General features: G+C 40.1%; 3 protein-coding genes across 5 annotated transcripts; 1 reads left to right on the top strand and 2 right to left on the bottom strand.

The window, feature by feature from the left end:
• Positions 1-11,688: 11,688 nt before the first annotated feature.
• Positions 11,689-35,477, bottom strand: dars2 (aspartyl-tRNA synthetase 2, mitochondrial). 2 transcript variants are annotated; one of them, XM_017718428.2, is made up of 17 exons: positions 34,784-35,477; positions 34,605-34,704; positions 33,161-33,227; positions 32,935-33,036; positions 31,959-32,054; positions 31,510-31,633; positions 31,361-31,407; positions 28,032-28,138; positions 27,665-27,734; positions 27,232-27,411; positions 24,918-25,025; positions 22,516-22,578; positions 17,722-17,874; positions 14,405-14,623; positions 13,936-14,046; positions 12,816-12,891; positions 11,689-12,443 (listed from the first exon to the last, which is right to left on the bottom strand). In XM_017718428.2, exons 1-17 carry the CDS (start codon positions 34,965-34,967, stop codon positions 12,253-12,255), a joined length of 1,998 nt encoding a protein of 665 aa, XP_017573917.1. In that variant the 5' UTR covers positions 34,968-35,477; the 3' UTR covers positions 11,689-12,252. The 2 variants fall into 2 exon arrangements, with proteins under 2 accessions (XP_017573917.1, XP_037390736.1); XM_037534839.1 differs by lacking the exon at positions 34,784-35,477 and having other exon boundaries at positions 32,935-33,004; positions 34,605-34,662.
• A 934-nt stretch (positions 35,478-36,411) lies between these two features.
• cenpl (centromere protein L) lies at positions 36,412-43,228 on the top strand. 2 transcript variants are annotated; one of them, XM_017718426.2, is made up of 5 exons: positions 36,412-36,482; positions 36,946-37,111; positions 37,737-37,988; positions 38,303-38,848; positions 41,938-43,228. In XM_017718426.2, exons 1-5 carry the CDS (start codon positions 36,466-36,468, stop codon positions 42,010-42,012), a joined length of 1,056 nt encoding a protein of 351 aa, XP_017573915.1. In that variant the 5' UTR covers positions 36,412-36,465; the 3' UTR covers positions 42,013-43,228. The 2 variants fall into 2 exon arrangements, with proteins under 2 accessions (XP_017573915.1, XP_017573916.1); XM_017718427.2 differs by having other exon boundaries at positions 36,474-36,542.
• A 673-nt stretch (positions 43,229-43,901) lies between these two features.
• On the bottom strand, positions 43,902-62,690 carry klhl20 (kelch-like family member 20). Its single transcript, XM_017718424.1, has 12 exons — positions 62,576-62,690; positions 59,585-59,951; positions 58,363-58,569; positions 49,612-49,770; positions 48,851-48,945; positions 48,332-48,447; positions 47,985-48,168; positions 46,773-46,916; positions 46,490-46,623; positions 45,657-45,865; positions 45,456-45,562; positions 43,902-45,376 (listed from the first exon to the last, which is right to left on the bottom strand). The coding sequence occupies exons 2-12, from the start codon at positions 59,918-59,920 to the stop codon at positions 45,292-45,294; spliced, it is 1,776 nt and encodes a 591-aa protein (XP_017573913.1). The 5' UTR covers positions 59,921-59,951; positions 62,576-62,690; the 3' UTR covers positions 43,902-45,291.
• Positions 62,691-72,089: the final 9,399 nt, after the last annotated feature.

The raw sequence follows: 72,089 nt of genomic DNA, 5'->3' as shown, positions 1-72,089 counted from the left end.
CATCTTCTAAATGCTGTAAATGTAAATATTTGACAATGTTAGCTATTTACTTTAATGTAAACATAAATTTTAAGAAATGTCACAGATAGGTTGTTACATATATGTTACATATTTTTTTTCTCTGATATCATATTTGAAACAGTCACATCAGTGGCAGCCACGGACTGTTGTTTTACAGTAAGACAATGGCAATGACATGTTCACACAGTACTAATCATAACAGTTTCATATTCCTCAATTCCTCAAGCCATAGATGGATCTCTAATTAAGCCTTGACATCTTATAAATCTGGTTTTAATAAAAAAAAATGTGATACTAAACAAGCAAGGAGAGGGAGAGAAGAAAGCCGAAGGACGCTGACTGTGCAGTGAGCCTATTATTCTCTAGTGATGCCCTTGGTTAACACTGGTGTGTCATGAGAAATCATGTGACCTCCACACAACCTCCAGTGAATTCGGCCTACTTTCATGGTTCTGTTGCACAATGGAAATGGACACGAATACAAGAGCAAGGTTCAGAAAGCTCTGGATTCGGATTACTAAGCATACTGCACTGCTCCATGGATAAAGGCTGTAAGAGAAATTTTTTGTCAGTTGGTTTGATTTGAAACATATTCTGCGGATGAACCTTCCCGTGTCCTGTTTATACACCATAGAAAATGTCTCAGTCCCCAGTCAGTTTGCTACATATGGAAAAAGCAGTTGATCTGAGACACATTCTTTCTTCTCACACATACTGATCTCCTATCTGCCTCTCTTGCACCTCTCTGCTCCTACCATTAAAAAAGCTCCCTTTTTCATACCAGTGCTGCTTCTCATCCAGCCGCCCTCCAAGGCACTATCTCTGGAGAACCAAATATGGAAATTTCCTTGACTTAAGATCAAAGTTACAAGTTGTTAGGATCTTTTGACATGACAATAAATGTTTCACATGTACGTGATGTGATCTCTGTTGCCCCCTCTCAACATACATACTCTCCCCTGTTTCAATGTTGCCTGTGATCCAGCACCCCTATGGAAATAAAGCCAGCCTAAGATCACAGAGAAGCTTTAAGTTCCCATTAAAATCAAAAGCCAGAACAAAAGACATGTTTGAAATGCTAAAAGCAAATGAGACACGTGTGCTTAAGAATGCCTTTGGTCATATAAAATGTATGGCGCTACATGTATGGTCATACATGAAAATGGATTCTACATGCAATGCTCGAGGGTTTATTGGATAATTTAACTGTGTTGTCAAAAAGCAAAGTGCATTTGTGAACACAGCATACATGGGATCCAATTCTCATAAAGCATCACTGCACCATGCATGTTCAAGAAAATCACATCTCCAACGTGAAATATGTGGCTATTCTAGAAATAGCAAGCGCGCCTTGTTTTGTGTTGTGACACGCTATCAAGCCTTAGAATGTGTTGACATGGGAAAAAAATGACTGACAGGCTGGATTTCTACTGGGATAACCTAGTTAGGAAACTGGTGGCGCTATGTGTTGGACTTGTAATGAGGTACAGACAGCAATTATGGTGACACGCAAGTTGACGATCAGTCAATAACTGTGACAGAAATCAATTTGGTTAAAAGAAAATCCATCACAATTACTGAGCTCCCATACACTTCACATTATTTTGAAAAGGTCATTCATGTAAGGAGATGGGGTTGTAAGAAAATTGATATATGCTATGGCCTTTTGCTAGCCTATATTTTAATATGTAAAGCTAATAACAACTGGCTTCTTGCCTCGTTGGGTTTGTTTGACCACAGTGGGTCGAGGGAAACGACATGGGGCTTTTCAGTGGCTGAAATATGGAACTTATTTATTGAACCAGCCTTAATGGTGTGGAGAGCGAAGCGGCACTGAGAGAGACATTCCTCTCTTGTAATAATGTCCACAGCATCTGACTCAAAGACAATAAAAAAAATCTTGCAGAGGAAGAATTGGATGCCAAAGCTTGCCTTGATTTGAAAAGAATGCCTCTGAATGTCTATCCAAGAAATAAAACAAGGCACTCTGTCCAAAGGCTGCTTTCTAAAAATACTTTAGTTGTCTGCGGGCTAACATCTTGGTCCTTCACACACACACTGTCCATCCTGAGAATCTTAAGACACTCAACCCAGTAATCAGTCTGAAAGTGTCTGTAAACAAGTGTGCAAACAAGTCTGTAAACAACCGGCTCCCTCGTGACTCAAGCAAGAGAGTTAGATCTCTGGAGCTGTCCTTCAGATAGCAAACAGCAGGTACTGCAAAGCCCCTCAATCAAATGACAATCACTAGACGACTATTAGTGTTCAGCATCGTAATTATAGTGTTTTGATCCATGTGTACACAAAAGCAGACACACATTGTCCTTACATAGCTCTGTTTTTTCATAAACCATCTAGTGGTGTGGTTTCCTATAGCGCTGTCAGAACCCAGAAGTTGGATGTTCATTGCTGTTATTTTAATCGTTTAATATTGACAGTGGTTAGGGAACTATGCAGTTTCATTCTTTGGAGTCTATACTCCAAAGTGTGCATGTCTACAAGGTTGCCTCATGATGTCTGATGATAGTTTGATGCGCAGGCTTGCTCCTGAACAAAAAAATATCAGTACAGACCAACTCATAAAAAAATTAATGTTTTTGTTTAAAAGAAAATAAAGCTTTAAACAGACAGACAGGTTCAGGACATTCTTAAGCTTTGTATTTAACGATGATTTGAACAGTGCATAACAGTTATTTCACTCGCTGATGTCTTCTGCCTTCGGCAGAGAACATCTAAGGCCTTGTGTTCTTTCCAGCAAGAAGGAAATGAATTACCTTTCATTTAAGATAAATGATGCGTCTACTGCTTATAAACACTTATTTATGACCCCACAAAACTGTATTTAAATTGCAGAGAAATATAGTGTTGTGTGTGAACCAAATCATTTACTATATTGATCGAGGATCTATTTTCGGAGCAACAGGCCTGCTGGTCAATATTACCTTTCCTTCTTCAATGCAGTGGGCAAGGCTCCAAATTAGCCGCACTATACATGTTTATTTTTTGCCCTCCAAATTATTCAGCAGGCGTGCGCTGTGCAGTGAGCCCTTTAGCATACTGTGCGAAACAAGCTGTTTCAATATTGACAACAAATGACATCAGGAGGCCTGACAGACTATCTATTATTCAAGCCCCAATACGTCTTGGCAGATTGAGGGTGGGGTCGGACACGCATCTCAATCTTTCCTGCCAAAACGAGCGATGACGAATGTTGGCGGCTATTTGGTGTATAAAGCAGCAGTCAAAGTGCTTCAGCAAGTGTCATGGAAGCTGTGGAAAAACACATTTAAAAATAAGCACCATTTGCCCACACTGCCACTCTTTCCCCTTGAAATCTTTGTGGAAAAGAAGAAAAAAAACTTCCCTTAATGTATCAAAAAGACTCTTCATGCGGGTGGCTGAAGAACTGCTTCACCACTTGAAGTCCTCTCAGCTCTATGAGGGAGGCTCTAATGGGCAACATGAATCTGTGAGTCTGCTCAAGCCCATGCTGGCCGGCTGTTCATTCGGCATCATTAATGCAATCTCCCTCAAGCCCCGGGGAATCAAGCAGCAAGCCTCTCTTAATGGGTTTTAATAAAGACTGTATGGCTTGACTTGTTACTATTCCTTTAAATAATTCTGCCCCATTGCCTTTTTGAACTCTCGTCCTTGTCCCATATGAGTGCAGACGCTTGACTCACATATCTGGACTTAACCTCATATTCTAAAGTCTGCCTCTGACAAAGAGGGTAGAGGTAGGTGGGTTAAAATGTACAATAGTACTTTGCATAGATAAAATAGTAGCAACAGCAATCGTGAAGCCTGAATTTTGACCACTTTTTATAGATAACAGTACACTATGTGGCCAAAAGTATGTGGACACCGTGCTAATGTATGATTAGGTGTATAAATCAAGCACAAAACACCAATTTCACTCATTATAACATGAGTGAAATGGGTGTTCAAAACTGTCATTGGAAGCACTATCAGCACAAGAACTGTACATCAAGAGCTTCATGACATGGGTTTCCATGGCCCACTCCGCTTATAGGAATGATAGTCAGGTGTCGAAGTAGTTTTGGCCATAGAGTGTGTTATAGTGTCGGAAATGACATGAGCAAGCCTGGTTAAATGACTTAACACCTTCATACTCTTTGAAGAGTGTGTGATGATTTTGCCATTTAATTTAAAGTCAAAATGGCCACTAAGTACAATTTATTAAATTTTGTGTCTGAAGAAATATGCAGAAAACATATTTAAAAGAAAATTACAAAGAAACCTTATCAAATATTTAGTTTTAGCATGTCCACGCTTTGTCTTTATTACAGATTGCATTCTTCCATTTTTTATTTGTTCCAAGGAAATCTAGGATGCAACAAAATTTTCCACACTTCCTTCAGTCTTAGAAATTGATTTCATTCCCAATTATTAATTCAGACTCATCAGTTCATAAAATCACTTCACATCTCAGATGTCCATTTCTAATGTTACAGTGCAACTTTTTTTCTATTTCATTTTCTTAGTATCCATTTCTTGGCAGCTACACATCTTTTCAGGCACATAGAGTTACTGTCTTCTCACAGTGGAAGGACTGAAAGAATTATGGATTTTTTTCAGAACTTAAGCAAGAGCGGGGCTTGATGTGGAGCTTTTAATCTTTCTAACATCAAAACCGAGGAGTTTGATGGGGCAGTTTTGGTGGTTTACCAGGACATGGTTGTTAGCTGTTCCAGGTTTGTAAAGGTTTTAAGATTGGAAGGGTGGAAGTGTTAAAGTAAAAGTAGGTGCATAAAAGCAAAGAGTGGACAAGTAAATTGCTGATAGGTTTGACTACTGCTTCACTGGAAATTAAATAAATGAGTTGACGGCGTTTGGCTTTTGCACAGTCTTGTAGGTCCAGTCCAGTCCAAAACTAAAGAAGCAAACTTCAGACACCAAACATGTCTTGACTGTTTGACTACATTTAGGGTAAGGGTGAAAATTGTGTAAATTGGATTTCAGTCCAGACCATTTGATGCAGTTAATTATTACGACCGTGGCTGGGTCATCAGGGCCATCTGTGCTTCGCTCTGCTCCAAATGATTCCCAACCCAAAAAAAAGAAAGACACATTCCTCAAGAAACCCCTTACTTGCTCTCAAAGGCTCCTCTGAGTCCTAACTTCACTGACCTCATGAAAAATACAACAGTGGTACCCCATTAAGAGCAATGTGTTTAATATTTGCAAAAATGTCATGCAATAAGGAGAAAAAAAACCTGAGAAAAGTCTTTCAGAATTAGCCAAATGCTACTCAGTGTGCCTTTGATTTTCATTATTAGTAGCTGAGGGGGAAACTCATTGTCAGTAGCTTTTCCCAATTGTGCTGCTTCATATGAAAGATTCCCTTTTTGAATGATTTACCACACGTTTCTAGTGTGCACTCCATTTCTTTATGCAGTAGTGGTGCATATATGCTCTACATCTTAATGCTATATGCACACATAACAATGAAATTGCTCTGCAGACATCAAGCATATTCAGTTTCATTTGGAATGAGCTTGTATAAATGCAGGAAATTATCTCCTGGCTTTTACCTTCTGAAGCTGCTAAATGTGTGTTCTTTAAAGAGTCTCTCTGTGTAAAATATGTTCATAATTCGCCTAATCTGCAGCCAGCCTAGTTCACTTAGTTTTTTTTTTCTTGTTCTTTCATCACGTCCACTGCCTAGTCTAGGCCTATCGAATAAATGTGACTTTCACTTTCAGTGCATTTGACTTTAAAAATTGCAGAAAGGTTAAGAAAATTATGATTTCCTCATGAAATATGAGCACTTTGTAGCAGAATATGAATATTGTTGCCTAACCTTCAGAATAAGGCATTGTTAAGTAAAGTGGAAGAATGAAAAAGGCTGAAAAGTTACTTTGTTGGATAACAATGACATTCAAAATGTGTCTGCTGAAACTCTTCAGTGATTTTTTAGAGTTTAGTTAAATGAGTTACATAACTTTATCTATTCCCACCCAAATCACAGACCCATATGAAACTGCACTTATTCAGCTCACATCTACAACGTCTAGATAGGGTGGGAGATATGGCAGAAATACCTGAAGACGTCTTCATGACACACAAAACTTGCCACAATGATTTGTTTTTCTGAGCATTGCTAACAAGTTGAAACAGACACAACGCACTAGTAAAAACAATAGTGCCAAAGAATGCTGAAATACTACAGACTAGCCCCTTCCACACATGGAGTTTCACAAGAGAGTTTAATGCTAATTAATCACAAAGGGTTAAGTGTGAATGGAAGTTGGAGTGGAAATCCCAGTAAGAATGAGGCAATTTACCTGCTTGAGACCCAGAACAATTATCAGGAAATTACTGGGAGGGCTCGTGTGAACAGAAGCTGATAAATTACAGAGAAACTCAATGATGTCTTGATTACAGCTGTCAAAATGTAACATTTCTGTTTCGCTTTTGTTTTCATAGTTAACTTTTCAGTTTTTGCAAGTGAAAATGTGACAGGGAGTGTATTTCGTACATGGTTCTACTAATGGTGCCCAAGAGAAACTGAAAAAAGCTTCCCTTTTCATGTGCATGCTTGACAAAGCATAGCGTTTGTTTTGGGTTTTCTTTTTACACATGCATGAGTTTTTTGGAAGTCAAAAAATGTCAAGGGAGTGTAAGACGCTGACAGACAGAAATCCTGAACAGTACTAGTAAGGTATGCTGGTAATGTACTGGGAATTGAGTGTAGAAATGCTACGTAAGTTTTATTTTTTACTTAAGAAACAGGATGAAGGAAATCTAACATATAAAATAGGTCTTAACTTTTGTACAGGCCACGTGTCATATGTTTAATTCAGCAAATGAACAGTGAGTGTGTATTAAAATGTGCAGAAGTGTGTTGTCTGTAAAGGATGCTTATTTTCACTTGGAATATCAACATGTAAGGACCAAGTGGGGCCAATCTTTTGCAAATGTCTGTAATCACGTAATTTTATCACAATAACAATAACATATTCTAACATTGTCCACCCCTACAGCCAGATACAGTTACTCACAAAATACTCTGGACTGCACAGAGTCTGAGCCTTCCCTCTGACATTTCTAGTTATTCAGCAACCTTCCCTGTATTGGCAAATCTCATGTTTCAATCCATTGTTGGACGAATAATTTATGGAGCATGAATTCCACCTTGCTCCTGTGCAGCCGTGGTGAAAGGAGGTAGGGAAGGATAGGTAATGTTCTTTTCTTCATGAGAAATGAGATTTTGCTTGTATTCTAACTGCTGCTCTAAAGCTTCTGGGGCACACAGTAGGCCTACATCGACCTTTCTCACTTTATCTGAGTGTTCAAATACAGCCTCTATACAACAAGAAATCTAGCAGCGGACTCACTGTATCACAGCAGCACTAACAGTCTCGACTTGGAATGACGGCCTACTACCAGCAGCGTCAGTGGCCTTTTGAAATCCTTCATGTAGTGCTACTTCCAACATTGCAGACTGACATGGACTGTCTCAGGCTTTATCCTGCAGTCTGCAAGGCTTAAAGAAAATGAACCACAGCAGAGATTATCTGACAACCAAACATTTTTACCCTTGAATCATGTTAGAATTTAAAATTTAGAATTATGTGTACATCTTTTGGGCCGAAAAGAAGAAAACAGGCTATATTTTTACTGATTGGTAACAAATTGGTAATGTCCTACAAATATCCTTTCAGATTAGCTGTGAGTGCTTGGTGTGTATCAGCCCGGGCTCATTATCCCTTCCGCATGTCTGTAAGCGACCTAAAGGAATCCTCCCTACTGACCACGTCCACTTGGCTCACGGTGTCCCAAGAGATTACAAAACGGGGGAGATTTACACAGAGACAAATGAAGCCACAAAAAAAGGACTCTCAGCTGGAATCCATTATAATTACTCTTCCTCCTCAGCCCCGGAGAGCCACGGCGCTGGGGGAACTTGCCAATTCAAAGTGGTTTGCTCTGTGGGGGGAAATTTCGTAGTCCTTTACCTGACCTTTCGTGTTTGTTGCGTTTGTTGCAAGCACCAACGGCAGCTTATTTTAAGCTGTTTGAGTACATGAATAAATCGACTGTGGCAGAGATACATGAGAGAGAGAGAGAGAGAGAGAGAGAGGGAGAGAGAGGACGATGGGGGAGTTTCTGAATTCCTGAACACGAATTAAACAACAATTTCAGCAGCCATTTGCTCTCTCTCCAAACAGTGGTGGGGCTGGAAGAGCGCCACGAGTGAGTTTACGCTTGACTCCTGTGCCTCGCTGTCATTCACGATTTTTCCATCAGGGAGCTTCCGCATCTTCGAGAACGCGTGATTGGGCTGATTGTTCTCCATCTGCTGAGATGAAGAAGGCTGCCTTTTGAAACAGCAGCGCCAAGCAGTGACGACTGACGCTTCGCCTTCGTTTTTCTGTGTCTGTTGATTCGCCCACAGACACACAGTTTAATATGTCACCTGTCATAACAAAATCTCACATCTCCGAAATGAAACAGTCGTACCTTGAATGAACGTACGCGAGATTTTATTCTAAATACGTGTGTCATTTCATATCGGTCCATTCATCACAGTGCAAAAGGCTGCTGGCATTTTAGAACAGATTAAAAGCAAATGGAAAGATACGCTTTTCTTTCGACTGATCTATCGAATCCAGCTTTGCACTGCAGTTCGTCATAAAACACTACAGTATGGCTGTAACAACTGGTTGCTTAATAGTCGATAAGCCGTTGATGTTGATTATGGGATAAGGTGGCACCGTTTACTTCACTCTGTAATATTCAGAGGGTGGACATAATCATTCTGACAGATTGCAGTTCACCCAGGCCCAGCATCAGGCAATGCCCTACTGACCAATCTTCATGCCCCACTAAACTCCCTACATTTATTCATGCTTTTATAGCGACATGCCGCAAAAAAAAACAAAGTCAATCTAAAATTCGTGCTCGCTGTTTGGGATAAAAGGTTATCGATTACATGCATCCATTTTAGATGCAGACATTTACTAAATGGGTAAACCCTTGGTGTTTTGCTTTGTAAAAGGGGGTGGTCTTTGCACTAGGCAAAGGTATAGGCAGGTGCCTAGGGCCCCCTTGAACCAAGGACCCCATGACAATGCAAATTAGATATTGTGTATGAGTTGGTGTTCAGTAACTTATTCTGAAATATATGCATTTTAGAAATAGCTGTTATTTGAGATCTTAGTTATTATTTACAATATTATTTATTTATTTCAGAGATTTGTGGTTGTTCATGTCCATATCATGGTAAATTAATATTTTTGGAAAGAAAAGACACTTTGTAGTTTGTAAACATTGTGAAGGTCTGGTAAAACATACTGTTCACGCCCCATCTCCAGATAGACTCATACACCCCCAGCAAAGCCCAGCATTCGGACGGGAGCCAAAAAAAAGCTGTTGTCCCGTAAGTGCTGATCATTGCACAGCTAAAACAGCGTGGTTCTGAATCTGCCATTAACTTGCACTGAAGCCCAGTGTAGCAAAAACAGGTGTGGAAAGCTGATGGATTAAGCATACAGCTAAGGCCTAACATGTGCTTAGGCTGAAGAGGACAACAATATTCTAATGAAATGTAGCTAGCTGCCATGGAAAAAAGTCAACTCAATTGACTCCTTTAGGTACTGTTTACATTATGAATGAGTGAGAGAATCATTTTAGTCTAGTAATTGCTGTATCATTATTTTGTCAGTCATCTTTCCAACAGGGCTGTACAACAAATACACCAGCACAAAGGATGTAGACAGAGAAGTTAACCCATATTTATAAACATTTTGAGGCAAATTGCACCAGTCAGTGAAAACGTGAAGGGAAATCTTTTAGCCACTGGTTTAACTCAACCCACAAGAGAGTCATGTTTCATAGTAATGTTAGAAAAATACGAATGTTAGTATACAGACCTCCCATTGTCCATTTGAGTTACTAAACGCATCTACTGAAGACTAATTTAAATACCAGGTTGCTAGGTTAAACGATGGATATACTTAGATGCACATTTGTATGTATATCTGTGGACTGAACACTGAGACAGTATCATAGTATTGTGGAACAAATGTATGGTGTTAATTTTTTTCAGCAACCACTTTTAATATTTATTGCATCAGCTTTTGACATTTTTTTTTCGCTACACCGGCTTTAATAAGCCATGAACACTTTAATACAGGCTGGAGTCTATCAGACCAAGCTTCCATTAAATAAAGTGTCGGTGTGCAACACACACACACTAAGCCGCTTCTCCCTCAGGGTCGCGGGGAAGTGGTGTGCAATAATATAGAGTAAATATTTTAAACCATTGGTTTGCTAAAAATACTGAATTGCAGGGAGCTAAGCTGGCAGGATACTTCAAACAACGCAATGATTAACCAAGCCGAACTAACAGCGAATACGCTGTCGTTACGTACCATTAAAATGAGCCTCACCACTAGAAGCCGCACTGAGCAGTGGACCATTTGCGGTGAGGCTTCGCAGTCGCTGTGATATGGAGTTTAGAAAGCAGTACAATCTCTAACCACAGCAACATTTTGACCAAAATGTTTTCCTTTTTAGTGTTCTGCCAGTGTAGGTGAGATGCTATGGAGCCCCTAAGTGGCCTTGGTTAAAAAGTGGTAATGACATTGCCTTCCCTCGCTAATGTTTTGCAATACGATGCATTCGCTTGTAAAAGCTGTACTTTGCTTAAGCTCAGACATGGAGCAGCTCACTGAATTTTACGTTAATTTTGGATTGAAATATAAAAGCATAATGTCGCTTTCTCGCAAACTGAAACTGAGGTCGAGTGTCTTCATACAGTAAAAGCTAACTATATTTACAGAGACTGCAGAGAACAATTGCTGAACAAATCAGCACAGCCTGGGAAAGCAGTTTTTGACGTTAGCTATGCTAAAAACAAAACTCTAATGTAGGCAATGTCGTTGGGCACCTCGATCTGGTCCTACATTTGCTTGCTGTCTGACAAGTTTGCGAGGTAACGCAATGTCATTACCTTTTTCTTTTTTTTTTTAAAACCAATTTTGTAAAAATCTGCATTTATTTTCCCCCACAGAGGAAACAATCTTGGACAGCTTAGGGCATGATGAACATCTACAGAACAAAAATGTAAAAAATCAGGGCAGATGCATATTTGCAGGGTATTTTGCTGTTTCACATTAAAAATGTTTGCCAGGTTGAGTGTGGGTTTGTATGCGTGTTGAGAGGGGTGTGTGTATGTGTTTGGAGAATTAATGAGAACATCTGCGTGCAAGCCTACCGGTGTCGGCAAACGGCAGTATAGCAAATGGCATTTCGTCAGCAGACGGTGAGCTTTCACTGAAAGGTGGGCTTGCAGCACAGCAGGGCGGAGGCTATGCATCATTAACAAAGAGTGATAAGCGAATTGGCAGTATTCAACAACACCAAAGCCTGGTCTCCGCTTTCCTTCAGCATGCAGGATATAGTCTGAAATAACACTTAATGTCATGGACATGTGGACCCAAGCCCAAGAAATCAGCATGCTGCAGTAGTAGACAAGGCATCAGCCCTCAGCAGAAAATTCAAGCTGTATTTGGAAGTCCAATGTTGGACATATTGTAAGATATGCACTGCATCAGTTCAGTAGGTATAAAGTGGAAAGACAGCGTGGTGGAACAAGGCTACCCCCTACTGGAACATTTTCAGTCATGGACAACATGCAACTGTTTCAATGTCCTGTCTTTATTTTTTTGTACCAAAAACAGTGAGTACAGAAAACACAACAGACAGAGAGCAATAGACAAACAGACTGTAAGTGACAGCATTTTCAGGGATGCTCAATTCAGTGTAGCTGGAGTCCAGCACAGTTTCTGATTTCCTTGCTCAGGCACAACCTGATAAAGAACAGCCAAGGTGTGCACTCAAATTTAAAATCACTAACATTGATACACCAAAGCCCTCCAGGACCAGAACTGGACATCACTTGCATTTTTAATCATGACAGTATACATGCCAGCTCATTAATGGCAAGCACTTTGATTCTTATTATTTAAGTGCTTTAATCTGATGGACAAAATGTTGCCTATGTAAGACTCTTTCATATAGCTACTGTGCAATTCTTTTATAAGATGGGGTCAACACTTCTACTGCTCAGAAGCAATCACCAACAGCAAACACTGAAAATGGACAGTGACTGCTAGAAACCCACCACAGTCTCTTTCCTCATTTCACAAACAGAGTTTAACAGGCATGAGTTACTCTGGAAGATGGAGCAGAATGGAGCGGTCAGGGTTGTTTGTCCTCTCTGCTGTCCACACTAGGCCAGACCACAGAGATGTGGTATGGCTTCAGCTCCTCCTCTGACAAAAAATCTGGAGCATGGCTCATGATGTCATAACCTTTGAAGGATTTGGGGAAGGCAATAACATCCCTGATACTTGGAGCCCCCACAATGATGGACACCAGGCGGTCTAACCCTGAAGGAGGAGAATAAATCTAATTTAGAAATACTGACAGAGAAACACCCTCATTTTCAAACTGGTGTTGAAATGTGCATGAAAAAACCTCGTAACATCGTTTTTGGTGAGATGCTTTACTAAGGGCATGTTCTTAAGCTCAAATGCACACGAGGACAATCTTGCTCAAGTCCTCGAACAGTCACAGTCCTGCCAAGTAATCTTCGTCGGACAATCAATTTTTGCCCGGAGCATGACCGGTGCCGGCTGATATGAGGAGATAACTTTAGAAAGTCTTTCAGTCACTGCAGCCTGGCTATGACCTTGTTTTTTTTTTTCAGACTGATGGATCTGCAGTGTCTGAGGGTAGCAGGTGTCATGGTCTGAGCTTACCTAATGCAATCCCACCATGAGGAGGGGCTCCAGAGTCCAATGCTTCCAACAGGTGTGAGAGGAGAGATGGATCTTCCTGTAAGCACATAGCACAGTGGTCAGTCTGCAGGTCATAAAACAGAAAATTAACTATTCTAGAGATAGGCATGGTTATTTGAATATATGGTATTTTAACTAATTTTGTGTCTTTTTTTCTGAGAAGGGTAACTTGTTCATTTGTTGCAAGTAGTTCATGTCCCTAGTCATTTTAAGCATAATTCACTCTATCATTTGAAAGACATTTTCCTTTTCCAGTACTGACTTTTCCTCGCCTCTAAAACGTCTTCTGATTATGTCACAGTGGACCAATGAGCATGCAAAATAATATCCTGTTTCACCTTCCCCCTACCAAACTACCTTCCATGAAGTGAAAATACTCTGCTGGCTCTGAGGCCCTCCTTGATACTGTATTTCACTTGAAAATACGTAATGGTCTGAAAGGAAAACGCAGTGTGATTTAATCTTCATGCTAGCTTTATAGGAACATCTAAGTCAAGCTACACACAAGGAAAAATTTCACACCAAATTATAAAAATTCAAGCATAAGCTGGGCAAGTTATTGTTCTATAGGCCAACTGCTAGCTTAATGTAAAACCTTATGTGTTTCTTTATTCATTAAACTCACTTTCCCAATGGAAGACTACCCCACAGCTTTGGTTCAAAAAGCATTGCAACGGAGCTGCCACTACACAGACTTGAAAGATCAAACTGCATAAACCTGCAGTCCCACTTTAAAGGAAACAAAACAGACTAAAGTCCCTAAAATAGCTTTGCCGTGTGGGAACAAATCTCAAGGTACTGTGTAGGCACGTATAAAAGCACTAAGCTGTAATGTTCCTTTTGCCCAGCTCTCAGCAACTAAAGCCATTGTTTAAGCATTAAATATAGCCTAGCGGGTTACCACAGCGACGGAGCTGTGAGCTGATTGAAGGGAGTGGGAGTGTTAAGTGAGAGAAGCGCTCAAATGAAGTGCTGAAAAACAGTGGTCTAGGAAACTGTGTGGCCAGTGAGCAGCCATAAGGGATACTCAAGAGCCAGAGTGCACTCAAGAACTTATTTTTTTCCATTGCAGGTACTTTACTTTGAGGATGTTCTCCAAGACGTAGAGCTGCTGGCTTGAATTGTGGATACGGATGGAGCCTCCTCCAATCTCGCAGCCGTTCAGCACCAGGTCATAGTGTTGGCCACGGACCTGAGGAAGGAGTTGAGGATAAAATAGAAGGATCAGCATAAATGTAATTCAAAAAGGAAGCGCAAAGGTTTCGCCTTGCCTTGGGCAAAAACGGGTACCGGTGCTGACCACTGCAAAGTGGTGTCAGATGGGCACTGAAAGCACTGGCAAAAGGTTGCTGTGTTGTTCTAAATCTCTCTCCCCCTCTGCCCTCAAGGAACATGATGATGATGATATGAGTCAGGTGATTCAGCTTTAGATTTATGAAAACAGTTCTCCCTGCAAACTCTCCTGGTTACAGGACCATAACACATAATGATGAGGGATGTGACTGGAGTATGTATCTAACGGATCAAAGCACTGAAGTGCACAGAGCGACCTTGCTGGGCTGGGTGTAGAGTAGATGGGTGTCCTCTGGAACAGGGGCAGTAAATGGGTGGTGGGCAGACTCCAACTGCCCTGGATCATCATCTTTTGGCAAGAAAAGGGGGAAGTCCACCACCCACAAGAAGCGAAAGATCGAAGGCTCACGAACAGTCATACCATAGCCCTCCAGCATCTCAGCAGACTGCAGTCTCAGCTTCCCTAGAAGGGGGCGCTGTCAAGGAACAAAACAGCATGTAGTCAATGCCACATATGGTCATAACCTACCTGCATAAAGAAAATTATGAAAAATAGGAATTTCCAAAACATTTCAGAAATATAAAAAATTGTCACCACTGGATTAAAAACATCAGATGAAGTATATACTGTCAGAAATAAAGGTAGTAAACTGTCTCTGGGGCAGTACTCCTCATGTCATTGGGATGCTACCTTCAAGGGTACATCTCTGTACCTTTAGTCAGGGAACACAACGGTACTACCTTAATCCATCAAAATTATAAATATATATATTTTTATCTTTATATGTATATATGAAAAGGTACAGATACAAACTTTTCACCTGGAAAAAACATACTCAAGTTTCACAATTAGTCCTTAAATTCACTGTTGTATCTTTATTTCGAACAGTGTACTTAAAGCTTTCAATCTTTAAGAAAAAAAAAAACAAGCTCCATTCTAGTCTGAAAGAAATCCACAGGTGTTTCTGTACATCTTTCCATTGTGAGTCTGAAGGCATTGTGAGTCTGAATGCATGTGTAGACATCAACAAGCCATTACTGGTTAAAAGAAATACACAAAAAGAGATCATTTGCACATTTCACAAAGAAGCTGCTGGTGTTCTCAGGACAATGGACTAACCACCTCAGTGCCCAGACCTCAGCATCAGAAGAAAGTTTCTCTGAGAAGCAGCAACTAGCTTCCAAGACTGAAACAAGTCTCCCAAAAATATTTTTTTCCCTTAAGCTGAAAAATGAATAACTTGCATTTAATGGCTGTTTTGACTAGAAATTAAAGACTATGCTCATTTTCAGTGTTCATAAGTTTATTTTTGGGGTCTACTACAATAGATTTAAATATTCCAGAAACACATTTTCTCATTACTATGCATCTCTAGTCACCCTCTGTCTGAAATGCTTTGTTAGAGTTCCTGTGTCTCCTGATGTGTGCACTCATTGGTCACATAACCTACTCTGTTCTGACTGGTCAGCCACCAGAGCAGTTGAAAGCAGGATAAGCACCCTGCTACAAGTCTCACTCCTGTCTTGAAGTCAGCAGACAGACCCTTCTCTCCTGAGCAGCTGTAAACACCACTGTGGCTGTTCTTACAACTGTGTCGATTACACCGAGCCAGATCCATCACTTTGAGCCAGAGTCTGATCCTGAAAGTCAGAACAAACTCTTTCTGGCCTCCAGTAGTTGCTGTGCATAGTGTGAGGGAATGCCAAGCTTGCCGGTAGGTAGCCAATAAGGATTGCGTAAAGAGATTTGATTGGCTTGTAACATAGGAAAAGGGCTGGAATTCCTACAGGTTGTATCAGGCAGCTGAGAAAATAGGTTTCAATGGGAGAGAGTTACACTCTCTTGTGTGCTTTGCGCTTTCTAACTTTGCAGACCATTTACATGCACAAAAAGCTACATGGCACTCTAAAAGAAAGGGAAAACAGGAAAAGCATAATAGGTCCTTGTAAAACAAATGACTCTCAGTGCTGTGTGGGGCAGGTATTTTTCATAAAAATGGACAACTGTATATCCATATACCTAATAAACCAGCAACGTGCATAGAGTAATTATGATGTAATACTCATTTTGTCGATCAGATGGGCCCAAATGTCAAATACCAAGCTGAAGGCATATATGAAATTATCTAATTATGTGTTCCAAAAAAGAAAAAGAAAAAAAAATGTTTTCAAATGAGTGAAATGCCATCATAACAGCATTTTCAACCTTGGAATACTTATGCCATGTGACCATATCACCATAATACTGTGCTACAGCCCTACGCACCAGGGTATCCTTATAATTGCTTCAAATAAAGAAAAGAGCTGGATGACAAAACAGTTTAGTTTCACTAATGCTGTTTTAACAGGGGGATGCCAGTAGAAATATTACACTGGTAGTACATGAGCAATGTTCTCAAAAGGAGGTCAACATAATTGGCTTCCTGGTGCTAAAGTATAAGAAAACAACAATATTATTTACTGGTAGTAGGTAATAGCAATGTTTCATGAGTCCATGTAAAACTGTTCAGGGTAACACTTTAGCTGCTATCGTCCCATCAGAATATCAGGCCATCTACCAAATATATTTTCAAATACGGTTACCTGGTACACTTTTAACATAAAAAGCATAAGATTTTGGGAAAACTCCTCTCCGGTTTCCCAGAAGTATGTGATTTGCACAGTGGCATTGTAATTCCTTCTACAGCCTCCAATCACAGAGGCTGCCACTGAACCTCAGACATCACCACAGATCTATGGTTTGTGACTAAACAGTCAGCTTGCCCAGCGCCAAGCACACCGTCTGCACCAGCTCTGAGCGAGAGAAAAACACTTTCAAAAGAAAGCGATTGGATCATGTCAGCATTTACCTTCCATCAGATTTCTGCCTCTCTTAGTCATCAGTCATTCAGGGGCAGACATGCCTTTGTGAACTAACTGAAATGACAGGCTGGCAGCTGCGGTCAAGATGATGTTTAGGTAGAAACTGGGATTTTTATTTTATTTTTTGAGAATGTTATTTTGCCTCATAGCTTCAGCTGGATCACACTGTATCAATAAGCAACTCTTGATGAGTCTAGTGTTTGTGCAGAATATTTCCTCCATCAGGATTGTCAGAAAGCAGATACAATCTTTCAGTTCTGAAGAACTGTTGATGTGTAGGAAGTTCTATAGAAGTGCTGACAGTATAAGTAGTTCTGCAGAACTGTTGATGGGATAGATTTATGCCATGGTCAATCATAGCCAACTGTAAAACATTTTATTAAGTGAAACAAAATCCTTTAACAAACTTTAGCAAAACCAACTCAACAGTAACTAAATTTTACATTACTCTGTCCTCAACCTGAATTAGAATTTCACAGACTACACCAGGAAGAGTAAATGGGATGTTCTGAAACTTTAACAATGTGTACATAATTAAAAAAGACAAAAACAAGGTAATTTTTCCATTAAATTAGCATTTGAAGTCCAGCAGCTGTGTGAAATGTTTTGTGGAGCACTAATGGGCAGATGACATGTTTCTCTGGGCTCTAATGAAACTAAATTGTCATGTCAGTGTGATGAGTGTGTGTGGTCTTATTCAGGTGCTACGCACCACCCGCTCCTGTGCTCCAGCAGCGATGAGCAGCAGGTCTCCAGTGTTGGCATGAGTTGTCTGCAGCAGGTGTTGCCTGGCCGTGTCCGACATCAGCCGGCCGAGAGGAGACTTCCACGAGCCGTCTGCCCTGACCAGCACGCTGCTCACCTCCTACACAGCACAGGACAGAGACAGAGCAGCTCTCAGCCACTGCAGCCAGCAGGCCATACTTAATCACAGTAAACCCAGGGCAATCACACACAAAGGCTCATACAACAGTGGTTTGCAACTCCAACCCGGTGACTGCCTGCCCTGCACAGTTTCAGCTATTCCCTGCCTCAACACACCTGATGCAGTCCATCAGCTAATTATCAAGCCCATCATGAACTGGATCAGGTGCAATGAAGCAGAGAACACCTAACACTGTGCAGGGCAGCAGGTCTCCTAGATAAACTCTATTGTAAAACATACAACACACTGCATGCTAGGGATGTGCAATCTGACAATATGCTGTCATTACTGTGATAAATGACTTCACATTAGGTTTTTTGAGTATATAGTGGGTATCATACAGGTACTTTTTTTTTAAAGTATATTTATTGATTGACTTTTTGCAGACAATTGCAAAACAGAGGTATACCCACTCAAACATAAATGATGACTGATGTGCTATTAATGTAGGATACCACATTTATTGTACATAACATGGATGAGAGTGTTGTAGAAAGAAACATAGCAGAAGAAATAGTTACATTATTTTACGACGGGAAAGAAAAAAGCATTTTGAAAGCACAACACCGACGGTAGCATTTTGCCAGCTAATCGGACAACCTTCCCATTAAATGCCATGTTGTAAGTTGGGTGGTGCCGGGCTTTCTGTTAGATTTGATAAGGCTTGTGTTGAGAGGTACTTGTTAACAAATAAAGAGCTTTTGCCTAAAAATAATCATGCTGTATTTGAATATCCTCCAATCACCAGCTTCACTGGCCTCACCCTTCACCTTGTCGGAACATCTGGTTGTTAGTGAGATTAGCTTTCACCAGTTTTGTACATTAGGTCAGTACCATGAACAGCAAAAATAGCTAATTATAGCTATGAGAAAGTCTTGTGTATAACATCTTACGGTAACATACTAGCAGAAATACTACAATATGTTTAGTTTCTCATAAGTCTCTTAAGTCCCCTTCAGAATTGTTTTCAAGCAGAATTCAGTTCTGTGACTTCATGTGTCCCACCAATGTCAAACTTACTCCTATGCCCTTTGTGCGGCTTATATAGGTTCTGTACCACAGACATGCACGCCATGTTTATGGTACTGTAACAGTTTTGAGAAAATAGAACTAATATATACTCTTCCACCAGCTAACCCTAAATTGCATCTCAGAAGACCACTGTGTATAGAACATAAGAAAACTAATGCCTATAATATAAAAATAAATAAATAAAAAGCTCCATTAACTCAAAAAATGTACATGTGGTAACACAAGCTGCTAAACCAGTTTTATTTGACTCAAATGATGCCTGTAAATGAACCAGTGCAAAGCACAATAAACAGGTTTATTTTGAAACCTCAAGGGCAAATAGGTATTTGTTCAATCCTCAAAAAGCAAACTGTAAAAATGTATTCTGATGGAAGTCATTTGACTGAGATATCAACACTTGCAAAAACAGACTTGCAAAGTTTTTTTCCCTATCTTTTTTATCTTGCAAAAACAGTTCTTAAACTGAAAATGAAACACAGAGCATCTTTTATACACTGCTCTTTCTTGGAGAAACAGAGAATGTGCCACTTTGTGAACAGTGCACTTGATAAGTCGACATAAAGCGCAGAAATTAAACGAGACAGCACATCATTCTGTGACTCACTTCAGACAGAAATGCCAGGGGCACTGAGTGAATAAGATGAAACAGACACTAGAGTCGTTCCATGTCAAATCACTGGGGCTCCACTCCGCCCGTCACAGATCCTGGAGCCGTGACATAAAGAAGTATCAAAGATGCACTTAAGATTTCCGTATTTAAGATGTTGAAGTTCGACTTAGTCACGCAAGTTTGATGAGTCATTTGAGAGATTTACTTATTTTGATTTAAGAAAAAGAAGAAAGTAAAAAAAAAATGCATTCAAAAACTGTACTGGTAATGTACAGATTACACTGGCACAAGCTTAATCTGTTCACTGCCAACTCGGCTTACTGTTCTATTCTACAAGGTTCACCGTCACCCCACTCACTGTAAAAACAGATGCTGTTAAACATACACTCGTGTCTGAATTGCTAATGAGCAAATAAGGTTTAATTCAGTGTTGAAGAGGCTTTGGGTGATTATGAAGCATTTTAAAACTGAACTAAAGTTCATCCAAATTTAGATCATGGATCACAGCTGCAAAATCACTGCATATATAATCCTCTCAAGTCCAAAAGACTAGTGTCTGTTCCAAACGCACAATTTGTTTTATACTTTATAAGCCTTTACACCAAATTTATCAACATTTTACCTCTGACTTTCTTCCTGTTTTTTTGTTCAAGATCTGTGGGAAATGTTGTCATAACATCCTCTCTCCACCTTATTTGACATTAATCAATAACTTCAGTTTTGCCCTTGAATAACCTACTACACCAAGGATATCCAAGTTTGCTCCTGGAAATCTACTGCCTAGCCTTGTTTAGTTTGAAGTCTAAACGGACACATTAAAAGGCCCCTGAAGATCCTGAGGAGAAACACCAATACAGAATTTTAGGCTTGATAACTATAACCAATAACATCTACTTACTTGTGGCTAATCCTGATCACAGAAGATATTGAATAGCCGGATGAGGCCTGATATAGAATTTCATGGCCGATAAAAATAAATTATATTTAATACTTTCTTGTGGCCAGTACTGATAACAATATTGCATGTATTTTGGATTTTAAAACATGTTCACACTATGAGACAAAACAATTATTGTTAGCATTTAGAATCTGTTAGCATTTACATATTTAGCAGACGCTTTCATCCAGAGTGACATAGTTCAAAGTATTTCAGTTAGAATGTTAACTCTATCAGACTAGAAAATTAGCTAGACATGATTATATCCTTCCCCCAGCTCTGCACTGTCTAGTGTGTAGGTACTCTTAGGCACTCTTGGGCACTCAATGAAGGCGAATACAGCGATATGAGTAGGGCTGTACTCATAACTGAACTTGATTAAAATGTACCTTTTACATGAATTGGCAGTGATTGGTTGGCAATTTGCATGATAATAATGTCTCTCTTACAATAAGAAACTCTGGTAGATTTATTTGCATCTTTTGTCACAGTCTATATACAACACTGTGCAGAAGTCCTAGGGACCTAAGCACATTTTTAAAACTATTTATTCGGACAATAAATGTGTTTTTGCTTGTAAAAACACCATACAACATTAGAATAAATTAAAACAAACATCAGTACTTTAAAAAGCAACAAGAATTTCTTGCTTACAAAAAAAGTAACCTTATGAGCCCATTAGAAGTACCGAAGTCTGTTGTCAGATTTCCCCTACAGCCATTGCATTTTTTTAAAAAATTCCAGCCACAGCATGATTTTATTTCATGAAGAACTAATTCGCCAAATGATTACAATGATTACAAATAATGCTGGGCTTCCTTGAGGATAGGTTTGGAAATAGTTAAGCAAACACAATGCCATACATAAAATTACTACTTTTAGTATTAATCTGGTTTGTACTTTACTAACATTAATGTTTTTCTCAGCAAAAAATGCTTACTGCTCAATTAAACCGCTTTTAAATATAATTTTCTCAGGTGCTAAAAGCCCTTGTGCTGGATCTATGTATATGCATTTCTATGTATATTTAAATTAAGCCTTTTTGAAGGCTTCCTATTTTATCTTTTTGGAATCACTAAAATGCTATGCAAGGTTTATTACTGTTCACCTAAGGAATCTTCCTGGGCCAAGAGAGTTTCTCTCATAATCTAGGGAGTCTTCCCCAGGCCAAATGTTATCCAGTATGTAATCTATTTCATTAGGTATTATTAGGTATTATTTCATTTCATTAGGAAAATAACAGAAATGCTCACCATTAGTGGCTACATGTGTACCAAGCACAAATGGGATATCAGTTTATTGAGTGTAGTTATCAACTGATTCTGATAGGGACTGATAATAAATCAGTTTTCCCATTTATCAGTGAATGATATATAAGCCATCCTGCATGTGTCATACACTTGATAGATTAGGTTTGAAACTAAACGATGCATTAGTCAATTTTCCATGAGCAGACTTTGCACTATATATTCCCTAAACATCTTCAATGTGAAGCCCATTGGCATTAGCTGCCCACCCCCCCTCAACCCTCTGTATAATTACCATCTCATTACCAACAGATAATTACAAAAGGAGGAATCATTATCACCTATTAATTAATTATTCAACAAGACAGGCCAAATCGCCACAGACTACAAATTACTGGCGCTAGTTTGTCATTTGTGTGTGTGTAATTTAGATGAAGAGATGAGGTGAATTTATCATTCTTTTTCAAACCACGTGTGAGGGGCCTCTACTACGGTTGAGACTCAGCCCTGTAGTGAGGTCTACCATTGCCTGGGGGTAAGTACACCGTATGCTGTGCCTGACGCTTTTACCGCACTATAATCCTGCCTTATGGATTACCTTTCAGATAAATATTTCATGAAAGCTGTCTGTATCTCTGCTGCTGTGTGCATTCTAAGTGCTGGTGATGCTTGTATAACGCAGAGAGAGAGATGGCAGATAGAAATAAGGAATGAGGGAGATGGAGCGAGAGAGAGGAGGAAAAAGGGGAACTTACCTGGTTGAATTGAGTCTTGGCTGTTTGCTGCAGTAACTCCACGTCCTTGCCCTTCAAGTGCTTCTAAAAATGCAAATAGCTCATGCAAATCAGTTTCAAGCAAAGCGGCTGTGTTTACTCTCATGTGTCACTTACAAAATGTGGAGATTCATGGACGTTTTTTGTAAATGTTTGTAAGTTGCCTAAGAGAATGCATTTGCATTAGCACCATCTTAACACTGCAGAAATCCTTGCATGTATAAGTTTGCGAAACAGTGTACTGTTAAAAAAAAACTACACTGATCTGTCAGTGATTCAAAACTAGCTATATTTAAATATGTTTATTGTTTAAACACACTCAATTCTGTTTCAGCAAAATATATAAAATATACAATGAAAGTGGCAGCAAGCCCTCGAAGAAACCAAAAAATAAAATTAAAAAACACTCTCAAAAAAGATATGAAACTACCACTGGGATGGTACCATCAAAGGTACTTCTGTACTTTTAGTAAGGGGACATAATATTACAATATTCCATTGCAATGTATTTTTTACGTTGCACTGATTCTGAACCCCATGTTTTTATTCTATGTTTTGTTTTTTTTGTGTGTTTCTTTTTAAAAATATGTTATTAAAAAAGTACAAATATGCACCTTTCTCCTGGGAAGGTGAATGTAGTGTACCTTTAAAACATCTTCAGAACACCGGTTGTACCTTTATGGATACATTTATATTGTTTGTACTTTAATTAACAAAAAAGTAACAAAAAACTCCACTCTTGCTTCGGATCTGAAAAAATCCACAGATGTTCTGTTCATTCTTCCACTGTGAGAAGACAAATCAGTGCTATGGAACTGCAAAGATGTGTAGCTGCAAAGAAGCTGTAATAAAGACAAGGTGTGGACACACTATACACTGAAAACTGATATATACTGCTCAAAAAAATAAAGGGAACACTCAAATAAGACATCCTAGATCTGAATGAATGAAATATTCTCATTGAATACTTTGTTCTGTACAAAGTTGAATGTGCTGACAACAAAATCACACAAAAATCATCAATGGAAATCAAATTTATTAACCAATGGAGGCCTGGATTTGGAGTCACACACAAAATTAAAGTGGAAAAACACACTACAGGCTGATCCAACTTTGATGTAATGTCCTTAAAACAAGTCAAAATGAGGCTCAGTATTGTGTGTGGCCTCCACGTGCCTGTATGACCTCCCTACAACGCCTGGGCATGCTCCTGATGAGGTGGTGGATGGTCTCCTGAGGGATCTCCTCCCAGACCTGGACTAAAGCATCCACCAACTCCTGGGCAGTCTGTGGTGCAACGTGGTGTTGGTGGATGGAGCGAGACATGAAGAAATGCCACCCCACACCATTATTGAACCACTGCCAAACCGGTCATGCTGAAGGATGTTGCAGGCAGCAGATCGCTCTCCACGTCATCTCCAGACTCTGTCACATCTGTCACATGTGCTTAGTGTGAACCTGCTTTCATCTGTGAAGAGCACAGGGCGCCAGTGGCGAATTTGCCAATCCTGGTGTTCTCTGGCAAATGCCAAGCATCCTGCACGGTGTTGGGCTGTGAGCACAACCCCCATCTGTGGACGTCGGGCCCTCATACCATCCTCATGGAGTCGGTTTCTAACCGTTTGTGCAGACACATGCACATTTGTGGCCTGCTGGAGGTCATTTTGCAGGGCTCTGGCAGTGCTCCTCCTGTTCCTCCTTGCACAAAGGCGGAGGTAGCGGTCCTGCTGCTGGGTTGTTGCCCTCCTACGGCCTCCTCCACGTCTCCTGGTGTACTGGCCTGTCTCCTGGTAGCGCCTCCAGCCTCTGGACACCACGCTGACAGACACAGCAAACCTTCTTGCCACAGCTCGCATTGATGTGCCATCCTGGATGAGCTGCACTACCTGAGCCACTTGTGTGGGTTGTAGAGTCCGTCTCATGCTACGACGAGTGTGAAAGCACCAACATTCAAAAGTGACCAAAACATCAGCCAGAAAGCAAAGGTACTGAGAAGTGGTCTGTGGTCCCCACCTGCAGCACCACTCCTTTATTGAGTGTGTCTTGCTAATTGCCAATAATTTCCACCTGTTGTCTATTCCATTTGCACAACAGCATGTGAAATTGATTCTCAACCAGTGTAGCTTCGTAAGTGGACAGTTTGATTTCACAGAAGTTTGATTTACTTGGAGTTATATTGTGTTGTTTAAGTGTTCCCTTTTTTTGAGCAGTGTATTTAGTTCTGTATAATTTTCAAGCAAATAAGCAAAGAAATAATAAATGAAGGGTGGTCTCTAAGCTTTGAAAAACGTTCACATGGCAGACATAGAAGTAATACAATAGGTGTGGGATGACTCAGCTTTTGAGGAGAAAAGGTGAGAGCAGAGGTCTCATCTTCTACTCACAGCGCCTTCTGAAACACAGATGGCCTGGACACAGCCGCCTGGCTGGATGACGGCTTCCCTGATGAACTCAATCTGTGTGTCCTGGAATGTCTCTGTGACATCCACCAGCTATACATACAGAAGCAAGATCCTTGTCAGTATACAAATTTATACAATAATGGACTTTCCAAACACTCTGAGAATCAGAAACAAAAAAAAATTGCGTCCATCATTGCACGACTGACTAAGACTGTTACTACTGTAACGCGCTAGTGTCAGGATGTACGAGCAGGAATTTAAACAAACTCCAACTAGTCCAAAACGTCACAGCCAGGATCTTCACTAAAACTAGAAAATTTGATCATATTAGTCCAGTGCTATCATCACTTCATTGGCTGCCTATTAAATTCCGTATTGATTATCAAATCCTTTTATTGACATATAAAGCCCTACATGGTCTTGCTCCCGAGTACTTACAAGACCTTGTTTCTCATTATGAGCCATCACGACCACTCAGATCACAGAGTGCTGGCTTATTAATAGTCCCCAGAATTCAGAAGGTTTCAGCTGGGGGAAGAGCTTTTTCTTATAAAGCCCCCAAACTCTGGAATGATCTTCCAGAAACTGTTTGGGACTCAGACACAGTCTCAATCTTTAAGACTAGGCTGAAAACTCACTTGTTCAGTTTAGCTTTTGGTAGGTAATGTTCCCCCCTAGATAAAGGCAGCAGATCCAGGGGTCCATGGACACAGGGAATAAACTGAGACACTGGTGCTGTCGTCCTGCTGCTCGCACGCGGTCACTCAAGTTTGTGGACGGTGGAGCGGAGGGATGCCAAACTGTTTCAGAGTGCTGCCGTGTCTGTGTGTCCTTCTGGTTCTCTCCTTTTAGCTAAGCTGTCATAGTCAGATCTGCCGGAGTCGTTAGCCACACTCTGGAAATGTTCACATTCGCTGTTTATGTACAAATAGATAGAATAAAACTAATTCCATCTCCCTGCTTTCTTTACGAGTATACAATCACCCATATGTCCGGCCGGACACTGAAGGACGACCGACTGTCGAGCCCTCCTGACACCCACTTCAGACCACCTGCCCACGCCCCAGCTGCCACCACCTGCCTTAGACTAGCTGCCCACCCTACACTGATATTCTCATGGACTCCTAGCTATTCCTACTACCAATATTACTGCTATTAATATTAGTAGTATAATCACTTGTAGGTAGTTTGACCAGAGGAGGATGGGTCCCCCCCTGGTGAGCCTGGTTCCTCCCAAGGTTTCTTCCTCAGTTCTGAGGGAGTTTTTCTTTGCCACTGTTGCCCCTGGCTTGCCCACCGGGGGGGGTTTGTACATTCTTACACTCCTGTTAAAACTTTTCTTTTCCGAAATTCTGTAAAGCTGCTTTGTGACAACATCCGTTGAAAAAGTGATAAACAAATAAATTTGATTTGATGAAATTTGATTTGACTGGTGATGCAGCTCAGTGGTGTAACTAAGGTCTTGTAGGTTTGAGTGCAAAAGTGCTGGATTGGCCTCCTGAAACTGTAATTTGTTTCATCATTCTTACTACATCTCAAACAAACTATTCAGGAGTTGTAATTTAAGAGATCCAATTACATAATGAAAATTTTCTGACATGAATGGGCATGTATATCATTTCTATTCAGTTTTTAACATTTTTTTTCCACAAACATGACCAAATTGGCTAATAAGCTAACTTCTTTAGCTCTCAAATGATGACACATCTTGAGTTCAAATTTAACTCCCAACTCTCCTCTTAAGGTGTTATAGCACCAGGTAGAAATTAGAACTTTTGTTATTGTAAGACCCACTATGTTTCTAAATAAATATGTTTTCAGCTTCCTTTTATTTTTCTTGTACAACAAAGTCCAACAAAGCAAATTTTGGGGGTGGGGGTGGGAACCCCTGGGCTATGGCCAGCACTGCTATTTCCCTACTTGCACTGCTGATAGTTACACCTCTGAAGCAGCTTTCTGCAATTATGCACCAATTCTTTACTTATTAATATTTGTCAGAGACCCGTCATCACTAGTTTGTGTAAAGTACAGCTGAAAACATATGTATTCAGCATTTTCTTAGGATTTGCTGTTCATTTAATATTTCCACATTCAATCTTAAATGTTCATTTTTTCACATTATTTGGTCTTGTATTCATTTTTTAATGCTTTCTTGTTTTTGATGCCATTTTATTGCAATAAGGCATTTTACTGTCTTATTTACACACACCATGAATCTACATTAGTATGTATTAAAGGGCCTTTTTGCTGATTTGTTCATCCACTTGAGGAACTCACTACTGAAAAGTAAACTTACCTTCATTCCAAATCGAGTGTCAGGTTTGTCTACACCATAATCCCTCATTGCCTCCTTGTAGGTCATGCAGGGGAAGGGGATGCTGAGCGGCTGTTTGTCTTCAGGCCAGGAATATTGCAGCAAGCCCTCAATCAAAGCCCTGATTCCGGCCTGCTCCACGAAGGACATCTCAATGTCCACCTGCATAGGCAGACAGGCAGATGTTATAGAGGCAGACGAGGCTGACTGAGGTCTAGGCTTTTCTGCCTTTTTTTCATTCTGACTGAGTTTTCTGAGAAGCCTATTAGCAGGGCGAGTGGTGTGTGTGGGCGGCAGAGAGAGACACATCATTAAAAGCCAACTCGGCATTCATCAGCATCCAGGTCAAACTCCATTACGTCGTGTGTTCTCAAACTCTCTGAACGGCTGATCTTGCTGTTTGTCACGTCCTTACCTGTGTGAATTCAGGCTGCCGGTCGGGTTTGGAGCCTTCGTCTCTGTAGCAGCGTGCCAGTTGAAAGTACCTGAGATTACAGCAGTCAAAAAGACAAATACGTGTAAGTGTGTGTGTGTATGTGTGCGTGTGCGTGTGTGTGTGTGTGCGCGTGTGACAGAGTGTGTGGGTGTGCGTCACTCTTGTAACCTCTTTAAGTCAGACATCTCAGACTAAATCTAAATGCTCCTTTAAGAAGGCCAGGGAAATGAACAAGCAGCAATGTTTGCATGACCCACTTCAGATAAAAGTGTTGATGGTTATTTGACTATGATAAAAAATGTGAAGTTATTCAGGTTATAGCCCACTGAAGCAGGTCTATTCTTACCGATCTAGACCTGCCACCATCAGAAGCTGTTTGAACTGCTGCGGGCTCTGTGGGAGACAGTAAAACTTCCCTGCTTCTCCAGACGGCACCACAAACTCTTTGGCGCCCTGAGAAACAAGAGTGACAGCTGAATTTGAACACAGCCTTAATGCCCCTCAAATGCTACATACTTTCCAATACATATTAGAACAAGAAAAAGAAATGAGATCTTAGAGGAATGCATAATTGTTTGAGAGCCAATAAATGCACCCTGCAGTATAAATGTAAATAACAGAAAAACTACACCATGACAGAAAATAAGGTACCATATAATAAAGTCTACACACAAAGTGAATACATCATATTTAAACTAAGCAGATACAGTATCAGTCAAAATGTCAGAAACCCCTACTTCTAGACTTTGTGTACAAGTTTATTCACTTCATGAGAAGCCACCTACAGCATTACATTTACTTTTTATGTAAATTAAGAACAAGTTTTTATATCAAACTATTTTTATTAAAAACATACATACAGACAGCTGTGTGCTATATACGGTACTCAGTTAACCATTCTAGTTGCCAGTTTTCAGATACTGAAATCACTATTGGGTGTTAATTTATTGCAGAAAATAACGGAGAAAATATACCACCAACAATCCAGTGAAACACCTTTTATGTTTTAACATGGCTGAAGTTCAGCAGTTTTGCTCATTTTAGCAAATATGTATATTACACTTTGCTACAACATACCAAAAGTTCCTTAATGTAAGCAAATTGCCAAGGATGTGTTGAAAGACATGCTGTTTCAGTCAACTTTAAATCAAAACTGACCAGACTTTTTTGTGTTCTCCTAATCTTTGATTGAAGTGTATTGAATTTTGCCTTTTAATTTTAAGTAATAATATCACATTTAATAATATCAGTTTCCCCTCCCACTACCCCCACCTATTATTGATAAAAAAAATAAAGCTAAATCAGAGAATCTCCTGTTCGCTCATAAATTCATAGGAGTACGAAAGGAAAATACGTTATGATTTCCAATTCAGGCTACAATTAAGTACAAAACAGAGCAAGCGAGTCTGTAACAAGGCTAACTATTCTAGCTGGCATAGAACTAAAAACAACGGGCTTCATTCGTGACAAGAATTTTCTTTATAAAGCCCACTTACACAGTTTTCACAAAGTTTCTGACATTCACCAATGTTTTCTCAATTGAGATTTGTTTTTAAGTAAGAACAGAATCTACACACTCAAGAACACAAAAGTGCAAACAATTATGCGGCCTAAGAACACATCATGAATCTGACATAGACTTTTTCTTAGGACCATTCTCAAGAAAAAATGTAAGGAAAAACCTGGGGAGATATTGGACATAGAGGCTCATTAAAAATATTTCTCTGCCCACAGCGTTACCACGACTAACTAATATGCTGGCACATCATTCACTGATGAGAAAATAAATCTCACAAGTCGTACCAACTAGTCCTAGTACTAGTGTTCTAAAAGAATCTAAAAGAGCAGCCTGTTACCAGAGATGGGGGAGTAGTCAAGTAGCGTGCTACTTTTTGTAGCTAACTACAACTTTTTGTAGCTAATAGCTGTAGCCACTAGAGTTTTATGAAATGTAGTTAATAGCTGTAACACCTACAAATTTTTGTGCCGCCATAACGATAATTTTCACTACAATTTCGCTACAGGCTTTAGGCAATCCATGCAAAATTTGAACCATGGAACGCAATCATTAACTGGGATGTGTCGTTTGTGCAATCCTGACTGAGGTGCAGACTACTGGAGCAAATGGTCATGTGCTGATTACCCCTTACCAATAGCCTAAGCTCAAGGGTCGCAACAGAAATGTTAAGAACAGCCATTTTGTCATTTCAACAAAAATTAATTCACCTTGGGAGCCACAACATTTTATATCTGTTTTACAATCTATGTCTCAGTATATGCTGATGTGCTACTACAGGCTAAAAATATAAACGAAAACACCGACTTACTTTGCTCTGTTTTTACCTTTAGGTCAGCTGTAGCTACTTTTCTTGCATCTCAGTCAGGAAGCTTTTCAGCGAAAGTAGAGTCTTTTGTAAATGTCTCTCAACATTCAACTTTTTACAAGACTGAAGTCAGCTTCTCATTCATCAGGTTCTTGTTGGAATTTTCCCATTCCACCTTAAATGGTGTCTGAGGCACCAGAATGTACTACTGCACCATTTAAGGTGGAACAGGATGAAAGAGAAACTGGCTTCAGCTTTGCGAGTTATTGTTTGACAGTTTCTCGTTGCAGATTAAACGTATCAGGAAACCAACTGGAGTGCTAAAGCTGAAGCAGAAAAAACATTTTCATAATAGACTATTACTAATAGTACTGTGCAGAGTGAGGGTCACTGATGAGAATTTTGAGGCTAAAGTGTTGCTGAAGTTTAAAAAGGACTCTGTCAGACTGTGTCTGTACATATCTTTCTGAAATGTTTACATTGGAGCACTTTTATTTCAACAGTTCACAATGCTTTGCACAAAATTGCGTGCTTCATATCCGTTGAACCACTTAATTCAGCGGTTATTTTCACAGATTTTTGTTAGGAAAAACCTAGAATGATTCGATTTGCTGTTACTTAATCTACATTTTTGTTGGATATCATGTCTTTGGGTGTGTAAGTTTGATTGTTGGTAACACTTAAACTGACTTTTTGTTGATCTTTTTGTATATTAGCAGCTTTTCAGTTGTGTTTCTTTCTGGCACAGGATTAAATGCAGTGTCTTGTTCACACTTTCAGTTGGGCTTGTTTGGTGTGTCACATGGAGATTCACAAACATTCTGACAACCACGCTTTGAAAGCAGCTAAAAAGTAGTGCACTACTTTTCAAAAAGTAGCAAAAAGGTAGCCGTTACTTTTTCTGGAAAAAGTAGCAAAATTGTAGCTGGCTACACATTTTGGGAAAGTAGCTACACAGTAGCTCTAACTGCAAATCTTTCAGTAGCTATCCCAACACTGCCTTTTACCTTATCAGACTTCAGGTTCAATCTGCAGTGACCCTTTTTCCTTGGCTATTTGTGAATAATAAAACATGTTTGCTTGATTTTATTGATATTTGCTTTCCAGCATTGGCGCATCAGTTTATGGTTTTGTGTATTATGAACTTTTACACATTAACATTAGACAAAATTCTTGTTTCTTTTTCTTTGGTTACCTGTATAGCTGGTCATTCTTTAGGATCAACAAATATCAAAATTAGTCACAAAGCACATTCCTAGTACTGTAATTGTATACATACTGATATTTTTTCCTATCTGACTTTTAGTAGCATCAGGATCTGATCAATTAAACAGGAAGAGAGGAAACTTACCCCTGGAGTCCTTTTGAACAATGTTGGGGTCTCCACATCTGCAAATCCTACAATAAAATGAATAAAATAAATTTTATTGATGAATCCATTATGTACTCTACATCCCAAACTCAAACTTAAGACTGAAGAGTGAAGAGCTTTGCACCTACCATGCAAATTGCAAAGGTATTCTCTCATTTTCATCACAAGCTGTGATCGCAGTCTCAGATTGTATTGCATTTGAGATGAGCGAAGGTCAAGATACCTATATTGCATCCGGAGAGCCTCAGATTTCTGCCAAGACAAAACACAAACAGCTTTAGATGCATCAGGAACGGATCATGTTATAGCAACATGCTCAAGCACATTTCCCCAAAGATTTAAATCAATACCAAACTTCTACAGATTAAAAAGGCTGCAACTTTTGTTTTTCAATAGCTCTCTGCATCAGAAATGTAGAATCACATTGTACTGTAGAACACTGCAGTGAAACGCACAAGCTGCATGCTAATGAGAAAATGTTGAATACCAATTCCCCATGAACATTAAAGGATATACAGGAAAGTTTTTAGAAAATGTATGAAATGTGCTTCCATTGTAATATACAAGGATACCTTACCTTGACAAAGTCTTTAATCTCAAATGGCAGCTTCCGGCAGGTGTTCAGCACTTCCATGCTCTCAGCACACACTTCAATTTCTCCTGTGGACATGTTCTGAAATTCAGGACAACACATGCAATAGTCGGCTTCACAAAAGCTTGTCAGTTTTGGTTGATTTATTTCTTTTATGCTTGAGAATGTTGAAAATGGGTCTCTTTTCCAGGGCTGTGCAATTATGTTAAAACTGACAACTGTGATTATTTTTGGCAGATACTGCACTTCTGAGTATTAATTTCATTTCATTGCAGATTAGTAACAGTTGGATGCACTGTAAGAGCGCATTCTGCTGGAAATGTGATATTTTAGACAGTACTGAATTCACAAAACACAGCTACTCTATGTGCGTTTAGTAAGGACACTCACAAAAACAATACTGTTGGGTTTTCTTGAAGGGTTTATTAGCTGAGCATTACTTTGTCTACCAGCTGAGAACTCAAAGAACAGCTTTGTTCCAAGGCTACAGCCACTATACTGAATGGATTGGTCTAAATACAAAACATCATAATTTGTCCAAATTCACCATTTTGGCCCTACCCTTGGCACCAGACCTATGAGTCTGATTATGGCTGAACAATTTGGGGAAATTATCAAATTGCATTTTTTCAGACTAATACTAATTAATAACAACTAATTTGCAACTATTTTCTATACACTAAGGTACAGGCCTGTTTTTTGAGCTTATCCACCTTTTTCCAGCTTGAAAGGCTTGAAAGCTGAACATAGTGTGCCTGACCACCAGTTACTTGTGGTTGTGTTGTAATCTGTTCACAAGTTCATGTTATTAGGTTAAATGTCCCCTGGTTAAGACAACATTATTGATAATGAAGGTTACTATTAAAATTGCAGTCCTGGTGACTTCAAAATTACACTCATTCAAATTGCGACTTAAAAACAAATATAGACAATATTTCAGCCCTAAGCCCATAAGACAGACCTTATTTTCCTGGCCAGCTGGACGAAGCCTGACCCTTCCTTTGACCATGATAACAGACTCAACAGATAACCTGCAGAAAGCATTCTTCAGTTCATGCTTGGACTGAAAAGAAGTAAAAACAAAGTGCTCATGCTGAAGACATCCAGCAGCTTCACATATGACAATTATTTAAAAGTATGATTAATTTGATGTAATAAAAGTAAAATAAAGACAGCTGTGCTGCTACCTCATCCTGAGGGATAAGAACTTGCACCAATCCACTAAAGTCCCTCAAAATCACAAACAGATCCTGTCTGGTATTTCAAAAGGAAAGAGAGAAACTACTTCATATGCCAACATAATTATAAAGCAAAAGTTCACAAAAATATCAGCCAAGACATGTTGGATGTCTGATTCATAAAGCTACACTATGAAATTTTGCGAATTTGGAGACCTCTCTGGTGGAAATGTGTAATTGCGAGAAAGAGAAATCAGAACACATTTAGAATACACTTACAATACATCTTGGTAAGTCAGATGGAATTTTTTCCCTTCATACTTTTCCTCACTTTTACTGGCTGGCAGTTTTCTTCATGTAATTATTTTGTTAATATTGTTAGATCCTAATGGCAGTGCATACTGATCAATGCACAATTGATCATGACTATTTCATGACCTATGGGATTCAGGCCTGTGTCACGCACAGGCCTCAGCTCATTTTTGTTCAGCTCCATGTACCACACAACGCACGTTTGTGTGTCATAAACTTCCTTGGGGGGCCCTTGTCCACCTATAACTCTATTTCATCCAATCCTTTCTCTTTATTGTCTTGTCGCATGATCACGCGATGGTCATGCCATTTGTGTGTATGTAAACTCTGCTATTCTGATCAATAAATGGGAAAAGCCTAACGGTTCATCTAACGGTTCTAAAAAATATGCTTCTTAAAAATTCTTTATTATTTAAAAAAATATATTTTTGTTTCACCACCTGCTTCAGTCTACTGCTGCTCCTACAATCCCCTGAACAGACATCCAGTACAATAGCAGTGCTAAACTGCTCCTGATTATTAGATTGATCATTCATTTGAGCTCAGTATCAGATTAATAACGCATCTTCACACTGAGTTATCAGTTTACTCAGGCTTTAGTGGGATCTTCTGTGTTTGTGAGGAAGTCATTATTTGAGGTCCTCTTTAGTTAATCTAACAAGAATATTTACAACATGTTTTGCTCTGATTCTAAAAAAATAAACACGTGTTCATGGTGTTTCTTTTGAATATTGGGTGTTTTGTTTATTTATTAAGTATTCTAAAATATTCTCCTAAAATGTAAAAAGTGGCTGTATTTTGACTACAGTTTTTACAAAATGTAACTGAGACTGAATACAGATACTTAATTTCTGTGCTCTGGCTACACATTAACAGTATTCCATGTCATCCCAGGCCTAAACATGACACTGGTTAATATTTTTCCCTACCCGCTGGTGCACAACTGACACAATCAAAAGATGCTTTCAAGGATTTGATTAAAGATTCCAGGAAAACATCCATCCATCCATCCATTTTCCAAGCCATGAATTTTGTTTTTTTTAATGTTATTGTACAACGAAGCCTGGTTATCATAACAGGGACATAAACTATCAAGGTCAATTCTGAATTCATGTTGACTTGAAACAGCAACAATTCAAACCTCAGGTACTGAACCCATCCGCACAACGTGACCTCCTCTCCTACATGACTGGAACGCAGCTCTCCACATGCGTGACTTCGCATAGACAAACTGCTTTGACCTACAAATCAGTGACATGCTTCAGCAAAACTAAGAAGTTCTAATGGTGCAAAACAGTGGTGTTTTTTGTGTTTAGTTACCTGAAGTGAAACTAGCAGCATGTCTGAAGGATGTAGAGTTGCTAAAAAGTGGAGCTTTGGAAGAATAAATCTGCTGCGGTTGTACAGAAAAAGCTCTCCTGTTTAACACACACAGTCTGTGGCGTGGATGTCGAAAAATGTGACGAGCTGCTCTCAGCAGTAAAAAAGTATATTTATGTGTCATTATCGAAAGATGTTAGCATGCGATAAGAGAGAAAGACCGCGCTATTATCGTACAAGAACGTCTATCTTTAGGTATCGTCATCTACTTGCAATGCTTGACCAGGTGTCAGTAAAATTTATTCTAGCGCTTGACTTCCTTAAAGCTCAGAGAGGAAAGAACCGCCTAGCCTGACCACGAATATGAAAAAAACGTTGACAGTTAAACAGCTATAAAGCAGTTAGTCACTGTGACATGTAACTAAATGACAGCTATAACCCAGTGTCTGAATGAATGAGCCCGACTCAGTCAGCTAGACTCCGCCAGCACGGTCACCTTCCACTTCCACAGTCTCTCTTAGCCGTTTTAGCCAAAGCCTGCGACGTATGTCTCCGTATTCACAGCATTTAATGTCAGAGACGAATAACCAGCTTATTCAAATAAGCTATCAGGTCAAGTGCGACGAGGTGCTCTAATTTAACAACAGAAAACCCACACGCAACAACTTCAGCATCCGCACGCTGAACGGGCGCGTTTACCGTGTCATTCTCGGACTCGACTAATCGCTCTCAGATCTAATCGAGCGTTTACCGCGTCTGACATTTTTAAAAAAAACTCTGCGTTACTCAGCCGTCGCAATGTAAACGAACTTATTCAGTGTGCTGGTGGTGTTGACATTAAGCAGGCATTGTGATGACTACAATGCAAATATAGTCATTTTGTTTATTTATTTTTTTATTTTATTTAAAAGCCGTTTTATTTGCGACACAAAAGGATAATTGAACCTCCGCGTGTCGTCGGTGATTTTATATGTAGTGTTAATAACGTGAACATAGTGGTAAATCTGAAAAATGTTTCTTTGGATAACTTTTTGCCTTGATACCCTGCAAGATACTCCCCCCCCCCCCCCCCCCCCCCCATCTCTGTAAAAAAATCGATTTCTGCCCAAAACCTTTTTGCAAAACTATAGTAAAATAATGTCTATTTACATAAGGTGGTGGAACAATTTCATGTAATAACTTTCTGCGGTGGAGGTTTCTATTATCATCGCTCTGAACAGTTCTGACTTCGAAGGACATCAAACCACTCCGAATCACGCCTTGTTTACATCTTAATGATTTCTGCAGACATTTAGACACATCGATGGAATGTCCCTTTAATAATGATAACAGGTTTATATATATTGTTTCTTTCACAATCGCAAAAGCGCTTTAGAATACATACAGTAATTTTAACAACAACAAAAAAAGATATTCATAAGATATTTTAAAAGGGACAAAGATGGCTCGATTTGGGGTAGGGAAATCCACCGTTTAGACTTAACAGTAAGGAGTAAGATAATGTAGTCAATATACATAAATGTATTTATGTGAAATATTAAATTGAGTTAGTTTGGAAACACGTCCCTGGCTGAAATCGCTGTCAAATGTTTTCAGCGCTTGATTAGTTCTCCTAGCTGGCTGCATGATGGGAAAGCGGGCTGTTCAAATTAGTTCGTCTCCTCGGCGGCGCGCAGGCGGTCATGGAGGGACAAAACAGGTCGACTTCCTTTTCCTTAATTCATTTAATACACTTTATATGGATGGAGTGCAACGCACTGTAAGCGATTTAGGTGTTGTTCCGCAAATAAAGAAGGTTATGTGTTGAAGTTGTAGCTAGTTAGTGTTTTGCTTTGTGTGGCTAACGCTAGATGGCTAGCGTTAGCATTGTGCTAACGTTAACTGGTTAACCGGAGATTCGCGAAGCCTAGCTTTAGCATTAACAACCATGAAAGTAGAGTAACCAGAACATACTTTTATCTCCGGCGTTGATATAATATACGAATGAGGAATTGAGTGCATTTGTGTGTATTGTATGCTACATGCCGTTTACAGTGGTATTTAATACACGAAGCGCTCTGTTTTCACAACCGATGAACTAACGTTAGCGTTCATGAAACGACGCTTGGCTTTATGGCGACTGTAAAATGGCCACATTTTTTTCATTTTTCTGCTCCGCACAGTGTTGTGAATACCCCAGCACACAGGCCCGATACAAGAAGAAGTAAGAGTTACGGGCGAAGCTGTGTGGAACCTCCGTCTCTTTTCTGGCAAACCCCGGGACACTTAACCACCCTCGGCCACAGGATTCCAACCAGCAGAAGGGCTGCCAAGTCCCATAATATTACTGTACGCAGATTCCATGTATATTTCATTCATGGTTTCCTTATAATAGAAATAACACCACTACCTCTACGAATAGCCATAATTTAAGGGATGCACTGATGTGGGAACTGTGGACTCATACTGATGCATTTAGCTACACACCTGCCAGTGTTTATACACACGTTTTTAAACTGTGAAACTTGGGACTATTAGCATGTGAGAGTATTAACGCTAACAGCGAAATAAAGCATTTATTTCAACAAATAAAATGTGTTAATTATTTAAAAGCATACACTTTAGTGTAGCAACCTTAATTAATTAGCTTAATTGAGCCAGGAGTGACTGAACAGGGAAAGCATGAAACTGTGCTGGGTTTTTGGCCCTTCAGCACCAGAATTGTGTATCCCCGAGGCAAAGGAAGGAGAACAGTTTTAAATAATGAGGAAAGCCAATGCTGGTTGAATACAGTTAATGGAAGTATGATCATGGGGAGAATTTCATAGTTTGTGGGGCATGACACATGATTGACCTACCAGGGTGACACAAATGAGGCTGTAGTAAGGAAGGAGCTTGGTTTAAGATGTTTCCTGTTTGTTTTGTAACTGTAATATGTAGTAACTGATTTTGTTGGAATTTCATATCTTCACAGACTAAGGTTGACCCAGAGCAAGTGGCTCTTTTGATCAAAAACGAATGGAAGCTGTCCCATGTCACCCCTCTGTACCGGTTTCGACACACACAGCTGAAACTGTACTCCAAGCACCTTGCTGCTTTCATCATAGCAGAGAAACAGCAGGGTGTTGCAGTTGAAGTTGGAGTAGAGGCTGGTTTCAAGGTCACGTTCTCTGCTGTTCTTGGAATAGCTGAGACAAAGGAGGACGCTGAAACTGTTTTCATTCAAGTGAGTTTGGCCACAAAATTACAGTATGAACTTCAGTGAAATGTTAGGAGGCATGCTCAGTGTAGATTTCTCGCCTAAATTTGATTTGATTAGGAAATGAATCAGTGCATCAGTTTCTCACATTTCAACACAATTTGAGTTGGTTTGATGCTGAATAATAGAATATGCCAAATGCATACTGTATGCTTTACTGTATACATGTAAAATGCTGACATTTGAAAATGGCTTTGCAATTTCATTTTGGCTATTAGAAAATGTGCATTATGATTGAAGCTGAATGAATGTCGATCTGTTTTCTCTCCTTTTTATCCCAGGTACATTCTAAGCCTTTATTTTCAGCAGATACTCCAAAGGCAGTGTGGCGTGGTTGGCTGACGTGTGTTAATGGTGATCCAGAATATCTGAGGTCACTGCCACCTGACTTTGTTAGCTTGCCCTTGTTCTGCAGCAGTGGGCCGGAATACCTTACAGCTCTTGTCAAGTCTTGGTTCGAGCGTACATTTGACTGTAGTTTCGGCTCGCTGTATCTAAATTCCACCATGCTAAATTGGCTTGCTGCTTTGTGGACTGGCTGCCATCCCACCAGTAATATCAGGTACTTGAAGTTGGCATGGAACATGCCCTCTCAGCCACCTTTGGACATTGCATATACAGTCAACCCACAGGACGCATGGGAACTATGGAACAGCATTCATACAGAGGACAGCACAGATGACCGGATCAATATTGAGGAAGTCCAGCTTTTTATGAATGGGCTGGAGATTCACTTCTTCCGACATTTTAAAATCTACCTTTCTGCCGGGACCCTCACAAAGGTCTCTACTGCCCTTGGTTCAGCACATCATGATGGGAAAATAAAGGTAATTTGCACTTAGTTTGCTATTATAAGTGGTTAGTCAAATGCAGTCCATATAAATGCCATTGCCTTGGGTTAATGGGCATGTTGAGGTATTGTCGGGGGGGAAAAGGATCATTGAGACATTCAAATTTCTAGTTCAAGCATATACTAAATTATGCTGTTAGGGATGCACAATCGGTCATATTTAATCCAGATACTGCCTCTTAAAATAGTCTGTACTAATGTCACACTGAAGGTGAAAAGTATTACTGCTGAGAAGAAAAAATTCTGTTTTGTTAAACCCTGTAATTTTGATAGCATTTTTATTTTTAAAATATCAAACATATATTTTTAATTAATTATCAATAATATTATTATTTAATTAAGTAATTATCAATAATTATTCTTATTTAACATTTCACACACTGCAATGCATTAAATCCAATCAACAGGGCTAATTATGCTGTTTTGTGATGCAGTTATTCGTGGAAAATGATGAGCATTGTCGTTGTGTCCACTCCTACTGGGGGCCACTGATAAAATTACATCATGATCTTTCCTGTCACTTTTCTAGATGTTTATACCTGAAGAATGTCTTGCATTTGGCACTAATTATGCTCTTTTGTTCTCTGAAAAAGTGAACTCTATACATACCTCTACACAGTTAAAAGCTTTTTTTGTTTTAGGTTTAGTATCAATCAGTAACACTAAAATTAAAACTCAATAGTTTTCTGACCCCAATAGTAGTAGAGACGACATAGCCATTAGTTCATTTTGGTATATTCAGTACAGTATGACTGTTGTCTGCTAACTTTTTATGAGTGGTGTGGTGTTGTGTACTCCAGCGTAGTGGTTGGCGATATGAAAAAATACAGTATCATTTCAAGAAATGCACAGTGTTATAATATTTACATTTTCTGAAATGAAGTATTTTTACAAACCGTGCTGTTCTGAATCCGATTTAAAAGGACTAATTATGCTCTTTGTAATGAATCATGCAGTTGTTCAAAGTACTAAACGCATATCCACAATATACTCATATCATTACCCATACTATGATGTATTGTCATGTCTTTAATCAAAGTCAGGTTAAATGTCATATTGCCCAGTTCTGTTCCAATGTTTTTCAGCCCCATCTCTGTTTGCTGCAGTTGTATTGCTCAGCTGGCATGGACAAATTTGTTCATTTACATTTTAAAAATAAAAAAGGCATTAACTCAATTCACTTTTTCCCCCAATCAAATTACAATTCCAATGAAGTTGGGACGTTGTGTAAAACATAAATAAATACAGAATACGATGATTTGCAAATACTTTTCAACCTATGTTCAATTGAATACACTACAAAGACAAGATATTTAATGTTCAAACGGATAAATTTTATTGTTTTTTTTTTTTTGTTTGTTTTTGTTTTTTTTTTGCAAATATTCACTCATTTTGAATTTGATGCCTGCAGTTGAAGACAGGGGCAACAAAAGACTGGGAAAGTTGAGGAATACTGAAAAAGAACACCTGTTTGGAACATTCCACAAATGAACAGGTTAACTGGAAACAGGTGAGTGTCATGATTGGGTATAAAGGGAGCATCCCTGAAAGGCTCAGTCGTTCACAAGCAAGGATGGGGCGAGGTTCACCACTTTGTGAACAACTGCATGAGCAAATAGTCCAAAAGTTTAAGAACAATGTTTCTCAACGTGCAATTGCAAGGAATTTAGGGATTTCATCATCTACAGTCCATAATATCATCAAAAGATTCAGAGAATCTGGAGAAATCTCTCCAAGTAAGTGACAAGGCAGAAAACCAACATTGAATGCCCGTGACCTTCCATCCCTCAGGCGGCACTGCATTAAAAACCGACATCATTCTGTAACGGAAATTACCACATGGGCTCAGGAACACTTCAGAAAACCATCGTCAGTGAACACAGTTCTTCGCTCCATCTACAAGTGCAAGTTAAAACTCTGCCATGCAAAGTGAAAGCCAGATATCAACACCCAGAAATGCTGCCGGCTTCTCTGGGCCCAAGCTCACCTGAGATGGACTGACACAAAGTGGAAAAGTGTCCTGCGGTCTGACGAGTCCACATTTCAAATTGTTTTTGGAAATCAAGGACGTCGTGTCCTCCGGGCCAAAGAGGAAAAGGGCTGTCCGGATTGTTATCAGCGCAAAGTTCAAAAGCCAGCATCTCTGATGGTATGGGGGTGTGTTAGTGCCCATGGCATGGGTAACTTGCACATCTGTGAAGGCACCATTAATACTGAAAGGTACATACAGGTTTTGGGTGGCTTCATAGTAAAAGAGTGGGAGTACTAGACTAGCCTGCCTGCAGTCCAGACCTGTCTCCCATTGAAAATGTGTGGCGCATTATGAAGCGCAAAATACAACAATGGAGACCCCGGACTGTTGAGCAACTGAAGTTGTACATCAAGCAATAATGGGAAAGAATTCCACCTTCAAAGCTTCAACAAGTAGTGTTCTCGATTCCCAAACGCTTATTGAGTGTTGTTAAAAGGAAAGGTGATGTAACAGTGGTAAACATGCCCCTGTCCCAACTTCTTTGGAACATGTTGCAGGCATCAAATTCAAAATGAGTGAATATTTGCAAAAAACAAAGTTTATCCGTTTGAACATTAAATATCTTGTCTTTATAGGGTATTCAATTGAATATAGGTTGAAAAGGATTTGCAAATCATCGTATTCTGTTATTATTTATATTTTACACAACACCCCAACTTCATTGTACAACTGAGGTTGTACAAGTTTGGTTGATTTTTGCTTAGAAAATATGTTAAGTTAGAATGTTAAATTCAGGAAATTTTGTAGAGAAGTTGTACTTAATTTCACTTAGAAAAATCAACAGAATAATTTAATGAGGGGCACACAAACTTCTGTGTACGACTGCAAAAGATGGAGGTAGGGGTGAAAAATGTAATATTCCTTTGATGTAATTCAAGGTAGTGACAAAATACAAATCATATTAATTGTGTTTATTAAACATATGAGAATGGATGGGGTACTGTCCAGACTGTTGTTACTGTACGCCTGAGATTAGAGTCCTAATGAAAGATACCAGTGACACTAACTTTGCTTGGGACTTTTCCTTATTTCAGATTGGCAGCAGTGACTACATCACCACCTTACTGACCCTGCTAACGGAATGTGCCCTCATGAAAACACCTGTTTGAGTTCTGTTTTATTTTATTCTATATCTTTGAATAGTATATTTTACTGAATAAACAGTGCATAACATTTTGTATACATTCTAAACTGCAATTCTTTTGTATTTATGTTTTTCTCAGTCATAAAGATGTAAATATGTAAAGCCTTAATGCACAGAACACAAAACTTGAGATGAATTGTATCTGGATGGTCCTTATATGGGATTCTACTGATTAGGACATGAAATATTACAACGCAAGTGTTCTACATTCAAGAGTGGCAACTGTATAGTCCTAAATGCATGGAAATCATGTGCTTGCAATTATTTTAGAAAGCCCAGTAATGTGTTTATGCTTCCAGTTTAATCTTTTCACTCTTTAATGCTGCATATCTGCCATTTTAACATGTACATTTCTAGTTAACATTTACTCATTTATTTTTCATACTGTGTACTTATCTTGAGTTCTGTTAACTTCAGGCAAATTAGACCTTAATGCGTTTGCAATGACAGTAAACGAGTATTCATTATTTAAGTATTATACAGGGGAAATCACTTTTTAAAATCAGTCACTGTAAATGTTTGATAACATTGCTTTTAAGACATTTTATTCTGTGACATGCTGAGTAGTGTCTCAATTCCTTATTTTATCTGTTGGTTGATTGAAATAAATGAAATGTGAACATTCCTCAAATCCTTTAAAACAAGGGTAACCAAGACAGTTAACTGTATGCTCAACCTTTTCACATCAAGATTCATTCAATCTCAGTAACATCTGTAAAAATATTTCATATTTACAAACCCAAATCCATCCAAAAAGGTTTGGACTGTATGTGAAACACATAAAAACAAAGCTGTGATTAGTAAAATCTGACCACTATTAAATTGAAAATGGCACAAAGTTTGTTTTACCAACACTTATTTGTAAATATAATTTGATGTCTATGACACATTTGGAACAAGAGCATATTAACTACTGTTACATCTTTTAACAGCATGTAATAATGCTTTAGGGACAGAGGACACCAGTTGATCCAGTTTTGAAAGTGCAATTTTTGTTGATTTTCTGTTAATGAAGTCTTCAGATGTGCAACCACGCAGGGTCTGTGTCATATTTTGAGCTTAATAAGATGTACAGGCAGACCAGTCGAGCACCCACTCTGATTATGTAGCTATGCTGTTGTAACATGCAGAAATAATCATGGACGTTCCTGTAAAAGTGTCTAAATGGCAGCATATTGCTGCTGTTGGGGAAAAACACCTTGCATCTCCAAAACAGGAGAAGGAAAATAACACTTTACTTTTAATAAATGTCAATGTAACCAGACTTGTTTCAAAGTAATTCTGGGCAATGTAAAGGGCAACAGGCATTTTCATATATGTCAAAAACGCCAACAAAAATGGAGATGCAAGGTTCTCTGACAGCATGCTCCAAAATGTGTTGAGAATTAAAGGTCTTTTCACAAATCTGGTAAAAACCTGGATGGTCCTTTTCTTCTTTAATGCAGATCATGCGATTTCCATTATTTCACTAAACAATTTGAAAGACTGACTTGTCAGACATGATACACGTTTCACTATGCATCAATCCATTTCAAATGAGCTTGAGCCTGGGGATGTCAGACTGGAAAATCTTATATTGACTTCCAGTGTGCATAGTAGTCTTAACTTGCATTTGTGGGTACAGCAACGGACTGTTTGTCGACAATGGTTTATCAAAGTATTCCCAAGCCCATGTGGTGACCGCCATCTGAGAAACATGCTGGTTTTAGTGCAGAGCCATCTGATGTGTTGAAAGGTCATAGGCATTAATTTTGTGGTTTTTGGCTTTGTACTTTCTACACAGATTTCTCTGGATTCCCTGAATCTTTTGATGATGCATAGAAGGTGAAATCCCTAAAATCCCTAAAGTCCTAAAAAAAAAAAAATTTGCTGATGCATTTTTCTGAGCTTTGACAACTTTGCCCAGCCCTTTCCTTTTTTATCTAAGCATTATTACATCAACCGTTTTCGAACATTTCAATCCCTACCCCAACTCTTTTGGAATATGGTGCAGGCATCATCAATTCCAGAATGAAAACAAAACAAAAAACAATGAAGTTGATAAGGAAAAACATTACATATCTTTGTACTGTTGTCATTCAAATATAGATCAGTGCAGATTTACAAATCGCTGCCATTTTGTTTTTATTTGCATAAAACAGCTTTTTTTGGAATAGGGTCTGTATGCATATCTACTACTTTTATGATAAAACAGAACCATTATCACCTTAATCCCTTTTCCACAAGCAGAATATTGACAGTATAACAGATCAAAATGCATTGCATCCCTTTTATTTAGATAATCTCAACATTTAGATGCAAAGTGTGCAGGCCAGCACTGAAAACTGTTTGTTCTTGATGTCTCCAAAATTCTGCCTACGGTCCACTGCTTAGGAAACTTGCAATGTAAATGGCATAACCTTTTTTTTAAAAAAAAAGTTGACATGTCTGTTTTTAAAACAGAACAGTGACTGTACTTCCTTCTAAAAAGAACTCATGGGTTAAAGTGCACAGACTGAATCAGTGATGCATCCTATGGAATAAAAACCAAACAATGCTAGTGTTGAAATGCTGGAAACCGCTTCAGAAAAATAGCTTACTGATGCACAGGCCTTCATTAGTTTGCAGTGACTAAAGATAGGCTTGTATGTTCCATCTACTACAATTCGATGAGCACCACTGTACAAAAAAGCATGCATCACTGGATCCGTGGGGCCAAATTATGGCAGGTGGGAAAATACCTTAGAGAAAAAAAAAAATATCACAGTGCCCTCCAATTCAAAAAGATTAAACCACCATTCAGACAATCTACTATTCATATGAACAGGTGGCTGTGACGCCAACTCTCCCAACTTCAGGTTACCCTTAGGAGTTTCAAATGCGATGCAAAAGTCAAACAACTGGCAGTACAGATCCTTCCAGAGAAGTGTATCCTTAAATGCAACCATTGCTTCCGTTGGTAACGGGTGACACTGCAGCGAGGGACAGAGCTTCTCCGTTTCATCTCTAGAACAGACACTGGCCATTGGCTAGCGGCAGGTACTATGGTAAGAACAATGAACTGTAGCCTTACAGATCAAAGTCTTCACAGATCAGCTCCACGCAAGAGTGGCAGATGGATATCCTTGGCTTAGCAATCTCAATGACTTGAGATGTAATAGTCTTACATATGTAGTTTTTTTTCATTCATGAATCACAATGTGTCAATGAGAGGCACAAGCTATGGTGAGGCATCTATGGGGGGGCTGGGGAACAGTTGAGTGTATTACCATATATGTGATTCACAGTGAGTCATTTTAATCACCCCAACCCCACCTCCTAATCTCCTGTAGTTCATTCCACCATAGAGCCTGGAAAAAGAAAGAAAAACCGATTAGTTATAGTTCTCAGCTGGTAATCCATTTAAATGTTTCACATTTATTTAATTACCTCCACGTGTTAGCGTCAGGGTCATAGACTTCTATTGTTTTTAAGTAGGTAGTGCCATCAAATCCCCCTACTGCCATCAACTGGCCATTCACTACAGCTAAGCCAACCTAGAACATGAATGTCAAAAATGTATACAGTGAACATACTGAGCTCTTAAGCTTGAGGCAAGTTTGGACCAAATTGTAGGAGAGCCAGGCTTACCCCACTGCGCCTGGACGTCATGGCGACCACAGGAGACCACTGATTGGTTCTGGGGTTGTATCTCTCAGCGCTGCTCAGTTCTGTGGTGTCGTCCCGGCCACCCACCGAGTAAATCATGTCTTGATAGACGGCACAGCCCAGGTGTTTCCGCCGTGTGCCCATGGGTGCCACCGTGTGCCAGCGGTTCTCCTGAGGGTTATACCTCTCCACTGTAGGCATCAAGAACAAAAGAAAAGCAATGTTTCTTTTAGAAAGAGTTTCTAATAAAAATGTTCCATGTATTGTATATCATATACAGTCACATGCAAAATCCTGAACACCAATTACATGTTCTGTTCCTTTTCTCTGTGAAAATAATCAGTTAACATCTACAGAGAACAGATTTTAATGCACAATTTCTGTTCAAGTTTCTTTTGAGTTTACCACACTGCAAAATACACATAACATGTGCTACAATTTATACATAGGCCACATTTTAAGATGTATTTTCTCTTTTTTCATCAGTATGTTAAAGTCAGTAAATAAACAGTAATTATGCATGTGCAGAAGTGGGCTGTCTTCTTCTTCTGTTCTTCTTCTTTTTATTCTTCTTTTTATTAATGCTTCTTTTTTTGTTTAATCTTTTTACTGTTATTACAGTAAATCTATGTTAAATTTTATGCTTTTTGACCATTCACACAGCCCATAATTTGCAATGGCCAATATTGTTAACAAATTATATAATGTGCAGCCCTAATACTGAGCACAACCTAATTACAGTCATGTCATAAGAAGCAGAATGCAAAATATAGCCACAGTGATGGCTACTTTACTTTGCTGTAAATGAAGTGTACCTGTATTTAAGGGGGAAGTGCCATCTGAGCCTCCAACTGCATACAGAAATCCTCCCAGAACTGCTACTGCCACTCCTAAACGCCGGGTGCTCATGGAGGCCACCCGGGTCCATTTATTCTCCTTAGGGTCATACCTGTGCAGCAGAGTAGAACTTTACTATTCATCTGTAATAAACCCTCTGAACCTGTAAAATCTCTGAGTTCAGAATACGACAAATGATGAGACACCATTCAAAACTACAGCACACTTGAAATGCATGTATACATATACCCATTTACCAACCTTTCTACAATGTTGAGACATGAGACGCCATCCTGCCCACCAACAGCATACAGATAACCACCTAACACGGCTACACCCACACTGGTCCTGCATGTACTAGTGGGTGCCACATCACTGCTCCACTGGTTAGTCTTAGGGTCATACCTGAAAGGAACCAGAAGATGGCAGCATTGAGGTCACTTTCTAATTAAACTTTCGAGAACAATATCGTGGACCATATTAAACTGCAAAATTGGCTTTAAAAAAAAGCTAGATCTGTACATTTCCTTTACAAAATATTCACTAATGTGGTTTAGGTCGTTTAATGGTGAATAACCTAAACAACTACTCCAAAAGCAACCTCTCTAATACCAACTCTATTAGAAGAATTAGAATTTACAACCATTTGTCACTGTGTATGCACACTGCGAAATTAGACCTCTGCATTTAACCCATCCGTGCAGTGAAACACCCACATACATGCACACTAGTGAACACCACACTTGCTCGGAGCAGTGGTCAGCCCTATCCACGGCACCCGGAGAGCAACTAGGGGTTAGGTGCCTTGCTCAAGGGCACTTCAGTCATGGACTGTCAGCCAAGGGGATTGAACCGGCAACCTTCCAGTCACAGGGCTGGTTAAGTTAAAGTTAAGTGATATTTTTTTAATCCCACAAACGGGGAAATTCCACCTCCACATTTAACCCATCCGTGAAGTGAAACACCACATACACACTAGTGAACACGCACACTAGGGGGCAGTGAGCACACTTGCCCAGAGTGGTGGGCAGCCCTATCCACGGCACCCGGGGAGCAGTTGGGGGATAGGCGTCTTGCTCAAGGACACCTCAGTCATGGACTGTCGGCACTGATGATCAAACCGGAAACCTTCCGGTCACAGGGCCAGTTCCCTAACCTCCAGCCAATGACTTCCCCCAGTTAAAATGTGATGAGCATGATATGTCCCCTTGTAACATCACAGTGCAAATATATCAAAGTTTTCAACCTCAAACCAAAACACTGATTACACAGACTCAATAAATTGAACTTCCACAACTCTGAACACAGGGCTCATTATTTGTTCATCCCCCCATGAGTCTCCTCTAACTTAATTACATTTAATTTAAGGAATATTTGAAACAAACTGGGCACAACTCAGATTAAATAAGACAAATTATTTTATCTGGGTGTACATCCAGTTCTCCAGTTCTTCCATGTAAATCCAGTTCTCACCTCTCCACACTGTTCAGGTAGGACGAACCATCGTGTCCACCAACAGCATACAGCAGATCGTCCAGGACACTGACACCCACTCCACAACGCCGCTTGCTCATTGATGCCACCATTCTCCATTCATTGGTCTGGGGGTCGTATCGCTCCACACTCGAAATGGCATCGCCACTACACCATCCTCCTACTGAGAGATTCACACAAGCGTACAAACACAGATCACATGCCTCACTAAATGCAGTAATGTACTGATAAAAGGGTGAACAATTTGAGCCTCAGCAGATTCAATACAAAACAAAAGTGTTGCTTTTATGTATTAATCACAATTTAGATGAGGAGGAATCACCTACCAGCAAACAGGACTTCCCCACAGCGGATAGGCTTCCGCGGTCGTGTGCGCGGTCCTTGCATGAGGGGGCGCTCCTGAGGAAGGAGAAGATAGTTCTTTGCCTCATCCACCAGGTCCCTACAAAAAATAAATAAATAAAAGATAAAAAAACACAATAACACAATTTCTTTTATTTCTTAATTGCCACATATGCTTACCTGCAGTCCATGTGAAGTCATCCATGATGTTCCTTAAGTTTCACATCATTAAAAACCTCACCTACCAATTACATCTTCACAACATTCCACAAGAGGATAACAGAGAGCCTCCTAACCAGCAGTCTCACTGTCTGTGAGTAACTGCACAAACTCAGACTACAGGACCCAACAATGGATTGTGAACACAGTTGGCCAGACAGTTTGTGTGTCATATGAAGGTCATATGTTGCATTGTTCAAGTGGTATTTACTGGAATTCCTCAATACAGCTTGTATACACTGAAAAGAAATGTTTGAATAACAGTTGGCTGAGCGTGTACACACCTACATTCCTCATCACTCTTGATTAGTGGATCTGAACCCACTGTTCCCACCAGGAACTTGGGGCTCAGAAGAGGAAGACGGACATGCTGGAGGACCTGTATGAGTAGTGAGAGAAAAATTAATAAAAATATAAAGATCCTATTGTGAACAAGCAGATCAGCCAAGACATGACTGGTGTCCAAGGTTGTTCTTTAGTTTTGCTGTGGTTAACGTAAATAACTTGTTTATGCGGTTCCTATCATTATATAGCCCCATTGAGAGGGGATTAGTTTCCCATGAGGAGGTTTTTTTTTTTAACCATTTTTTACCAGCATTTCTCAGCAATTTTAGTGTCTTCTCAATGTGCCATGTCAGTTATTTTCATGAACCACCTGATCCCTCATCAAAATGTCTATTTGACATTACTGCACAGCTCAACAAGGTGTCAGACTAGTGTGTGACGATTTAGGCAAGCAATCTGTACAATGTACTAACTGTTTGGGTAAAATATTGTATTGTATATTATATCAGCATAACATCTCCAGTGCAAAACTAAAGAAGCAACCTTTGGACACCAGATGTTTTTGCTTATTGACTACATTTGGCTAAGGGGAAATATTTTCATTAAACTATACATTTAAATGAGAGTCAGACCCCAGTCCTAGAGAGCCACAGCACTGCATCACTGAGTAAAAGGATGCTGATAATATATTTTAATATGGAGAACATTGAAAATCCTCTATAAACAGCACAAGTGAGAGTGTAATAGTTGTGCAAGTGACCTGGGGGAGCTGTGGCCGGCGCTCTTGGATGCTGTATTTGACCCAGGCCATGACCGCATTAAACACCTGCTCCTCACTGCGCACATTCAGCTCGTCACTCGAGATGATGTCAATCAGCTGATTGGCTGGGAGCAGCATAAATTCCTCACTCTCCATCACCTGGGATTAATTAAACAGAGAGGGACTTCAATAAAACAGTTAAATGTGGAACAAAAAAGGACTTTGTGACCAGTCCTTAGTGACAGAGTCAATTGGTAGAAGAGGAGCATAAATTACCTATTTTTGTAAATCAATGTTTTTTGAAGTTGTAAACCTTATACTAATACTGATCTTACCATGTTCTCATATCTAACCTCTATATAGCAAAAAAGGCTGAACAATTTAAGAAAAATATCTAATTGAGATTTCTTTTTGACCAATGTTGTGTGATTTAAATGAAATTGTTTTCTATAAATTAAGCTCAAAGCATTTCAAGACCAGCACATTCATTTTTTCCGACTTTGTCTTAAACGCTGAAAGTCTACCAGTTCATTAGCTGTGTTATTAGAATATTTTCTCACTTAATTGTTAAGAAAATGGTGAATAATATAGGATTTAATTAAAATGATAACTCTTGTGATTTGAAAACCACACAATGTTAAAGTAATCAATAATAATTAAATAATTGTTCAGACCTACATCCAACACAATCCATAATCCACCAAATTGATAGTCTAGCATTGGACACTAAGATCTGACTCGACAACTTGCTCTACTTGTATCATAATTCCATAAGATGTGGCCAAGAGGGGAAGATGTATTCCTGTTTTGAGTCTTTGCTCTTCTCAATGACTACGTTTATACGTGCACCAATGGTTCAACATTAAACTGCTAGTTTAAAACTATCCTCTCCTTGGATCACCACCTTACCATGGTGGAGAGGTTTGCATGCCTACATGATCCTAGGAGCTATGTTGTCAGGGGTGAAAGCTCCTGGTAGGGTCTCCCAAGGCAAACAGGTCCTAGGTGATGGGCCAGATAAAGGGTGATCCAAAAACCCCACATGAACAACATCAGGACCCAGCTTCCCTTGCCCGGATTATGGTTACCGGGGCCTCACCCTGGAGCCAGGCCTGGGGGAGGGGCTCCTCGGCAAGCACCTGGTGGCCGGGCATTTACCCATGGGTCCCGGCCGGGCTCAGCCCAAAAGAGCTTCATGGGACCACTCTCCCACGGACCCACCACCCATAGGAGAGGTGCTAATGGGGGTCCGGTGCATTGTGGATCGGGTGCCGGCCGAAGATGGGGGCTTTGGTGTTCCAATCCTTGGCTACTGAAACTGGCTCTTGGAATATGAAACGTTACCTCTCTGGCAGGGAAAGAGCCCGAGCTAGTGTATGAGGCTGAGAGATACCAACTAGATATAGTTGGGCTCACCTCAACACATGGCAGGGGCTCTGGAACAGACTCTCGAGAGAGAGGTTGGACCTTATTCCATTCTGGGGTTGTCCAGGGTGAGAGGCGTCGGGCAGGAGTGGGCTTACTCATAGCTCCCTGGCTCAGCGCCTGTACGTTGGGGTTTTCTCTGGTAGACGAGAGGGTTATTTCCCTGCGCCTTCAGGTCGGGGAACAGGCTCTGACTGTTGTCTGTGCTGATGCACCAAATGGCAGTTCAGAGTATCCGGCCTTCTTGGAGACCCTGGAGGGGGTACCCGAAATGTGCCCCCTGCGGGGATTCCATTGTCTTGCTTCACTGTGTGACTTCAACGGTCACATGGGCAATGACAATGAGACCTGGAAAGGCGAGATTGGGAGGAACGGCCATCCCGCTCTGAATCCGAATGGTGTATTGTTATTGGAGTTCTGTGCCCACCATATTCTGTCCATAACAAACACCATGTTAGAACACAAAGGTGTGCATAAGTGCACATGGCATTTGGACACCTTAAGCCGCAGTTTGTTGATCGACTTCGTAGTTGTGTCATCTTTGCGACCATGTGTTTTGGACACACAGGTGAAGAGAGGAGCGGAGCTGTCAACCGATCACCACCTAGTGGTGAGTCGGATCAGATGGCAGGGGAAAATACCGGAGAGACCTGGCAGACCCACACGAGTTGTGAGGGTTTGTTGGGAACGTCTGGCAGAGGAACCTACCAGAAACATCTTCAATTCCCACATCCGACAAAGCTTCGAATGCAAACAGAGGAGGCCGGTGACATTGAGTCTGAGTGGGCCCTGTTCCGTGCCTCCATTGTCGATGCAGCTGATCGGAGGTGTGGCTGCAATGTCGTAGGTGCCTGTCGTGGCGGCAATCCCCGAACCCGTTGGTGGACACCTCGGGTAAAGGAAGCCGTCAAGCTAAAGAAAGAGTCCCATCGGGCCTGGTTGGCTTGTGGGACTCTGGTGGCAAAAGATGGGTACTGAAAGGCCAAGCGGGTCGCGGCTTCGGTGGTTGCTGAGGCAAAAACTCGGGTGTGGGAGGAGTTTGGTGAGGCCATGGAGAAAGACTATTGACAGGCACCGAGAAAGTTCTGGCAAACCGTCAGGCACCTCAGGAGAGGAAAGCGGTTCCCGACCAACACTGTATACAGAGGGGTTGGGGGGCTGCTGACTTCGACTGGGGATGTTGTTGGACAGTGGAAGGAATACTTCAAGGATCTTCTCAATCCCACCAACGATCCTTCCCTAGAGGAGGCAGAGCTTGGAGATCTGAGCGAGGGTCCGTCCATCACTCGGGCTAAGGTAACAAAAGGTGGTTGGAAAACTCCTTGGTGGCAGAGCACCGGGGGTGAATGAGATCCGACCAGAATTCTTGAGGGCTCTGGATGTTGTAGGGCTGTCCTGGCTGACACACCTCTGCAACATTGCTTGGACATCTGGGGCGGTCCCCCTGGAATGGCAGACTGGGGTGGTGGTCCCGCTTTTTGAGAAAGGGGACCGGAGGGTGTGTTCCACCTATCAGGGGATCACACTTCTCAGGGATGCAAATCAGCACCTCTAAATCTGAGACCATGGCCCTCAGTCGGAAAAGTGTGGAATGCTCTGTCCAGGTAGGGAGTGAATTCTTGCCCCAAGTGGAGGAGTTTAAATATCTTGGGATCTTGTTCGCGAGTGAAGGAAGGATGGAGCGATAGGTTGACAAGCAGATTGGCAGGCATCTGCAGTAATGCGGACCCTAAACCGGTCCGTCATGGTGAAGAGAGAGCTGAGCCAGAAGGCGAAGCTGTCAATTTACCGGTCAATCTACGTTCCAACTCTCACCTATGGTCACAAGCTTTGGGTAGTGACTGAAAGAACGAGATCACGGACACAAGCGGCCGAAATGAGCTTTCTCCACAGGGTCGCCGGGCTCTCCCTTAGAGATAGGGTGAGAAGCTTGGTGATTCGGGAGAGGCTCGGAGTAGAGCTGCTGCTCCTCCACATTGAGGGAAGCCAAGTCAGGTGGTTCAGGCATCTGGTAAGGTTGGCCTCTGCAGGGGTGATGGTGGGGAAAATTCTTGAGCCTGAACTTTTTTCTCTGCTCGGGAGGTGAGCAGGGTGGGGGTGCTATGTATGCGACACACTTAACACATAACTTGTTGGCCCCTGGGCGCAGATATATGTCTATGTATAACCCTGATCTTCATTACTGTCAAAGCATTTTTGCTTTTGAATTAGTCCCTTCAATGATAGATTGTGTTGAATTTTCTTGAAATACATGAACAACATTCAGATAAACAAACCCAATATAAGCATATATTTCAGAAGCTTGTGCAGATTACCAGAACTCTTGGGACTAGCAGGCCTGTTCAGGAATCCATACCTGTTTTTAACTAGTCACATACCTTATTACTTCTATAGCATAGGAGACTACAGATACTACAGCCATACCAAGAACGGTCAGCAGGTGGCAATAACAATACTCCAAAGTAAACTAGGAATTGATTAGTAGCCTAACCATTGACTAAATGACATGAACAAGGACACATTCATTTCTTTTAAAAATATAATAGCAAACTATGCACCATTTATTTTAAATATTTTGAAACAGTTACAGTGCAACAAACTCATAAATAATACTACAGCCCTAAAATTACTATTCAGTTCCATTTTCCCCAGGCTTAATATAGTTGTGTTCCATGGCTGAGTTTATACGTTTCGCGTTGACAGTGGAAAAAAATTTGCACGTGTATTTCCCGGGATTTCCTAGTGAATCTATCAATTTGTTTGGTCAAAGCAAGTCCCGCCCCACCCTGTTTCTGACTGGCTTAATGGCTAGTAGGCTAGGCCTTGGTGTTGGTTACAGTGAAACCTGCGCATGTCAGCACAAGTCAGATCAAGAGAAGTGTCAGATCCTATGGTCAGATCACTAGGCCAGGGGTCGGCAACCTGTGGCTCCGGAGCCGCATGCGGCTCTTTGATCCCTCTGATGCGGATCAGCTTTTGAAAATAATTAATTTAATTAATGTATATTATTTTTGAGACTTAAAAAAATGTTCGGGTGGAATATCACAAACGTCCGGGATTTAGTTTCGGTTCGCTTGACTGACATGACGTCACCCCCCCCCCCCCCCCAACACACACACACACACACACACCCCGTTCGCTAGAGTGAGATGTCGCCATCGTTTTAATATATTATGTGGCTCTCACTGAAATAAATTTCCAATTATTTTGCTTTTATGGCTCTCTGAGTCAAAAAGGTTGCCGACCCCTGCACTAGGCGAACCTTTTTTTTTTTTTTTCTCGCAGACACATCGGTACGCCGGAATTCCGGCGTGGCGCCTGAAAACTATCAGGCCTGCCTCTGGATGCCTCCCTAGGGAGGTGTTCCAGATATGTCCGACAGGGAGGAGACCCCGGGGAAGACCCAGGACACGTTGGAGGGATTATATCTCTCAACTGTCTTGGGAATGCCTCAGCATCCCTCCGGAAGAGCTGGAGGAGGTGGCGGAGGAGAAGGAGGCCTGGACCTCTTTGCTTAGGCTGCTGCCCCCGCGACCCAGACTCTGATAAGTGGTGGAGGATGGATGGATAGTTTAAACTAGGACAAGACTTTGTAAACAGCACAGTTCAGTCATTAGCTAGACTATTAGAGAGTTGTACAAGTAAAGGTTTACAGTACATGTGCAAGCAGAGGGAGAATTCTATTCGTTCACCAGTGCGTCACCACTCGGATTCAAACGCCAGAGGGGACAGATGCTCTGCTCCAGGACCGGTTTAAAAACACTGATTGGAATATGTTCACTCACATAGACATGGATCAGTATGCCTCATCTGTACTGGACCACATCTCCACCACTATAGACAGTGTCACCACCCAGAAACAGATCACCATGTACCCCAACCAAAAGCCTTGGATGAACCGGGATGTTCGTCTCCTCCTGAAGGCCCGCAACATCGCCTTCAGGTCAGGAGATGCACAGGCCTACAGTGCAGCCAGGGCTGAGCTGAAGAGGGGCATCAAAAAGGCCAAACACCACTACAAAGGGAAGGTAGAAGAACACTTCTCCAACTCCCACCCCCGACGTATGTGGCAAGGACTCCAGATTATCACAGATTACAAGACCATCAACCCCTCCCCTGCCTAACATCCTCTGATGTTTCCTTCCTCAACGAGCTCAACAATTTCTATGCCCGTTTTGAGAGAGGGAACCCAACAACTGCAACCAAGGCAGATGTGTCTGCAGACCACCAGCCACTGACTCTTTCTCTCACCGATGTAGGAGCGGTGCTGGGCAGGATTAAAGTCCACAAGGCTGCGGGTCCTGATGGCATCCCTGGAGGTGTTCTCAGAGCATGTTCTGGAGAGCTGGCAGGAGTGCTGACGGACATATTCTACCTGTCCTTGTCCCGTGCTGTGGTACCAAGCTGCTTCAAAACCACCTCCATCGTCTCGATACCCAAAAATTCCAAACCATCACGATTGAATGACTACCGCCTGGTAGCCCTCACCCCCATCATCACAAAGTGCTTTGAGCGGCTGGTCCTAGCACAGCTCAAATCCTGCCACCCCCCCCACCCTGGACGCCCACCAATTTGCATACCGCCAGAATAGGAGCACAGAGGATGCAGTCTCTATAGCACTGCACTCTGTCCTCTCACACCTGGACAATAAAAATACATCCGTCAGGATGCTGTTTGTAGACTTCAGTTTAGCATTCAACACAGTCATCCCCTCAAAACTCATCACAAAACTCGAAGACTTCGGCATTAGTTCCCTCATGTGCAACTGGTTACTGGACTTCCTGACCAACCGACCCCACCATGTCCGGTTGGACAACCACTGCTCATCCACCATCACCATAAACACCGGTGTACCACAAGGTGTGTGATGAGTCCCTTCCTCTACTCCCTCTTCACCCATGACTGCAAGCCTGTCGATGGTTCCAATACCAGCATTAAGTTTGCAGGTGACATCACGGTGATTGGCCTCATCAAAAACAACGATGAGACAGCCTATAGGGAGGAGGTGGATCGTCTGGCTGAGTGGTGCGACACAAACAACCTTCTGCTCAATGCTGAGAAAACTAAGGAGCTCATTGTGGACTTCAGAAGGAACGCTGACCCACATCCACCCATCCACATCAAGGGGACGGCAGTGGAGCGTGTGAACAGCTTCAAGTTCCTTGGTGTCCACATCTCCGAGGCTCTCACCTAGACGACCAGCTGCTCAAAGCTGGTAAAGAAGGCTCACCAGCGCCTCTTCTTTCTGAGGAGTCTGAGAATGAATCACCTGTCCTCAGACATCCTGGTGAACTTTTATCGCTGCACCATTGAGAGTATCCTGACCAAAAAAAGCTGCCCAGCACATCATCGGTGCACCACTTCCTGCCATAGAGGACATCTACAGGAAGCGGTGTCTGAAGAAGGCTGGGAAAATCAACAAAGAACCCATTCACCCAGCACACAGACTCTTCACCCTCCTGCCCTCTGGGAGGCGCTACAGGAGCCTCCGGACTAAGACCACCAGGTACCGGAACAGCTTCTTTCCAACAGCTGTCACACTCCTGAACTCTGCCTCCTGATATCTAAACAAATAACACTGGACTGTACCCTAACACACACCAATAACACACAGACTTAAACACCACTCAACACCACTTACCAGAACTTACATCTGTTGTATATACTGCACATTATTGTATATACTGTGTCAATATTCTACCTGTTCATAAGTACATACTTATCCCCCTTCATATTTATAACCTGTTCATAGTACTTTATACCCCTTCATATTTATTCATAGTTCATAGTACTTTATACCCCTACATATTTATAACCTGTACATTCTTGTTTATAACCTGCATAACCCCCTTCATGTCTATACCCCCTCATATTTTTAACCTGTATATACTATACTTACTGTGCATTTGTAACACACATATTTATATTTCTGCTAAGCACTTCTGGATGGATGCAAACTGCATTTCGTTGCTTTGTACTTGTGACATACGCAATGACAAAGTTGAATTCTATTCTATTCTTTAGAGGCATATCAGTTTACAACACAGAAGAGTTACTTGATTTCTCCTATATACACTATAATAAATGAAAGCAGCAGACTACAGGGTAAGCTCCAAAGATCAGTAGCACAAATTGGAAAGTAAACCTGACTCCAGGGAAATGATTCAAACTTTCCTTGGAGTTAAAAATACCACAGGGTTGTGCTGTCATCCATGAAACATGAAGCTAATGAAAAAAGGGAGACACATAATACAGTTTATGACCAGTGAGCATGGCTAAATTTAGCACAGGGGATACCACACTCCACTTATTTTCACTCATGCTGAGACTGACTAATACTTAGCCTGAGGTAACCAACATACAAGTCACAGTAAGGCTTGTTCTCTCATTCCCTCATTGATAGTGATATAACAGCAATCCTATTGATTGCAATATCTAACCTTTAGTATTACGTAATGCTTTAACATCACCATGATCACTAACAAGGCATGACAAGCTAAACAAAAGGTACAGAAAACAAAGCAATTGTGTATATATGAGGGTGTGTGAGACTGTGGGAACAATATCGAAAAGATAAGACAGGGCAACACATTGCACCAAGCTTTAGATGATTAGCACCAAGCTAAGAATCACTGCTCTTAAAAAAAAAAAAAACCCTCAGAATTAAATGTTTTTTTTGTTTTGTTACAATGCAAAACTATTATAAAAAGCACACAAATGTATACAGAGGAAGTATTTGCACAGTATTGGAATACAGATGTTACATTAAAAATTTTTTTTTACAATTCAACACTTCAAAATAGCCTGAGAATTTTATACTGACCAAAAAATAAGCACACCATACAATAGCTGTCCAAAAAATTGCATCAGTTTTTATTTTTCTGCATCATTTGAGTACACCAGCTTCTTTTCACAAATTTTATGATGAATGGACCAATTGAATTGGCCCAAATTACAAAAAAGGACAGCAACATAATATTTTTTTGATAATGAATTAAATAATCAACTGTCAAACGGATGCAGTTGAATCACCGCTTTATTTTAGATTAATATACAGCTATTGATTTGTATTTTTACACTGCTATGTGGTGTAAAGGAACTGAAACCTCAGTATGGAAAACATACTATTAAAATGTGCTGAATCTTCTATGTACTAAGGATGTGCATTTCAGCAAGGGGTGAGCAATAATGACAATATTTTATCATTATCGTGATAAAGTATGCTATAGTGTGCTTTTCTGAGTATACTGTCAATAGCGTCAGCACTGAAAGAACAAGCTTTATTGCATGGAATCTCATCACCTGACATGGTAGTGGGTTGCTTACCTCCTGAAAGTTATGCTGGGTGAATTTGTCTGCAATGCGCAGCAGTTCCCGGCATGAGTGTGTGTCGGCAAAGGCCCGGATGCCCAAGCAGTTGGAGGGGTCGAGCTGGCGCTTGAGGAACTCGCAGCAGGCCTCCTGAATCTCAGCCAGCTGAAGCAGGCAGGCAGCGGGCAGTAGGGTCTGTACGTTACCCTCCTCCACGGTCACCTGTGCGCCACAAATACATGGGTTAGTCCTCACAGTACACTAATTTCACCATCACATACTAGAGTAAATAGCATATTCATCTACAAAGTAAAGTAAAAATCTGCCTGTTAACTTCATGCTCCAAAAAGAAAGTACACAAATATTCACAGTGAAAGGAACATTTCAATGAAACAAACACATTCACACAATTTTACCTCAAATCCATGAGCAAAACATGCTTCGTAAGAAAAAAAACAAACAAGATTCAACCTTCTAGTAGGCCAAAGACTATTTTTTAGCTATGCTACATTCTTTCATAGATTTTAAAGGGTTCACATCATGTAAAACTCAATTCTCCTCTCTTTTTAGAAATGAAAAAGGTTGATGTAATATGTAAAGAGCAGTCCACATATGGAAGGTATACTGCTGCAACTATATTGAACCTTGTTTTGAATTCACTGTTTCTACAGTTATGAAAACCAAGATTTTTACACATATCCACCTATTGAGCCCATAGCAGTTTAGCCGTGTCCATTTATGCTTAAGTTATTAGAAGTGTTTCAGCCAAAATTGCTTTTTAAAAAATACAGGGTGATACAGGGCAGCCAATCAGAATAGATCTTATTTACATATACCACAGTAACAAAAGCAGCCTGTTTAATTCTAAGAGATAAAGAGAGATAGGAAATGGTCATGTAAAAATGTATTATGTATATTTTGTAGTTTATGGGCCCTTTAATAGATGACAGCTGTCTTGCAGTGCTAGAAGCCATATAAGCAGTTTATTTGTTTATTACTTAACAACATGTGATTTGAAGTTAGTGTGTGATGATTTAGATGTGTGCACAGATGAAGGGTGTAAAATTTCATTACTTGTTAGTTAGCTGGTCCCATAAGGGTAAAATATGTTTGAAAGAGTTTACACTTATTCTTGTAGGCTATTTAATAGATTATTATGTCATGCTAAAGTAATATGCATCATAATTTCAGAAACCCTTTTCTGAAAGTCCACAACTGCATGTAGAGCCCAGCTGACCTGTGAGGTGTACGCAAAGTCGATGAGCAGCTCCATGGCACGCTCGTCAATGTCACGGATGACCACTTCAGTCTGCCGGCTCTCAGCCAGCTCTCCAGTAAACATGGCCCTGAAGTAGGGGCTGCAGGCAGACAAGATGACACGATGCGCATAGATCTTCTTAGCCCCCACCACCAGCACCACGTCGCACAGCTCCCGGTGCTTTCGCAGCAGGTTAATGACCTCCAGCGTCTGGCGCGGGTGCTTGTCTGAGACATAGGGCATGCGGGCAGGCTGTGGCACGCCCTCCGGCAGCTTGTTGGGGTCACCCAGAGTGCAGCGGCTGGTGATGTCCATGGCGGCAGTGTCCGAACGCACGCTGGTACCCCTGAGGGTGCAAGCAACGTTTGAGGAATAAGAATTAAGGGCTGAGGACTCACAGACTTCAACATTTCAATAAGAGGGTCGCTTATTTATTGACATCAGGGGGTTGTGTAGTTCTGTATCTGTAAAGCATCTCTGCAGAATGAAGACACAAAAAACAACCTCTTCCACACATACTCTTACTAGGGCTGCACAATATTCCTTCATTAGTCATTATCACGACATTTAGGGAAGCATCTCCTTGGGAATTGAGGGCTGATGTTTTTCATCTATGTACGTGCCATTGCAGATAAATAAACCATTTTTAAATGCAGACACTGGAACTATATTTCCCTGGACTATAGTTACAGAGAAATATAATATTTATTTATAAAGGGTTACAAATGCAGCAAAATGAATAAAATGGTGATATTTTAGCACAGTGGCGCAGGATGACCTGCTCTTCCAGAGTCCAATAAATATATAACAAACATTTTGTTCGACAAATTGACCAAATCTTTTCTGTTGGACAATTCTGTTTTGAGCAATTATCTCCCAATACTGACAATTCCAGGATTATTGTGCATTCCTAAAGTTCCTTTTTTCCTTTTGCAAGAAGGCTGCAACCTGCAAATAAGCCATCTAACAAATTACAGTTTGTCAGTCATTCTGTTCTATACTTATAATAGGTAGTATTATATACTCATAAGTAGTAAAGAAAATTAGTGTGCATTCACAAAACCATTTTGAGAGAACCTCTTCCTGCAGACTTTGAAAAGCATAAGTCATGCATCTTTCTAGAGAGCTCTTGGATGGCATACCAATCAACAGCATAGCATCAGCAGACCCCTGGCACTGGACAGCTGCTTCAACAACCACAAACACAATAGCATCAGCCACATATTTACTGCATAGCTTGACTGCACTTGAGCACTTGTATAGGCACAGACACACATATTTCAATTCAGTCATTTTAAAAAAAATTTAATTCTGCCCAGGTAAACAGGCTAGACGGTACAAGCATGCACCTCATCAGCTTTTTGTCTTTGAACGTACTCACAGTGAAAAATGGGTAAAAATAAGAGAATAAGTCCTCATGTTTTAAAGCAATACTTTTCTCTTCACTGCCATAAACATATAGATTTATACTAAAAAAACATGCATGAGAGACAATAAATACTTGAGATAAATGCAGCATTTTGCAAATATTGCAAAGGCATCAATCAATCAAAGTACAGCTCACACACAGGTATGGCAAAAGGAACAGAAAGGGGTGGCAAACAAAACATTACAATACTTGAAGGTATTTTTATGATTAAATGCATCACAATATTGAATTTTTCTTAAACTTAAAACAAGTTACAAAAAAGACCACAAACAAGTAATGCCATATTTTAAAAAGGGCAATGAAATTTGAGAAACAGAAATATAAAAACTCTAAAATTAAAGGCTCCTAAAAGGTTCCTGGCTTGGATGTGTAAGAAAACCATTTAATTTGTAGGGAACATTATACTATAAGAAGCTTCTTTAAACTTTAAAAAGGTTCTCCACATTTATACAAAAATTCTGTAGGGAACCAAAAGTGGTTCTTGTATGGCATCACTCTGTGATCTGTTTCTTGTATGGCATCACTCTGTGATCTGTTTCTTGTATGGCATCACTCTGTGAACGTTTGTTGGTTAACAGTGTATTGTGACCATTTATCAAGATCACAATATCGTGTTGCCCACCCTTAACCTAATTAAACACATGCAGCCTACTACGGCCATACTGACTTGAAAGTGTGAGGATTAGACAGAATTAGTGTACCAGAAATCGTTAAGCAAGTGGAGAGGGTAAAAGCTCAACCCTGAGAGGGGGAGCTACAGCAAATCAGTCCAGGTGCGGTTACTAACAGAACCGAAGGAAATTAAGAACAGCTTGACAACAAAATTACGAGCTAACTATATGTGCTTGTGTTTATACTTGAGTATGGAAGTACTAATTCATCATTTCACGTTGCACATAAACTTAAAGCAGCATGTCAAAACGTAGCTTTACGAGATTTTTGACAGAATTAAACGGTAACAATCGTAGTGTGCATCAACCGTTCACTTTTTTCACTGTAGGTCTACTTAAAATCAAGCACAGCAAATTCCCTGAAGACTGCAGATAAGGAAGAGTTTGTGGACGAGAGCAGCCACAAAGTTGCATATTTTAGTGTACCTCTTTTCCCAAATCTCATTTGAAATGTATTATTTAGCTAGCCAATGAACTAAATAAGCAAAAGACCAGCAAACTTAGAGGTGGCGTGGTGGGCTGCAAGTTAGACTGAAATGACAGGCAGGGGGCCACATTTATTCTAACTAACGAGAAAATGCTGCTAGCTAACTAGCTAAGTTGGCTGGTTAATTAACAATCGTTTGTGATTCAGAGATGTAATTTAGATAAAACAGACAGAACTGACATGACGGTCTGTTAAACTGGTCGACTTTAGGTCGAACTAGGGAGACAGCCCTGCGCTGCAGTCGCCAGTTACTGAGCGTGCAGCGAGCTAGATCTAGTTAGGTTAGCTAGCTGAAGTGGCTAGCACAGGCTAGACAGGTAGCTGCACAGCCAACAAACGTGCACATAAAGCATTTATTTATTTAACAGAAAGTGGTCTTGTACCTTATTTGTCCATTCAATCGGTCCAGAGTGATATTTAGGTCGACCACAGACAGAGAATAAACATCGAACCCGAAGTGAACGACACAGTTAATGACTATAATAGTGTGAATTCAGCGACCTTAAAGGAATTTCCAAAATGGTCGCCGTAATCACTTTACTTCAAAATAAGGGACTCAAAAGCTTAAAAGCCTGAAACTCAAGTGAATGATGCTCGAGGTGGCAACTACAGTTTTATAATAATTTTACTTGTACAGGGGTATATTTATATGGAATGCAATTTACTTTTACTTTCTTGTTTCATTTTTTCGTAATTAATATTTAATTTAAATTCCTAATTCCTAAAAAAACTGTTCAACTGTATTTCTTTAAGTAACTATAAGTACCTATAAGTCCTTGAAGAGCTTTTTACACTAATACTGATACTGTTTCATTTTTTCCTTCTGCCCAGGTTGTTTTTGTAAGTAATAAAGACTTCTGCTTGTGCCATTGTTTACCTGAAATGAGAAGACTTTTAAGATTCTTCGTAAGAAGAGCACGATAAAAAATCCATTGCATTTACAGGAGAAAAAAAAATCAGGTAAACGGTAACTGCATTAGCAAGAGTAGTAGCTGCATTGCATTAAAACCACAATAGCCAATTTAATATCTTGCCTGTAGTCCTACCCAATTACCCAAACCTTCATAAGAAGGCTTTGTTTATCATTTTAAAGGTAATGATACCTAGTTTTCTAGCTTAGTCTGCTAATGTCAGCAATTTACTAAGGCCAAACTGGATATCTTAAGGAATTAAAATGTCTCTCCAAAGAAAAGGCAACCAAATTGACACTGCGTTTTTGATATTTTAGTTTAATAGATCGCATTTGTTCAAGGAAGCCTATTTTATCTGCAATAGAGCTGGTTTTAACAAATATTTTGCACTTTGCTTGGATCCTGTAAGCTGTTTTGAAAATCTTGCTTGGATTTTCATGTGTTGTGCACCTAGTTAATGACAGTTGCAGTGGAAGTGTCATTTACCTTTAGGGAATGTTTTTATATAGTGTTGTATGTTATATGGCATACGGTGCTTGACTTTTAGAATATTTCTTAAATCGATTTATGAAGTTTATGAACCAATTAAGTGTTTTTTATTATTCAAAGTGAAGAGCCAGTTTTGTTCCCTTGTTTACACTAAAATCAAGGGAGGTGAAGTCTTAGAAGAAAAAAACAGTCTTGCTTTCAGCTTCTTGAGTGAATATCTTCTCATCTCCTTTAAAATCAACTCTTAACAAAACTGGCTCTGTAACTTTCTGATTTGATGATAGTCTCCCGTTTGCCTCAGCTTAGAAATGTAGGTGTCATGCTTGACCTGACTCCTTCAGTCAATGCCAGTGTCAGCTCTATTGCCTGTAGTCCAAACCTGTCACCCACTGCAAACATTTGGTGCGTTATGAAATGAAAAATATGACAAGGGAGACCCTGAACTGTTGAGCAGCTTAAATCCTGTGTTAAGCAAGAATGAGAAAACATATCACTACAGCTCCCCTCAGGGTCTCCTCAGTTTCCAAATACTTACAGAGTGTTGTTAAAAGAAGAGATGATGAAATTTAAAATGGACATATATTTTTCAATAAATAAAACAAATTTCACAGTTTCCACATGGGAAATGTTGTATTTGTAGTATTTTTTTATTTACATTTAGGGTTTACATGATTTGCATATCATTACATTCTATTTTTAGAAATGGGGTTGTAATAATAATGATGATAATAATAATAATAAGAAGAAGAAGAAACGCAACGCAACGCATAGCAGTCTCCCCCAGTAAAACAAGGCTATTTCTACCGCTACCTATAATATATCATTTTGTTTAATATAATAATGCAATTTGCCCTTTGAAAGTATCTAAATGTCTTTTAAAAGCATTTACAACATTTGTAAGCCATAGTATGCTGATCATCTCAGAGGTGATCTCCAAGATGTTTTCATTCTACTTAGCACACCACAAAACTGTCAATAAATAATTTCAAGCACCATATTTTATAGAAAATCATAAGATACCAGAACAACTTCATTGACTAATGGCAATGCAGCAATAAACAGAATTCCTTCTGCAGACCTTATTGTTTGTATCTATAACTGATGTTGCTTTATATATAGAGGCTGCAAACCTGGAATCATTTAATAGTTGCCATTTAATTTAAAATAATAACTTGCATAATGTAGATTTAAGTCTACACCAAGGTATGGTTTCTTCAATATTTTGAGTATTTTCAGCATCAACACAAATTTATGAATTGATCATATACTGCAATTCTGTCTTCCTGTCAAACACATTTACATGTGTTTCTCACATCAAAGGAAATTTGAAGGAATTGTGTTCACCATCTTTATTACTGCAGTGAATACAGCTGTCTTCTGCTTTTAATTTATCAGCTACGTTTCATCCAGTTTGTTTTGGACCAGTACTCTCTTCTCCTCCAAGAAGCTGTCAGGTGGTTTTGTGAGTCGGATGTAATATCAATAACACCCTGATCTTCAATGACTTGCTTACATTTGGCTGTGTTACAGTTATTGCTTCTCAGACATTTACCAGCTTCAGATTTAATCCCCCAGTAGGCTAGTGCCATAAAATCGTCTTCCTGTGTGTTTGGCCAGTAGTAAAGCTACCTCATCCTGTTTTCCTCAGAAATTCAGGCAAATGAAAAATGAAAAGGGCAGCACCATAGACTTGGAACTTCAGAACTATCTCCCTGAGTAAATACATTACAGGAATGTTTTAAAAGGAAACTACTAAATGTAGTTAGTAGAAATGGCTATCAGCTATATTTTGATGTGTGATTTGATGTATGATGTATGATAACCAGCTCTCTAACATGAAACACAAAGATGTGTCCCTTGTGTGAGGAGGTTGGTTGTTGTTGTTATGTATAAATCAATTTACATTTAATTTTGTAACACCTTGTAATTCCCTTTAGTTTTAGGCAAGGGGTTCTTAATGCTTGTTTGGGGTTAAAAATATTGTGTGACCCCCTCTTTGAAAACCCACCCCCCTTTTCACATACGTCAGTATGCACAGAAATTGCACACAAAAAAAATTACAGTTGAATAAAATATTTACTGTTCAATACAAGCAAGAGATAAATAAAGCATGGCTTATGCTTAATTGATTTAAAAGTGTTATTTGGTTGCCATATGATGTTGAAGTTTGTGGTTTGGTTTAAATTAGAGCACTGATTATTTCTATTTGTTGGTTCATTGCTTGAAATGATAAAGGTTTAATGTTGTGCCAACCTTTCCCAGACCGTTTACCGTATGTTGGTGCACAGCATGAATTTAGTCCAGAACGTACTTATTCCAGAAAATATTTTCTTATATGTTCAGCTTTCGTTGCTGCTAGCTGAATTATCCTAATGTGGGCATGACTGGGGTTTATAGCAGGGGGTAACTGTACCAGCCAGTCCCATTCTGCTCTTCATTCATAATTTTCTTCCTCAAATATCACATGGTCATCTGAGCTTGGTTAGATGCTGTGTAAGGGCCACAGGCCTTTCTGCGCATTAGTTCTAGATCATTTTTATGGTTTCGAGGGGTCAGGGGTGTGTTGTTGTAATGGCCTTGTTAAGCCATTCCAGTCATTTTCTTGGCTTAGCATTGCAGACCATCACTGTCCCAGGGCCTCTCTGCCACCATCTGGTGGGAAAAGATGATAAAAACACCCCACTTGAAGTTTTCAGGGAAAAAAAAAGAATGAATTCAATAACCGCGACCCTGACGGAGAAGTGGCTTAGATAATGGATGGATGGATGAATTCAATAATTTAACAGATCAGACCATTGCACATCTACAATGCTAATATAGCCAGTTCATTCATTCAACAATTAGTGAATCTGCATGTGTCTGTAGAGTTATTAAAGGTAATGTTGCAGAAAATTATAAAATAGTGGCAAAAAAACCCCCAAAGAAACTAGGGACTGTTTTGCCATCATTCTGCATGAGCAAGTTTTATAACACAATGTTTCAGGCACTGTACAGCACATACGTAACCATTCCCATTTACAATGGGATAGCCCATTGTAGATCCTTATCTTGCATTGAGTGTACATTTAACTACATATCTATGAAGTTTAGTTAATTTTCAAACCAAAACCTAAATCTGACTCTCACTCTGGTTCTAATCCTAATACTAAGGATGTTGAGAATCAACTGGGTTTCTCCACATGATTAATTAATAATTTGAACATTTTTAGATAATCTAGAGTGGGCTTACAAAATCAAGTGGAACCTAATGATTTTGTTGCACTTCTGGAAATTTACTGTAAAGTAATATAGTGTAATATGACATTCTAGCCTATACAAAATATTATAAACATTGGCAAATATCGATGTGTGAAAATACAATTGCTCTGAGCTGTAAAGTAAGGAGTGGAACACATTTGAATGAACGAGAGAGTGGGAACAAAGTCAAATATTCTGATATTTTGTTCCCTCATTTTTGTTGGACGGAACATGTTGCTGTTGACATCTAGTTCAGCTGCTTTTCTGTTTTTGTTTTGCTCTGTGCCATTTCTTTGTGGTGTGTGCCTGTCTGACTTTGAATAGCACTCTTATGGGCCTGCATTCTCCCACTCCTCAATGGAATGTTTACAGAGCAGTTTACAAGCTCAACAATGCTTGCACGCTCTCTCTCTCTCTCTCTCTCTCTCTCTCTCTCTCTCTCTCTCTCTCTCTCTCTCTCTCACTCTCATAAGGATACCTTATTCAGGCTTTTGTGGAATGTTTGAGCATGTGCGGTTGGTGGCCCCCATGCAGGACTATAGAAGATGTGGTTTCAGAAAGGAACAGAGAGGGAAACAGCAGCACCATGAGGGGAAACAAGCCCACCAGTCCTGGGGAGCAAATCATCCCTCTCACTCTCCTCTGCAGATATGTCACCATATCAACAGAGCCAACGACAAGGCACTTTCATTTACAGTAAACTGTGCCAGCACCCTTCTGTGGCTTACAGTGTAGGGAAAAAAGTGAGAACACAAACAAACTTAATTTCACTTCTATCTGCCTTTTGTCATTTTTGGTGCTATTTTGCTAATTAGACTTCTGAAATTGTATGTTATTCTCTAGTTGGTGCCATGCCTATATTAGGAACTCTGGATCTAAGCTGGACAAAATGAATAAGATTCTTGAAAACTGCCACTGTTACACATTATGGTAAACAAAAAGCTTACTTTTCTTCTATAGAATGTCACTGAATCCTCTGAATTATGAGCTTGTTGATGAGTCTAAATCTGAATGTTGCTGCATCTATGCTAATCCATAACATGAAAGCAAGTTTAGTATTAAACACTGTTATATAATCACACCACTACTACTCATCTGTAGACTAACCCTGCCAAAGCCATTAAACTACCACACTTGACAAACTGACTGGTTTGTTTGGAGTGTTTTAATGAGGTTACCAGTCTTATGATGTGAATTCCATGTGCAGCAGTGTTAGCTTGCATGTAGAAAAATTTAGACTTCTTAATATGCACTGTGTCTGCATTGAAGGCAATTGTCTCCATGTCTTTGCTGCTTGTGCTGCCTCATAAGTCAGTGCTGTAATGAAGGTACCTAAAATCAAACTACATTTGAGACGCGCTTCAATGGTAGCAACATGTTGCATTGTTGCCAAGCCAAGATATGACAACTCACTGCTGGTCATTAGTATGTTTTAGCCCTTAAAGAAGGCTAGCATACTGAACATTTTATAACTAAAATTAAAAGTATTGTATTTGTATACAAACTGGTCTTTGTCATCCACTGCCTGGTATTTTCTGCAATCTTTTTCCTGTCTGCATCAGCGCTGACCCTAAGGATTATGGGATATGTAAAGCAACTACAGAATGACAACATAACTTCAATGAAAAGAAAGAAAAGAAAAAGAAATTCACTTTTCCCCTTCACTCCAAATGTAACTTAGTTGGTCATCCAAGACATGTTTGGTCACTTAGGTTTCTCACTGGAGCTATGAGGCTAATGCAGCTAACAAGTTTAAGTAACAGTACTGTGGACAAAAATATGAATAGAACGCAGGCTTCAAGATGGCTGGCACTATGTTTTTAACTATATGACACACTTTGTCCATTTTCATAGATAGCATAGAAACTTTTACAGTTTTCATGTTATACATGTTTATAGGCATGTAGTCAGATGCTAAATGGTGGTAAATCTTACTTGCTTGCTACATTAACCCGTATGTTGAAATGAAGTACTTGTAGTTTTATGTATGTGAGATTCATTTCAAACATCTTATTTAATTCTGTTATGTAAAACACATTTTGCTTAACATTTGACTGTTTTCATATATTTTCACATCTATTTGATTAATACACCTTGCATGTATTTCTTGTCCATATGGGCTTGTAACTCCAGTGGAAAAATAAAGAAGCAAACTAAAGACACCAAACTTGAGTTGGCTAATCAATAACATTTGGTACGAGATATCGTTCCTATTACTAATCGTTAAGAGATTTTTAGGCAGTATTTATTCTTTGCATTTATAAAATTGACCAAGATATCAAAAGTGATCAGATAAAAGAGACCTTCTATTTTGATATACATTCATATATATAAATGATGTGTCATATTGTCATACAGAGCATTTTTTGCATTAGCATTTAGGATTAGCAAGTGGACAAAGTCTGTGTAGCTTATTTTCAGTTCCTTGATGATGATCCAGGAATGCCTAAGGGTCTTTTTCTTAATTTTTTGATGGAGTGGTGTGATTAAACAGGGCCTTGAACTTGCTGCAAACAGACAGAAGAACATATAAAGCCTTACAGGCAGAGGCCTTTGTGTGGTACAGTCGAGGGAAGCTGTGTGGAAATGCTCAGATGGTGTGTGCATCCACAGAACATAAGTAAGAGCAAAACACCCAGGTTTGCTTTGTAGTGCTGCCAGTGAGCCACCCTCGTTTTGTTTTGGAGAGAGAGGCACGTGGTGTGATTGGGAGGGGTTGGATGGGGTTTAGATTGAGAGTTTGTTACAAGAGCAGACGTAGTGTGTGTCATCCAGGCTGAAATATTCTCTCACAGCCGCATGCATGTATTTAAACATATTTGGAGACAACATTTGATATATCACTTTCTGCTTTATGATTCTGGCCCACAACTATGCACACATACACAAACAGACGCACACATAGAAACACAGGTCACTTAACGTCTGTTCAGCATGATATCAGAAGGTCTGTGTGGACTTTTATTTCATTTTTTTTGGAACTTTTGTTCCCCCTCCTCTCTCACCCCCCTCCCCCTCCTGGGAAAACAGCGACAACAAATTAGCCTTCTTTTATGTCGGGGCCTAAGGACGACACTTGGACAGGCTCGAGGTTGTCCTCGTGGGTTCCCATGAACCTCACTAACCTTCCCTTTCAGCACTGAAGGAAGCAGCCATTGTGCCAGCACCTGTTTCTGTGGAAATTGGTAAAATGATGGCTTTGTTAGGCATCACCCAGGCAACCAGGAGAAAAGAGCAAGGAGGGGGAAAAGGAGAAGGAGAAGGAGAAGAAGGGAGGAGAAGTGGAGGGGGGGTTTGGGGGGGCGAGTGTGTGTGTGTGTGTGTGTGTGTGTGTCTGCGCTAAACCTTAAGTGTCCATGCTGAGGGTGCAGAGATACGGGTTGTGCCTCATTGCTCCTGCAGAGGATTATGGCACAGCAGCTTCTTAGCTTGGCTTGTTGAAGGTTAAGCTAGTTTACCGGACACTGTTTTGACCTTGATCTTTGGCAGAGATATGATTGGCTAATTTGGGCACATGCATGCTTGTCTGTTCTGTAGTTGGAATTGTAAAAATGGTAATAAATGGTTTCCTTTATTTTAATGGGTTTATCTTACCTTGTCTTTAACTCAGATTCAAATAAATAGCTTTTAAAATCACCTTATCCTTTTCTGTCCGAAGACCTAACATTCACTCTGAACCTAACCTTAACTTCACCCCAAACACAAATACTCACTCCACCTCTAACCTCACCCCAACATCTAAACTTAAAGGGGAATTCCACAAATTCCACAAAAAAGCTTTTAGAAGAATTAACACTTACAATTCTAAGGTAATTTTGTATAATTGTTTTGATATTTTGGTCAAGCACAATTACAATTACAAAGTATTTAGATGAGGCAGTCACATATGCTACTCAGATATGTCATTGATTGATATGTACAACCCACAGATCATTGAAACCTTGTACAACCCCAATTCCAATGAAGTTGGGGCGTTGTGTAAAACATAAATAATAACAAAATACAATGATTTGCAAATCCTTTTCAACCTATATTCAATTGAATACACTACAAAGACAAGATATTTAATATTCAAACGGATAAACTTTATTGTTTTTGCAAATATTCACTCATTTTGAATTTGATGCCTGCAACACATTCCAAAAAAGTTGGGACAGGGACATGTTTACCACTGTGTTACGTCACCTTTCCTTTTAACAACACTCAATAAGCGTTAGGGAACTGAGGTCACTAATTGTTGAAGCTTTGCAGGTGGAATTCTTTCCCATTCTTGCTTGATGTACAATTTCAGTTGTTCAACAGTCCGGGGTCTCCGTTGTTGTATTTTGTGCTTCATAATGCACCACACATTTTCAATGGGAGACTGCATGCAGGCCAGTCTAGTACCCACACTCTTTTACTACAAAGCCACGCTGTTGTAACATGTGCAGAATGTGGCTTGACATTGTCTTGCTGAAATAAGCAGGGACGTCCCTGAAAAAGACGTTGCTTTGATGGCAGCATATGTTGCTCCAAAACCTGTATGTACCTTTCAGCATTAATGGTGCCTTCACAGATGTGCAAGTTACTAATGCCATGGGCACTAACGCACCCCCATATCATCAGAGATGCTGGCTTTTGAACTTTGCGTTGATAACAATCCGGACAGTCCTTCTCCTCTTTGGCCTGGAGGACACGACATCCATGATTTCCAAAAACAATTTGAAATGTGAACTCGTCAAACCACAGGACACTTTTCCACTTTGCGTCAGTCCATCTCAGATGAGCTCGGGCCCAGAGAAGCTGGTGGCATTTCTGGGTATTGTTGATATATGGCTTTCGCTTTGCATTGCATGAGTTTTAACTTGCACTTGTAGATGGAGCGACGAACTGTGTTCACTGACAGTGGTTTTCTGAAGTGTTCCTGAGCCCATGTGGTAATATCCGTTACAGAGTGATGTCAGTTTTTAATGCAGTGCCACCTGAGGGATCGAAGGTCACAGGCATTCAATGTTGGTTTTCTGCCTTGTCACTTACTTGCAGAGATTTCTCCAGATTCTCTGAATCTTTTGATGATATTATGGACTGTAGATGATCCATCCATCCATCCCATCCATTATCTTCCGCTTCTCCGGGGTTCGGGTCGCGGGGGCAGCATCCTAAGCAATGAAGCCCAGACCTCCCTTTCCCCAGCCACTTCCACCAGCTCTCCAAGGGGGATTCCGAGGCGCTCCCAGGCCAGCTGGGCGATATAGTCGCGCCAGCGTGTCCTGGGTCTTCC

This window comes from Pygocentrus nattereri, chromosome 2 (assembly GCF_015220715.1).
Source record: "Pygocentrus nattereri isolate fPygNat1 chromosome 2, fPygNat1.pri, whole genome shotgun sequence".
Lineage (NCBI taxonomy): Eukaryota > Metazoa > Chordata > Actinopteri > Characiformes > Serrasalmidae > Pygocentrus > Pygocentrus nattereri.
This window is presented reverse-complemented; position numbering and strand designations above follow the sequence as displayed.

Coding starts and splice junctions, on each gene's coding strand:
- dars2 (XM_017718428.2), bottom strand. CDS start 34,967: ATGACACATAAATATACTTTTTTACTGCTGAGAGCAGCTCGTCACATT. Junction 32,055..32,934: donor CAGCTGGCCAGGAAAATAAG/GTCTGTCTTATG, acceptor CCTGAATTTCAG/AACATGTCCACAGGAGAAAT. Junction 25,026..27,231: donor ACACTCGATTTGGAATGAAG/GTAAGTTTACTT, acceptor CTGTATGTATAG/CTGGTGGATGTCACAGAGAC.
- cenpl (XM_017718426.2), top strand. Junction 37,112..37,736: donor CCAAGTCCCATAATATTACT/GTACGCAGATTC, acceptor ATATCTTCACAG/ACTAAGGTTGACCCAGAGCA. Junction 37,989..38,302: donor CTGAAACTGTTTTCATTCAA/GTGAGTTTGGCC, acceptor TTTTTATCCCAG/GTACATTCTAAGCCTTTATT.
- klhl20 (XM_017718424.1), bottom strand. CDS start 59,920: ATGGACATCACCAGCCGCTGCACTCTGGGTGACCCCAACAAGCTGCCG. Junction 48,946..49,611: donor GCCGGCCACAGCTCCCCCAG/GTCACTTGCACA, acceptor CTACTCATACAG/GTCCTCCAGCATGTCCGTCT. Junction 46,917..47,984: donor TACCTGAACAGTGTGGAGAG/GTGAGAACTGGA, acceptor GGTTCCTTTCAG/GTATGACCCTAAGACTAACC.